Source organism: Dendrobium catenatum, unplaced genomic scaffold (assembly GCF_001605985.2).
Source record: "Dendrobium catenatum unplaced genomic scaffold, ASM160598v2 fragScaff_scaffold_718, whole genome shotgun sequence".
In the NCBI taxonomy this organism is placed as follows: Eukaryota; Viridiplantae; Streptophyta; class Magnoliopsida; order Asparagales; family Orchidaceae; genus Dendrobium; species Dendrobium catenatum.
This window is the reverse complement of record NW_021319180.1, coordinates 537,832-609,920: the sequence shown is the minus strand read 5'-3', so window position 1 is coordinate 609,920 and position 72,089 is coordinate 537,832. Positions and strand designations below refer to the sequence as shown.

General features: G+C 34.9%; 1 protein-coding gene across 6 annotated transcripts; it reads left to right on the top strand.

Moving 5' to 3' along the window:
* The first annotated feature begins 31,410 nt into the window (after positions 1 to 31,410).
* Positions 31,411 to 68,517, top strand: LOC110107362 (proactivator polypeptide-like 1). 6 transcript variants are annotated; one of them, XR_003701263.1, is made up of 7 exons: positions 31,411 to 31,563; positions 38,253 to 38,351; positions 50,721 to 50,884; positions 50,981 to 51,181; positions 54,066 to 54,276; positions 67,593 to 67,652; positions 68,084 to 68,160. XR_003701263.1 is itself a non-coding variant. In XM_028696228.1 (6 exons), the coding sequence occupies exons 2-6, from the start codon at positions 38,258 to 38,260 to the stop codon at positions 68,231 to 68,233; spliced, it is 669 nt and encodes a 222-aa protein (XP_028552061.1). In that variant the 5' UTR covers positions 31,412 to 31,563; positions 38,253 to 38,257; the 3' UTR covers positions 68,234 to 68,517. The 6 variants fall into 6 exon arrangements, 5 of the variants coding, with proteins under 5 accessions (XP_028552061.1, XP_028552064.1, XP_028552063.1 ...); XM_028696228.1 differs by lacking the exon at positions 54,066 to 54,276 and having other exon boundaries at positions 31,412 to 31,563; positions 68,084 to 68,517; XM_028696231.1 differs by lacking the exon at positions 54,066 to 54,276 and having other exon boundaries at positions 31,413 to 31,563; positions 50,739 to 50,884; positions 68,084 to 68,517.
* Positions 68,518 to 72,089: the final 3,572 nt, after the last annotated feature.

Below are 72,089 nucleotides of genomic sequence, written 5' to 3'. Positions count from 1 at the left end.
TTTTTTTTTGGAAAGGCTCTAATAATAACACTAAAATTGCTTGGGCTTCCTGGGATAAGTGTTATGGGGTTTTAAAGGAGGGCGGCCTGGGATGTAAAAGCATGGTTGATTTGGCCCATGCTTTTTCCTTCAAATTATGGTTTACTTTTCATGCTAAGTTATCTTTATGGGCTAAATTTATGTTTTCCAAATACTGTGTGGGGAAACACCCTACTACTTATTCTTTTAATATTGGTGATTCTAAAGTTTGGCAGAGGCTGTGCAAGGTTAAGTGGGATGTAAAGCCTCATCTCTGTTGGGGTCTTGGGGGTGGTAGCATCTTTTTCTGGCAGGATCAATGGTTAGGTAATCAATCTATTGATTCTCTTATTAATTCCATGTCTATTATTATGAGTAAGGTAAATTATTTTGTTAATGATAATTTTTGGGATTACGATAAGCTTACTAATGTGATTCCTGACTTATTACTCAAAAAATTCTCAATCTCCCTTTGAACTTGGAGTCGAAGGATGTTTTATTATGTAAGTTGGCTAAAGATGGGGTTTTTAGATTAAAAGATGCTTGGCATGTATTTAGACCTAAAAATGCTATTACTATCATTTTTTTTTTTGATAATTTGGCATAGAAGTATCCCTTCTACTGTTGCCACTTTTATTTGGAGAATTTTACATATATTCATTCCTATGGATGATAATTTGATCAAAAGAGGTTTTGTTCTTTCGTCTAAGTGTCAAAGTTGTTATCATGTTGAGAGTATGCATCATGTTTTTATTTCACGTCCTTTAGGTATTAAAATTTGGTGTCATTTTGATGATATCTTCAAATTAAACTACTTTAATATGAATTTGTCTATTCATGCTCTACTTAATGCTTGGTTTGTTAATTCTAAAGGCCATTTTAGAAATATTATCCCTTCTCTGATTTTGCGGTTTCTTTGGATGGAGAGGAATAATTCTCTTTTTACTTGCATTAGAATGGACTCTCGGAGGGTTATTAAGAATGTGAAAGATAAATTGTTGAGTTTGTTTTCTGTTAACTTGCTTTCTATCCAAAGTTTCAACAATTATTATGATGTTGCTCCTTATTTAAGTATCAGGTTGGAGTCCCCTTTGCTTCCTTCTCAGCCTCATTTTGTTACATGGGTGAAACCCTCTTTGGGTTGTTTCAAGCTGAATGTTGGTAATGATAATGAGATTAATAGCATGGGGTGTGGTGGCATCATTAGAGATTGCCATGGTAATGTTATTCTTGCATTTGTGGGCCCTTTTCTTAATGGTAATTGTCATATGGCTTTTCTTACTGCGATTCTTTATGGGTTCAGAATTTGCGTGTCTCTTAATATTGCTAATATTATTATTGAGGCTAAGTCTACTCATAATATTCAGTGCATTTTTGAAAATGTGGACTCGATTTGTAATTCTGAGGTGTTTTATACTGTCAGATATATTAAACAATTGATGATTTTATCACTATTTATTTTTCTTAAGTGCTTATAAAAGGTAATGCTTGTGCTAATTGGTTAGCTCATTTTGGATCAGGGATTGAATGCTTCATTGATTTCTTGGAAGCCAATGTTCCTACTCCTTTAAAAGGCCTTTTAAGATCGAACAAAATTTATTTACCATATGTTAAGATTTAATTTGGTTCCCTCTTATTTATCTTATTCGTGTATGATGCCTTATCTTGCTAGTATTTTTTGTCTTGCGGGGTCTTATCCCAGCGTTGAGATTGCTCTTATGATTATTCTTGATGGGTGCCTTATTTTTTATTATACTATTACATAGTTTTTTATTTAGTTTTATCGTGGGTTCATGGGGCTGAGAGGTGATTGCAATGGCTTTTACTTGACGGGTATCCCATTTGTTGCTCTCCTTCCTCAGGCTTTAGCTTTTCCTTATCCTTCTGGTTGCGGAATTGTTGGGTTTATGGGTATCTGGATGTGGTGTTCTTTCTGGGCTCCTAGGTGGTGGTTAACTAGCCCGTTGGGTTGTTCTATTTTGCCGAGGCTACTGGGCTTTATTTATTGGGTGGCTGCTGATTTTCTGGTGGCTGGCAGGGTCTTCTTTGGTTGGTTATTTCTATTATGTGGTGGTTTTTTGGTGATATGTGGGTTTTGGTTTGGGCACCTGGGTGTGTTTTGGTGGGTTGTCCTATTTTTCCATGGTTGTTGGGTTCTTTCTGTTGGCCCGATGTTATTTTTCTTGAGCCTGGAGCTTATTTTTGGTTCTTCCTGGAGTTTATTTCTAGGGGGTGGTGGTGATGGATGAGGCCTTTTGGTTGGATGGAGTGGCATTGGGATTCTCCTTGTGATGTTTGTGAGATCCAATCTATCCTGAGCTCTTTTTGCCCGAACCCCTCAAGCCTTGACTATGGTATTTTTGGTTTGGTTGGTGTTTTTTTGGATCCATGCCTTTCAATTTTTCTGTGAGCCATGTAATATGTCTAGCTATTATTCTTTGCTGTTGTTTTTGTACTATTCCTATCTGTGGCATGCTATTCGGGTTTGGTTTGTTTATTTGAATTTGGGGTGTTATAGCTGGATTTATGTTCATATGTTAGGCTATTAGGGTTACCTTAAAGATCATTCCAGCTATTTTTGTGGCTTTGTTTTGCTTCTCCATTGGGTGTATGATGGTTGCTCGGATGCCTATATTATTCTTGGTTGGACTCTGGTTTTCTATCTTTGCTGGGCTATGACTAATTATTATATAATTCACTGGTGGTATTTTCAACCCCTTCATATTTATATTATTTTGTGCTTCCTTTTTGTTCATTATACTCTTTTTTGGAGGATCTCTTTTGTGCAAGTCATTGTGCAGCTGGTTTTTTGGACAGGAAGCTCGCTTTGAATGCTGATGGTTGCTACCTTCCTTCTTTTTGGGTGCTTCTGCTTATGCACCATAGATTATACCTAGGTGTTATTGTGTTTTTCTTTAGGAGGGATCTTGAGCTCATAAGTTTTTTTAGTTTTGATCTTGTAGCTCTTTTAAGCATTAGAGAGCTCAAGGCCACTTTAAGTACATTGTACTTTTTTCTTTAGTTAATGCGTAGGCCCCTCCATTGGCTTTTCCTAAAAAAAGGTTAATTGATTTCAGGTCAAGGCAAGGGAGCAGTAGTATAAGGGTGGTCAAAATTCTTCAGGATTTATTTCTTTTTTATTTTAGTTATTTTTTTACTCGAGATAGAGTAGTTATGTGATGATTATATAAATCCTGAGTATTATATATAATTTTTTAGAATGAATACATATTTTTACATTGATGTTTTGAATTATAAATTATAGTTTTACTATTTATTCTTGATAGATAATATTAAATAGCTCTAGTTATTATTTATTAAAAGATTAAATGAATAATTCTTCTAATTTAGATTCGCGGGGGGGTGGAGAAGGGGGAATTTAACCTAAGAGCTCATATTAATTTCCAAACCTTATCTTAGTAGCCTCAACTATATAGAACTCTTCCTCTATCTCCTCAAGCATCTTCTCTACCTCCTCCAAGCATTTCCCCACCAAATTCCAGCCTCCAAAAATCGTTTTGGTAAAGAGATAGGGAGTTAGAGAGAGAGAAAGTGGTATTTTGAACACAACTTTCAATCCATCCACAACCAGATTCTAGATTCTTCTATAAAGTTGGAGAGGAAATCACCATGAGCTCAAGATCATCAAAATTCATCCATTAGTTAGTGAGAAAACTTGAATTTTATTTATAATTTTAATTTGAAACCACTCAAAATCTAAAATGAATGGAGCCTCCAAACTCCAAGCATTGGAAGATTAAGCTGTCATGAGTCTGTGTTTCAAATTTCATAGAATTTCATTGATTATTTTTGGACATTTGAATTTCTAGTTCATTTTGAGCTAATATGGAATCCGAGCCATCGCACGATCGATGGCCTAGAAGCAACCTCCTCGACCACTTTAAAATGGCTCGCCATTCATAGGTTTCAAACTATGCCCATTTGGAATCGCACATGATGATGTGGCACATTTAGAGCCGTCCATTCAACACATCATATATCCAATGACTCAACACATTTCTAACTCAGTTATGTGATACATGATCGCGTGCCACACATCCATTCAGATGATTGATATGTGTCCCTGCCACGGCGTAGTGCCACTGTTGGGCCAATCATTGCCAAATATTGGTAATAATAGGGGCGACTATTAATTTAATTAAAAATATGATTTATTTGCCCAAAATTTTAAAAATTTACAACAACTTTAATTTTTTTCACTAAATTTAATAATTTTGGTGTCATTGGAAAGGTCTTGAATTCTAGTTTATTTTAAAAACAATTTTGTCAAGTTTTGATAAGTGAATTATGAGAATTTTTTGTTTGTTTTAAATTATTTTTTAACAAATTTCTAGTGATCTAGTGGTTAAATTGGACCCAATTTTTGGTGAAAAGTTTTTAGCATCATAGCATCCCGTACATTTTTTATAAGTCTATATGCTCTTAAGATTGTTGTGTGAATTTCCAAACTTATGGGTTTATTTTGAACCCAAAACTTTAAAAATTCATAACTCAAATTTATATGAACTACAATTCGGACCCATTAGAACATTAGTGACATCTAAGAAGTATAATTAAGGATAATGTATAGAAAACTTAAAAAAAAAATTCTACGAAATTACACACCATATAGAGATGAAACTCCTAGACATTGAACTTAGTGACATTATAAATCTTAGATTTTAATTTTATTGAATTTGAGATCATTAGATTAGAAAATTAATAAAAAAAAAGCAGCCCTTTAAGGGGCCTGAAACTTTCAAAAAGTGTAATAAATCTAAATTAAATAAAAAAGTTATAAATAATATCTCAAATTGTTCATAATTCAATCTTATACCCAAGAAAATTAAAAGCCCTCTTCAGTGGACTTCAAATTGATCTCAATTGAAAAATTAAGGAAATTTAGTAATTAATTAAAATAAATAATTAAAAATGGAAAATAAATTCCAAACTCTTGAAAACACTCCTACAGGTCACCCCTAGTGTTTGAGAGTGATTTCAAAGTCTAGAGTGAGTTTGGTGCAAAAATATTATTACCTTCTTAATTAAAAAATTAAATAATTCAATTAAACACACCTCAACTTTTAAAAAAAATCCATAACTAGTTCAAAAAAATCTAAATTCAACTAACTTAGTGTCATTTTTCTCAACTCAGAGTCTAGTATTTATTAAAAATATCAAAATTTTATAACTTAATCAAAATAAAAAAGTAAAAAATTTGAGCTTTTGGGTCGGGTTGTGACAACATTAACCTAAATACATCAGCATCTAGAAGTTCCTTATTAGGCATATTTGGCCTCATAATAGAACCAAAAATATGAGGGGCATTATATAGATAATAAATCTAGAAAAGGTATAGGTAGAGTATAATAGAGACCTAAGTGTAACAAATTCACCCAAAAATGATGTTAACACTAGCATTTAAAGTCAAAGCACAAGGAATTAAGAATAGACATAAAAACCATGATGGTAGAGACTCATTAAAGTTGGTAAAGAGTAGTATACATTTAAGCAAATTGTTGAAGTTGGAAACATAATTCATTGACTCAAAACAAGGAAATGTTTGACCATATTCAATTTTTCTTGTTAAGAATTAAAATGAGGTATTTTAAACTAAAAAGGCCAATAATACTACTTATTATGATATATGTCATCAATAACTAGAGTGGAGGAAATAATTTTGAGTCTAGTTTGGTGATGGACGATCAAAGAGTTAATATATACAAGATCTTAAGGAGACATAACATAAGGGGTAGCTGGTGAAAATTAGTCAATGATCCCCATGATCATCCTCTTTATGTAGCTTTATGTCATTGAATTTTAAAGAAGTTCCATAATATTATTACTCTGCTTGTGATGATCTCCCTCTTTAGTTGAGGTGTTCGTACTTTAACTTCTTATCCTTGGCATAATTTATGTTCATCCTATCTTTTATGATGTTGGATCTAAATTTGCTTGTGGGAAACACTAGAATTTTACTAATATGCACAATTCATGTGATTCCCCATGATCTAATTTGGAAGAATTATTATTTTAATATTTTAATAAGCAACAACCAGATCTATCTAATGTCATCTATCAGTAATAAATAGTACAACATATTCTATAATTTAAAGCATCAATGTACACAACTATTTTCAATCTCAAAAAATATATTACACAGGATCTACAAAATCAAACAATAACTACTCTGTCCTAAGTATAAAAATAGCCAACATAAAAAAAAAAAAACCTGAATCTCAAGATTCCTGACCAGTCTCACACTCCTACTCCCCTTCCATGACCTAAAATCAATTAACCACATATAATGAGTTTAAAAATCCTAGTAGGACACTAAAACCTATCCTTGGAATCAAAACACAACCAAAGATCAATATGCATGTCAACAGTCACATCATAACAGTTACATTCATATGATCATTGAATCAGTGTAGAAAATGTAAAACTCACATGTAGTAGAAGTAAAATTTGTAAATAGTAAAATACTATGATACAGAAACAAGTAAAGTGGTAAACCAGTACATGAGTCAAATCTATAAAGAAATCATTATATTCGTACAAAAATCTGATAAAGCATCAAATCCAAATATTAATAAAGACTGTCAAAATTATGTCAATGTAGTAAAATCATATAAGAGTACACACAAACTATCCATATATTCTATATCACATGCTCAAAATTAGTAAAGTGAATTAATAATATCAATATTTATATATGTAATAGTAACAATCAAGTAGAAGGACCAGTAAAATAATACAGTAACAGTAAATCTGTGCATCAACATAAATTCATATAATAGTAAGAATAATGCCTCAAGAACATGCACTTTAGCAGTCATACTAAACAAATAAGAAGTGATGGCTATCACGGTGTTTTCAGTATAGTATCAGTATCAATAAATTGTTGGCTCGGTAAACAAAGTCATCACTCATTGCCTGTCGGCACAGTAATCATTTATTTATAACTCCCAATCAATATCACATGAATCAGTATAGGATAATACCAAGTCACAATATATAAAGGAAAGCCTGTCGGCCCACCATCCTGTACAGAATCAATCTCCAACCAATGGGTTAATCAGTCTTTACTTATCTTTTACACACATAGTAGTATCAAAGTAATATAACAGTAATTTCAATCACATATTCATATTCATTTATGATATATTGCAGAAAATAATATAAAATTGAGCTTAATTAAGAATATGCCAAAATGTCATAACGGTAGACAACAAAAATCTTATCGGGTAAAAATTCTTATTTTCAAAAAATTATCAAATTAATATAGATTGTGTAAAATGATGTTTTAAGACTTTTATTGTACTAAACTACTATTTTTAAATGACAAAAATTGCTGTATTTTCAAATCACCTAGTAAAAAATCTCAAATAAATACTCAAAATGCTCATAATAATGATCTATATAACATACAAAAGTTACGCGGAGAAAGTTTTGCCAATAAAAAATTATTCATATTTTTCGAGAACAAAAATAGAAATTTTATCAGAAAAATATCAGAAACACAAAAATCTTTGAAATCAAAAAAAGGGTATGGATTCCTTACATCGAGATGAGCAATTATCTCAACTAGTCCGACAGACGAAAATCGCACTTCAGTCTCTAAAACTAAGTTTCTTTTTTCTCTCTCCTAACTTATTCTCTAAATTTTCTCTAAAGGCTTTCTGTTATCCGAACTATTAAGGAAAAAGATATTTTAAAACTTCTTTATGATGATTTGAGATATTTTAATAAATAATATTATAATATTAATATAATATTTAATTTAATTAATTTTTTATTATGCAATTCAAATAAATAATTTTTTATCTTAAAAAATTATAGAAAAATATTCATAAAATAAAGCATTTTATTTAGAAAATATAAGTGAAATCAGTTTGCAAATTGGACACCTGACGATCCCGAAATCCTCACTTGTACCTACATGTACAAATTCCTTAAGGATTTTCGCTGGTGCCCAAAAGTTATGAAAAAATTCATGTAAGTAAAATACTACAAGTAAAATATGTTGTAACCCATGACCCCGAGTTTGAGATTTTGATGATGATAAATAATGTCGCCTAAACTACTATTCATTGAATATTATTTATTGTTTGCTATTGTCTGTGAGTACTAACATTTCAGGAAGATCATAAGCTACTCAAGACAACATGAAGACTCAAGACTGGTTAGATTAGGAGTATGAGTCCCATAATGTAATTTGTTATTTATTTTATCTTGAGTATGGCCACAAACTGTATGTAAGTCTGAGCAACCATGTATACACACAGGGGGAGATGGTTTTAAAAGTAAAAATTGTAGATTTTCTTTCTCTGGTGATCGTACTGTACGACTTTATTTTGTACTGTACAATCTTAGCTTGTAAAATGATTTTTGTGAATAGATCGTACCGTACGAATAATATTGTACTGTACGATGCGTTCCAAATCAAAAACCCTAGCCGTCAACTTAACTTAAGTAATTTTTTCTCAGCTGTTCGTACTGTACGAAGGACTTCGTACTGTATGATTTATTTTAAATACTTACTTAAATTACCCCATGATTAGTGGAATAAATCAAGGCTTAATTACTAATTAAAAATTGTACTGTACGAATACATTCGTATCATACGAAGAACAGAGACGAATTCTGATCGTCCCGGATATCATCCTGGATAATCCCTCATTTTTTGTTGCATTGTACTGTACGATGTATATCGTACCATACAATGAACAGAGATGACATTTGATCATCCCGGCTATCGTCCTGTACAAGCAGTAGTGTTGAGGATCGTATCGTATGATTAGATTTTGAACAGTTCATACAACTTTGTACCAGGACAAAGCCTATTTATACATATTGTACTGTACGATGTGAAATCATACTATACGATTGCAATGGCTACCTTGAAAATTTCAAGAATTTTGGAGCCCATTTTATGTATCAAAATTAGTAATCTTTTTAGAAAGAGAGACAGAAAGAGGGGAACGTAATTAAAGAGAAAATCCTTGGGAGAGAGCTCTTGAGAAGTTTTTTGGGTTTGAGAGAGGAAGGAGAAGGTGAGCTTGGTGAGGAAGAAGACATGTGAGGGAGATCACACGGTTGCTCCGTTCTTGCTGCATCTTGCTCCTCTTGTGGCCCGGGAAGAACTTGTGGGAGGCTCTCTGAGGAGGAGACTCTTCTACATCCGTGACCTCGAAGGTACTCTGCCTTCTCCAGGAGGGAGAAAAATGAGAAGGTACTTTGCCGTCGACAGGAGGGTGAAAACAGTGCTTGGCACTCCACCATGTCGGGTTGGTGAAATGGAGTATTGTAAGGGCTTCTCCGCCTTGCCGAGGGGGGCAAAAGGTGAGCTATAGTTTGTAGTGAAATTCCCATAGCGGAGGACTCTGGGGAGTGGATGTAGGTCATGGTTTGACCGAACCACTATAAAATTTTGGTGTGCTTTTTCCTTATCGCATTTTTTTTTTTGCACTTTATTTTCATAATATTTGCGTAGTGAAAATTGTGAAAAGAAAAAAAAAGGATTTTATCATTGCATGTTGAGTTCAAGTATTTACCTTCGTAGTAGTTAAATTTTCTTGTTAAAATTTAAAAACACCAAAATATTAGAACTCTTGCTTAGGTCTTTTATTATTGCTATAAAGTTTTCACAATTCACCCCCCCCCCCCCCTTGTCATTTAGTAATTTCCCCCCCCCCCCCTCTTGTCAATCTAATTATTTCAAAATACTATGACAAAGACGGTTTGCAATTTGGAGTTATAATGTCTCCAGAAAAAATTGACAAAATTAAAATACGGGTTATTACAATTCAAGCCTTGAAGTGAAAGATTAATATAAGGAGAGAAGCTATGGAATCTTCTTCTATTTTAGAACTATAAATGTACAAAATTGATGTGATATGATGGCATGTTGAGCTCATCTCCTAACTCCCTATTTATATATTCAAGTCAATATTTATTGCATCATGAATGACTATAATTAAGAAATATAAGAAAGTTTAAATGAAAAAAGCTTAATAAAGTAGGTCGTGAACTTGAGGAGTCTCCCGGGTGAGATTCTATTGTACAAGTTCCTTGAGTTCTTTGGAATGTTCCTTGAGTGAGTTTTAGTGAGAATTCTTGATTGGTAGGCTAGTTCTCTAGTAAGAATAGCCAAGATCTTCAATAGAGCAAGTTAAGTGAGTTGGCTACCTCATAAATTGAACTATATAAAATGAGTAGAATCTTACATAGATTATTTGATGAGATATGAGTTTATGTGATTAGAATTGAATTACTACAAACTTAGGACTATATAGTTGGTCTAAGACTAAATTGCATAATCACCATTATAACGTCTCTTTTGCTCTAGCTCCTGAGGCAATTCTAGGGCTTCTCTGCGTGCGATCGTTTGGTGGCTTCCTCGTTAGCTTCTCTAAGGTTTTTTGCTCAGGTTTTTTGTGTTGTTCCTCTCTGTAGTTTGGGCTTTGTATTTTGTTCCTTAGGCTCCCCGTATGGTTTTTTCTAGGGTGCCTTCTTGCTAGGTATGTGGCTTCTTCTCTTGGTTTTGTTCCCTTCCTGTGGTGGTTGGTTTTATCGTGTTGCTTTTGAGCTCTCATTTTATTTCATCCATAATTTTTGTGGTTTTTGGGGGATAACGACCCCATCGTCATCTTACCCTCCATTGGCTTCTGCTCTGAATGGCATCTCTCGATCTTTTAAGGATGCGATTTCTGGTCCTTCTTCTTCTCCTCCTCCCTTCCAATTTACTCACTCATCGTTTAAGGGATGTCCTACCTTAATGTTTGATGATTCCAGTTAATCACCCCTTTCGCTCTTACTCTTGTTGGTAAATTTGTTTTGAGACGTCCTAATCTTGACATTATCCGTAAGTTTTTTGTGAATTTGAAGCTCTCTGGTTCCTTCCACATTGGATTTCTTGACCCACATGATGTTGCGATTCAATTGAGTAACAACTTGGACTATAGCTGAATTTTTTTGAGGAGATCTTATTACATTCAGGCATGCTAAATTAGGCACCTTAAATGGACTTCCAACTTTGATGTCCTTGAGGAATCTCCTAATGCTCCTGTTTGGGTTTCTTTTCCTAATAGGAGGCTTCATTTTTTCAATTCTCATGTGCTTTTTGGTATTGCCACTATCCTTGGTAGGCCTCTACAAAAGGATCAGGCCACAGCTTTGGTTTCGAGGCCATTTATAGCTCGTGTGTTGGTTGAGCTCCACATTTCCAAAAAATATCCTTCGAAGATATGGTTAGGTTCTGAATTGAATGGTTATTTCCAGAATGTTGAATTTGAAAATTATTCAAATTTTTTTCTCACTGTAAGATGCACGGGCATGGTTTAAGTGAATGTTTTAAATTACATCCACACCTACAGAAGGAAAAATAATTGGTCAGGTCTTCTAAAGTGCAAAAAGGAAATTTAAATGGTCATGTATTGCTTCTTTGAATCATATTGTGGTGGAAGGTAATGTGGAGGTAATACCCATGATAATGTTGATGGTAATTCTCAATCTGATCTTATTCAGGTTGTTTCCCCCTCCTCTTATGGAGGCAAACTTCTTACTACTCAAATTGTGGATCCATTAATGGCTAATATACCTATTTTGTCTGAGGGAAAGGAACAAACATTACCTATTAACCCTAAGATTATACCTGACCCATCTTTATCATCTTCTCCTTGTGATACTCAACAAATTTTGCCACATATAGTTGCTTCTGATATTATTACTGATTGTTCTAATCCTATTCAAACTATATCGGTTAATGAGCAGGTTAATGATCATATCAATGAAAGAACTGACCCTCTTGTGCCAGAGGAAGTTTTGTCACTTCAAGTGCATCCCCCTAATGCCCAAACCGAGAATGCTAATGAATTTGGTGGTGGTGTTGAGAAGAATATTTCTTCTTTGGAAGATGGTGTTTTTTATATAGGTGAGATGTCTTCATCTAAGGGGTCCTCATGTAACTTAAATGACAGTAAGTTTCTCTTAACTGATCAATATCATTGTGATGCTTTTACTGATATGAAAGAGGATATTTCGGCTAAATGTTATGCTAGAGAAGATCATGATTTGAGCTCTAAGGGTCGTGGTAAGAGAGGTAGACAACCCAAAAATATTTTCTTATAGTCTCCTAGAAATACTCGTTCGCATACTTCACATTAATTTGGTTTTTATGTTTAACGCCTTCATTTGGAATGTCCGGGGTATTGGTTGCCCTTCCTCTAAGTTTAGAGTTAAAACTTTATGTCATATTCATAATGTGTCTATTCTTGTTTTTCTTTAACCTCTTATTTCTGTTGATAAATTGCTTAGTACTGCTAAATACTTGTGCTTCAAACATGCTAAGTCAAATATTGCCAATAAATTTTGGATTTTTTGGAAAGATTTTGTTAGAATTGATATCATTGAGGACTTTACGCAAGTTTTGCATTGTAGTATTGAAAGTGCTAATTTCCAATGTTGTGCGTCTTTTGTTTATGTTGTTTCCTCTCGGTATACTAGAAAGATTTTATGGGATTAAATTATTCAATTTCATAGTATTTGCAACCTTCCTTTACTTGTTGGTGGAGATTTTAACACTATTTCCAACCCATTTGAGCGTATAGGGGGTTCTCTTTATATATATCCGTCGATGGAGGATTTTAATAACATGATTATGAAATGTAATCTCATTGATATTGGTTTTTTTGGCAATAATTTTACTTGGCATCATGGGCATTTGTGGCAAAGACTGGATAGAGTCCTTTTCAATAATGCTTGGCTTAGTTTGTTTTATTTGATTAAGTTTGACCACCTTAGCCGCCCATATATGATCATTCTCCTCTTCTTATCAAAATTAAGAATAGTGCCAAGGGTTCTCCTTCTCAATTTAGATTTCAAAACATGTGGTTACATCGTGAGTCTTTTCTTGAGGCTGTACAGAATACTTGGCAAGCTCCTCTTTTTCCTAATGATTCTATTTCTGGCATGAATAGATTGTGGCTAAAACTAAAAAGGCTTAAGCAAGTTTGAACTAGTGGAATCATAATATTTTCAAAGATCTTTTTACTAAAATTTTACTTAAAGAATATAGGGTTAATTCTATTGAGGATCTTTGTCATTTGGACCCCTCTATGTCCAAACATTATCTTTTGAATGAAGCTAAAGTTGAGCTTTGTAAGCTTCAGGTTCAGGAATAATTTTTTTTGAAAATAGAAAGTGGCTATCAAGCATTTGGCTGAAGGTGATAACAATACTAAATATTTTCATACTTTGGTTAATAAGAAATGTGCTATTAACTGCATTCATAAAATTTCCCGTGATGATGACTTTATTACTGAGGATAATGATGAGATTGCTAATTTGGTTGTTAATTTTTTTTAAAACCATCTTAATAAATCTTTTAACCCTGCTATGTTTGCTAACCCATTCATTATTCTTTATAGTGTTTCTCACGACGAAAATTGTGGTTTATCTAACTCTCCTACCATTGATGAGATTAAAGATGCTTTATTTGGTATGAATATAGATTCTGTAGCTGGCCCGGATGGCTTTACTACTAAGTTCTTTCAAAAAACATGGCCTATTAATTTCAACGATATTTTCCTTGTTGTTATTGATTTCTTTAATGGCATTCCTATTTCGAAGTTTTTTTCTTCTATTTATATTATGATTATTCCCAAGAATAATGCTGTGAATTCTTGGAATGACTTTAGACCTATTAGTTTGTGTACTATTTTTTATAAATTTCTTTATAAAATCTTGATGAACCCGTTAACTATTTTATTGCCCAAGCTTATATCTCCCTTTCAAATGGGTTTTATTAAAGGTCATGTCATTGCTGATAATATCCTTTTGGCTCAGGAATTTTGTCAAGATTTGGATGTCAAGGTTAGAGGTGGTAACATGATTATGAAACTGGATATTGCTAATACTTATGATAATATTAACTAGAATTTTATTTATAATATCTTGAGTTTATTTGATTTTGATTATAACTTCATTAATCTCATCAAGTCTTGTATTGAAAGTCCCTTTTTTCTCCATTATTATTAATGGTAAGAGCCATGGTTTCTTTAGGGCTTCTCATGGCCTTAGGCAAGGGGATCCTATTTCCCCTTCTCTCTTTATTATTGCTACAAATTATCTTTCTAGAGGCCTTGCTGATCTTTTTAATAAATGTCCTAGTCTCTTTTTCAGAACTTTAGGTGGTATTAAAATTTCTCACTTATGCTTTGCTGATGATTTCATTATGTTTTCGAATGCTTCATTGAATAGGATTGATAAAATTTTGAGCTTTTTTTATCAGTTTGAATTGGTTAGTGGTCTGGCCTTTAATAAACCTAAGTGTTCTTTTTATTGTTTCTAAAAATATTTCTTCTGATCATGTCATGGATATTAAGAATCTTACTGATTTTACTCAAGGTATTTTGCCTTTAAAATATCCAGGTATTCCTCTCTATTAAGGCAGAAATAAGTCTTTTTTTTATGATTTAATTTATGTGGTTCAGAATAAATTGTCTTCATGTGATTCTAACTTCTTAAGCTTTGGTTGCCGTCTCATTCTTATTAAAAGTGTTCTTTGCTTTATTCTGGTTTATACTTTTGAAACCCTTTTTCCTACTAAGAATGTGTGCCAGAGAATTGATAGAATTTTTAATAATTTTTTTGGAAAGGTACTGGGAATAATTCTAAGATTCATTGGTCTTCGTGGAGTAAATATTGTGGGACTTTTCAAGAAGGAGCTTTAGGTTATAAAACTATGTTTGATTTGGCTTAAACTTTTTCTTGCAAACTTTGGTATAATATTCATTCCAATGATAGTCTTTGGGCTTATTTTATGCTTGCTAAGTATTGTGGGGGGAGACATCCTTCCATGTGTAGCTTTTCTAAAGGCCGCTCTAAAGCATGGCAGTGGCTCTGCTCGGTAAAATGGTTGGTGGAGCCGTCTTTAGTGTGGGGTCTTGGTATTGGCAATATTTTATTTTGGCAGGATCGATGGTTGAATGGCCAATCGATTGATTCTTTATTAAATTCTTTTTTCCATTGCTAAGGTGAAGGCTAACTATTTCTTTTCTAATTATGGCTGGGATTTGGAGAAGCTTTCTACTGTTTTCCCTAACTTCATTATTCAGCTTATTCTTAAGATTCCTCTTAACATTACCTCTAATGATGTGTTACTCTGTACTTTTACTAAAGATGGGTCCTTTAAAATTAAGGATGCTTGGCACTCCTTTAGATCTAAAAATGAGTCCTCCAAGCTTTTTAAAATTATTTGGCATAAAAGTTTCCCCTCTACTGTTTCTATCTTTATTTGGAGAATTCTTCACCGACTTATTCCTACGTATGAGAATTTGAGGAAAAGATGTTTCATTTTTCCTTCTAAATGCCAATGTTGTTACCATGTTGATAATATGCAGCATGTTTTCATTTCTGATCCTATTGTTGTCAAGGTTTGGTCTTATTTTGAGGGTCTTTTTCATCTTAATTTTTTTTTTAATTCGAGGAGCTCCATTTACTATCTTGATTGCTGTTTTGTCAAGTCTAAAGGTCATGTCAGAAATATTATTCCTTCTCTTATCCTTTGGTTCCTTTGGCTTGGAGAAATGATTCTCATTTTAATGGGGTTAGTATAAATCACCGAAGAATTATCCTTAAAGTTAAGGATAAAGTGGCTGCCCTTTACTCTGCTAATATTCTCTCGTTTAAGAAATTCAAGAACTTTTTATTTACTAGCCCTACCTTTGGTATTAACTTGGAGGTGAACAAGTTGCATAAAGTGATCAGATGCATTAGTTGGAGTAAGTCTCCCCCTAACTTTGTTAAGTTAAATGTGGCTTGTGCTAAATTGGGTGATACTATTGGTTGTAGTGGCCCGATTAGAGATCATAATGACACTTTCATTTAGGCTTTGTTGGGCTTGTAACTAATGGTGATATCAATTTGGCCTTTTTACTTTGCCGTGCTTCATGGTTTAAGCCTCCATGCTAACCTTTCTCATATTAATACTGTTCTAGAGATTGGGACGCACTTTGATTTAATTTTAATTAATGTTGGTATTCTTTTGGTTTGGTTCTCTCCTTCTGGGTCTTCTGCTTCATGCTATTATATTTCCAGTTGGTTTGGTTAGGTATTTTTTTTATTGCTGCAGGGTCTTTTTGTGCCTCTACTTATTTTGGGGTGCAGATTGTGGTGGTTTTTGTTGGTTGACTTTATGGTTTGTTTGGGTTTTCTTGAGTTGTTGCCTGATTCTTATGTGTCTTTGCATGGGCATTTCTGTGGTGCAGGTTGGGGCAGTTATCGGTCTGTTGTTGTCTGTTTTCTTTTTGGGCTGACTTTATCTTATTGTTACTGTTTGCCTTGTATGGCCTTTGTGGTGGGAGTATTGGTGACTTCTTTTGGTTATATCCTTTTTGGGTGGAGTTGGACTTTGGTAGTTGGTTCCTCAAGAATTTTGTTAGTTTAGCATAATTCTGTTATTGCTTTGCTGCTTACTTTCTCTATTCCACTACTTTGGTGGAGCCTAATCAGGAGGTTTTTTTTTGCTTTCTCTGTTCCTTTTGATTTTTATAATTTTATTTTGGGCTTCCCCTATTTATTGTTTAGGCCATATTACTACTATATCCTCCTTGCCTATCAGTCGTTTTTGCAGGTTATTGTTTGGATGGTTGATTGCAAAGTTGCCGTAAGTTTTGGTTGCTGAGAGCATTTTCGCTATTACTTTTTGTTAGCTCCCCTTTTTTGGGTGCTTTTTTTTAAGCACTATAGCTTGTTCTTAGGTTTTCTTGTACTACATTTTAGTGGGGAACTCGAGCTGCTAGAGTTTTCTTTTGTTTATTTTTTTTAACTCTTTAAGCAGTAGCGAGATTGAGGTCCCCTTAAGGACTGTGTACAATTTTTCCTTAATTAATGCGAGTGCCCATCTCTTTGTGAGCAAAAGTAGATATTAATTTTGTCCACCTCGGCAAACTGTTGCGGAGGGTGGATGAATTTTTCTTTGAGTGGTTGATGGATTTATTTCAAATTTAAATTTTTGGGATTTTGGGATTGACTTTGGAAATTTTGGATTATTTGGGTGGCATTTGAAAAATATTTGTGAACCGTTGAGATCTACATTCAACACGGCCATCATCGGGGTGTTTGGGGTCATTTCCCTTTCGTAGATTGAACCTTGTCGACCCTATCAATTTTAACGATAGGGGATCGGGTTTCTCGTAGGCTTTATGCATTTGTTAATGAATTTTCTTGATTGTAGGCCTTGAAGGCCGAATATGAATGCATTAAAATAAACATTCCGATCACATTCGTGACCGTATATTTATCTCAGAATTTGAACCCTGTCTACTCCTATTCACCTGCTTAGGAGGATTTGGTTTTGTAGGCTTTGTGCCTTTGTTTAGTGAATTCTTTTGATTGTAGACCTTGAAGGGCTAATATGAATGTATTGAAACAAATACATCGATCCCCACAGCCATGTATTTGTTTGAAGGTTCGAACCCTGTCGACTCCTATTAATACGCATAGAAGGATCGGGTTCGAACAAGAATTCACTTATCGACCCACGCAGCATCCCTAGGCATCACGTGTGTACCAATAACACGCTTGCCGGGGCCCATGCGGGTTGAGATTGTATTTATCCCCTTTTTGGTGAATCTATGTGTATATAATTTTTGGTGACGTGTAGGGATATTTTGAAAGTCTTTATAGACGCCTTCTGTCCGCTTTCATAGAAGTTGCGGATCCAGTGGCGTGCGTCTTGATGTTGACTCCCCCCTTTCTCATTCACCGGGGATGACCCACGCAGCATCCCTAGGCATCACGTGTGTACCAATAACACGCTTGCCGGGGCCCATGCGGGTTGAGATTGTATTTATCCCCTTTTTGGTGAACCTATGTGTATACAATTTATGGTGCACGTGTAGCGATATTTTGAAAGTCTTTATAGGCGCCTTCTGTCCGCTTGTATAGAAGTTGCGGATCCGGTGGCGTGCGTCTTGATGTTGACTCCCCCCTTTCTCATTCACCAGGGATGAATTCTTCTGGACTTTGGAGTTAATAACCGCTGATCTGGAAATAACTCCTTTTTAGGCTTTTTGGCATAATGGACATGTTATTTTTGATGTTTGTGGGCATCTGGAATGCTTTACTTCTAATGTGTAGAACCAAGAAGAAACTTTGGAACACCAGGAAGTTTGATTCTAATTTGTTCAAACTTCCTTTTTAATTCTGCAGGGGAGTGTACTTTTCGTACATCGGGCTGCCTTTGTACCCGGTGTACTTATAGATTTTGATCACCGCTGTTGTAGGTGATATCTGTATTGTGTCCACAGTGATTCGTTATATAATGCACTGTTGTTATCCACAAGTATTCATTTGCATTTGTAAGGAATCCGTACTTGTGTCCACAGTGATTCATTGTATTTGAAACACACTGTTGTTATCCACAAGTATTCATATGCATTTATAGGAGACCTCTATATCCACTACGAGCTCCTAGGAGTATTCGTAGGGGAGCCATCGTCAACTTTGCCATTTCCACCTTTCACCAATCTCAGGTGGGTGATGGTTGAATTTGTTTGTAGAAGATGGATCCTTAATTGCTGGTCTCTAGTATTGCCCTCTCGATCAACAGACGTTTGTAGAAATTGTCGTAGGAGATTCATGCATCGAGGTCTTGTAATTTGAATTTCCTCATGCGTGATTCAAACTTTGTTTTTACATGTGTTTGGATCCGAATTTAGTTTCATTCATACTTGAGTTCATCAACTTTGCAGGTCTCCACTTGATGTCGTATAGTCCGAGTTCAAACATTAGCTCGAAGTGCATGTTCCGAAGTGCATGTTCAAATTGATTGTCTAGGGTCTTCTGAAGTTCTTGCAAGTTCATTTTTGTGTTCAGAATGACCTTAATTTGAGTTCAATTTTGATTTTATTTCATTTGGCCTTTAGGAGTCATTTGAGTTTTGTTCATATTTGGGTCCACAAGTCCTAAGTTCACTGTTCAAAAGTTCACTGCTCTTTCTTATTTGGTCCAAACATTTTGTTCTTTTGAGTTCAAAATAGGTCCGAGTGTACTAATATTTCACCCGAAATTTCGGCAGCCTCGCGGTGTCTCCCCCGTTTAGGGGAAAACAACGAGAAAACTGGGCCTTCCCACCACGCGCAATGGTTATACCTTCGGGGCCGGTGGACCGGCGGTCGTCGATGAAGGCTCGGGGACCGAGGCGGGAGAAGGCACGAGCATTATTTGTTATTAATCTTAACTAATTATAATTAATAATAATTAAATTTAATTAATTATAACTAATTATAATTAAAAATAATTAAAAATAACATAATTAATTATGATTATGTTTAATTAATCATAATTAATTAAAAGTAATTGATTATAATTAAAAATAATTAAACTATAATTAATATAATTAATTAAGATTAATTACAATTAATTAAAGTTAATATAAACATTTTTTTTTCTGTTTGACGGATTAATGGGATTTGGCCGTGGAAGCACGCTTGAGGGAGAAAGTTACCTACACAACCAGCGAGCTCCTGTTCTTGTGTCCGATCAAAATGTCGCAACTTCCGATCCGGCGGCAGGGAAAGAGCGAGAGAGGGATCGGGAGAGGAGATCGGGAGGAGAATGAATCGGGAGAAGAGGCCGAAGGCCTCTTTTTCGTTGTCTTTTAACGACGCGAGCTCGTCATGCCAAGTCGTGGGGAGATCGTGGGATGGCAGCCACAACGTGCGTGCGACGTGGGGAGCGACGTGCTTTGGCAGAGAGGTAAGGGATTTTGATTTTCTTTTTCTCTTTTTTTTTATTTTGCTGTGCTGGCTTACGGGAAAAGGGTCAACAAATGCCCCCCAACAAATGTGGTAGGTGTCTGGAGCGGGCCATGTTTGTTGTATGTTGATTGACCCTGTGGATCTCTAGATATTTGTTCCAAATGTCACACTAGGGTTTTTATTTAGTGGATCTCCAAGATTTATTTGGATGTCACACTGGAATTTTCTTTTAGTGGATCTCCAAAAATTTGTTTGGATGTCACACTGGAATTTTCTTTTAGTGGATGTCCAAAAATTTGTTTGGATGTCACCCCACCCTCCCTTTTTTTTTTACTGCGCCTCTAGATGTATCCACATATGGTTGATATTCTGTCTTTATGGATTGATGCTAGTGGATAGCATATCTTCAAGACTACTCAATCATCTGGCTGTATTTTGATAGAATTTTAAATATTTATTTGGGGATTTCGGCATACAGTGCAATGTTGACCCAAATAAATATTTAAAATGTCCCCAGTCTTTAGGGACATTTGCAGATATTATCAAGACGCTCAATCTGCAACTTTTGCTTGAGTCCTGAGATTTTGATCCTTCTGTCTTGTGCTCTATGCTGCGGACTTGGTGAAGGGTTGTCAGATTTGTCTCTGCTGACTTGTCAGAAAATTTATTTTCCTTCTGCCCTTTGCTTCAGCTTTGACGGGCTTGATGAAGGAGTAGATGCCGGTGACCTAAACCCTTAGGTTTATATTAGATCGGTGGCAAGAAGTCATCGGTCCAGAGCTTTGTGCGTAGCGGACTTGTTGATGACGAATCCACTTAGTTCGGCCATAAGCTTTTCATGAACTTTGGGATGGTTTTCTTCGGTCCTGTGCTTTGTGCTTTGGCGGACTTGTTGAAGGATTTGCAGGTTTTGGATTTGATTGATAGTACCGAATGTAGGTAGTATCTAGATCCTAAACCACTTGAGAAGACTTTAATCTGAATCACTTGAGTTCATCAGATAGGGAGAGCTGGGATTTGATAGCTCTTCGTCCTCTGGTTGCTGAGATGGGGGTTCCTCTACTGCGGCCTTTCTTATGGGTTGTTGAGTAGACGGAGTTTCCAGCGATCCGGCCATATTTGGGCTTGTCTGATCCGACCTTTTACACCCATTCAGGCTTCAGACTTGAGCTATGGGAATTGTGCTCCCTAATGCTAATTTTGCTGAAGTTGATAGATTTGGAGTCATCCTTCGTGGTTGTAGATTTTGGAGCCTACGAACATTCAGTAATTGCTCGACTCATCTTCCCTTAGAACTTTGATTCTCCAGTCATTTTGGAGAACTTTGTAGACTATGATCACTTGAACTGGTCGAGTCAAATTAGCCTTCATACATTCTTCAGTCCCTACTAACGGGTTGACGAAGTGGGGGTTCCCCAACTACTGCCTTTCTTATGGCTTGTTGAGTAGACGGAGCTGCCAGCGATCCGGCCATATTTGGACGTGTTGGAACCGACCTCTTACACCCATTCGAATCTTAAGCTTTAGGCTGTCTAAAGACTTCAAGCTTTTTCGGCTCAATTTTGTATGAGTGTGTAGTTTCAAAAGTCTATCTCTTGACTTTTAAACCTTGGTTTGTTGGAGAAGGTGTCTCGATCTTTTGAGAGGTCACCTACATAGGCTTTGAAAAAGAAACATCCATGTTCTTTAGCACAAAGTAACATGAATTGATAATTTTAAATATTTATTCGGGGATCTCGGCATGTAGCACGATGTCGACCCGAATAAATATTTAAAATGCCCCTGTCTCACAGGGACATTTTAGGGCAGGATAGAATTGGAATTTTGAGATTTTAAATATTTGTTTGGGGATCTCGGCACGCAGTGCGATGTCGACCCGAACAAATTTTTAAAATGCCCCCAGTGTGATGTGGAATTTTGAGATGTATTCTCATAACACAAGATAATTTCAAAAATATAGAATATATAAGCTAATAAATATATATGAAAACATAACGTATTAAACATGACATCTGCTTGAGCAATTCATGCGTAGTATTTCTTCAGGTATCGACCGTTGATCGGCGGCATGGGCCTTTGACCATTCAGATCGATGAGTTGATAAGCTCTACCCTGATACACCTTTTCGATGACGAAAGGTCCTTCCCAGTTGGAAACGAATTTGCCACCAATTTTTCTATACGGGATGATTGGCCTTCTCTGCACCAGTACTAATTCCCCTTCTTGAACTGATCGAGGACGCACCTTTCGATCAAAAGATTTTGTCATTCTTGCTCGGTAGATCTCTAAGTTCTGCTGAGCTTGTAACCTGATTTCATCGAGTGCATCGAGCTCCTCCATTCTTAGACGAGTATTTTTTTCTTGAGTCATCTCATTCTGGACAGCAACTCGAAGAGATGGAAGTTCAACTTCTAGTGGCAGTACGGCCTCAACTCCAAATACTAGAGAGTAAGGAGTGGCTTTGGTCGGTATTTTGTAAGTTATACGATACGCCCATAGCGCTTCTGCGATCTTCGTATGTCACTCTCTTTTGTTCTTAGAGAGAATCTTCTTTAGCAATTTCACCAGTGTTTTGTTGAAAGCATCAGCCAAGCCATTTAATCTTGGATAGTAAATAGAAGAGTACCGCCAATCAATTTTGTGCCGATCAACGAACTTATAGTTTTTGTACTCTTGAAAGCAGTTCCGTTGTCTGAGATTATGCGGCGTGGCACACCGAATCTGTAAACAACATTGTGGGTGAAGAAGTTGATCACGTGCTCAGACGTAACTTCTTCGAATGGAGCCGCTTCTGCCCACTTTGAAAAATAGTCTGTCGCTGCTAAGATAAAGCGGTGTCCTGCTGATGACGGTGGATCTATCGGCCCGATAACATCAGTACCCCAGCATTCGAATGGCCAGGATGCTATTGTATGGTGCAGCGGATTTGGCGGTTGATGTATAATATCACCGTGGATCTGGCACTCATGGCACCTTTTAGCGTGATTGATACAATCTCTGACCATGGTTGGCCAATAGTAGCCCATTTTTTTAATTTTGATTGCCATTTTGGGGCCTGATTGGTGCGCTCCACAGAGTCCTTCGTGAACTTCTGCCACCACTTTATCAACTTCTCGAGTCCCTAGGCATCTTAACCACATTTGATCGAAAGCACGTCGATACAATGTATTGTTGACAAAAGCATATCGTAGTGCTCTCTTTCTAATTTGAGTAGCTAATGATTTGTCTGTTGGTAGTCTTCCTTCTTTGAAGTAATCAATGAAAGGTTGCCTCCAATCATCTTCTTCTTCGACATCTAGGCAATGCCACCATGATTCTGAAGCTTGACTGGCCTTGCGTCTTTTCTTAGGAACTTCAGGATCAACTGATTGGGGAGATTGAGGATCAACCGGAGTTGCATCCTGCTGGTTTGAATTTGGTATTCCCTCTGCTTGCGGGAATTGTAATAATGCTGGCTCTAGGATCCGACGACTATGCACCATAATCATTAGAGGCCATTCGTCATCCATATTCGCCATTTCTTTAGCCAATTTCGCCAGAGAATCAGCTTTGCCATTTTGACCTCGGGGAACTTGAGTTAACTTGACAATTGAAATTTGTTTCATAAGCTCAAGAACTCGCCGATGATAACAAGCCAACTCAAACTTGGTGATTTTGTAAACTCCCAACACTTGATTTACAACAAGTTGAAAATCACCAAAGATTTGGAGATTTTGAATTCGAACATCGATTGCAATCTCCAATCCTGCTATTAAAGCTTCATATTCCGCTTCATTGTTTGTCCGAGGTTCAGTTAAACTGAATGAGAATCTCATTATGCCTCCCTCGGGTGCTACGAAAATGATTCCAACTCCGACTTGAGCTTTTTCGAGATTTGGAGGTCGAGCACGCTTGATTAACGATGATCCATCAAAGTATATTTCCCATACTCGTAGCATCTCCTCTTCTTCAATATTCATGATCTACTCGTCAGGTAAATCGTCGTTGAGCGAAGAATCTACAGGGATAGGATGTGCAGCGAGAAAGTCTGCCAACACTTGCCCTTTCACTTCCCTTTGCGGAACATATGTGATATCAAACTGTAACAGTATCACCGCCCACCTTGCCAAACGACCTGTCAACGCAGGTCTTGTCATCAAGAACTTCAGCGGGTCGATCTTTGATATCAAGGTGATTTTGTGAGATAGCATATAATGACAGAGTTTCTGAACTACGAAAATCAGAGCCAAGCAATGCTTCTCGATTGGAGAGTAGCGGATTTCTACTCCTATCAACCTCCGACTAATGTAGTAGAGTGCATTCTCCTTGCCTTCTTCATTATATTGGGCCAATAGTGCTTCGAGGGACTCTTCTAGTGCTACTGTGTACAGTATAAGAGGCTTCCAGGGGATTGGCGCCGCAAGAATGGGCGGATTCAACAGATATCTCTTGATGCTATCAAATGCCTCCTGACATTCTGCATCCCATTTGAAACAGATATCTTTCTTCATTAATTTTGAAAACGGCTGGCACCTACCTGACAGATTCGATATAAATTGCCGAATGAAAGCCAACTTCACTTGTAAAGAGCGGAGTTGCCGAAGGTTCTTTGGAGGTGGCATATCCATGATTGCTTTGATCTTGTTGGGGTCGACTTCGATGCCTCGATGTCGAACAACGTATCCCAAGAATTTTCCTGAGGATACCCCAAACGCACACTTAAGAGGGTTCATCTTTAGATCATATTTTCCGATCCTCTTGAACACCATCCTCAATTCATCTAGATGGTCATTTCGGTCCATGCTCTTAATGACCAAGTCATCTACATAGCATTCGACATTTCGATGGATCAAATCATCAAATATACAAGTCATCGCCCGTTGATAAGTGGCACCAACATTCTTCAGGCCAAATGGCATAACTATGTAGCAGAATATGCCTATAAGCATTCTGAATGATGGATGTCTTTCATCTTCAGGAGCCATCTTAATTTGATTGTATCCCGACGATCCATCCATGAAGGAGAACATGTCGTAGTTGGATGTATTGTCAACTAGGAGCTCTGATACTGGGAGTGGAAAATCATCTTTTGGGCACGCCTTGTTGAGGTTCTTGAAGTCAATGCAGATACGAATATGCCCGTTCTTCTTCTTAACTGGGACAATATTGGCAATCCAATCGGGATATTTTTCTTCTCGGATGAAGCCTGCTTCTATGAGCTTCTTTATTTCTGCAATCACCTGTTCTTCAATCTCTAATCTCATTCTCCTTGGAGCTTGCTTGACGGGTGCTACATCTGGTCTGATTGCTAATCTGTGAACTGCTACATCAGATAATAAGCCAGGCATCTCAGCATATGTCCAGGCAAAGCAATCCCTGAATTCACATAGGAGTTCTTTTATTTCTTCTACTTGATCTTCTGGTAGAAGAGAGCTAATGAAGGTTGGGCAATGGTCCTCCTCAGTTCCCAAGTTGACTTCTTTTAGCTCGTCTATCGTAGCAGCCTATCCACCGTCTTCCAGTTTTTCTGGTGCAGGCTCAGCTTCTACGGGCTGCTCATCATAATCATCAGCCTCGTATGTTTCTTCAGCAACATCATCCTCGGATTCAATTTCCATGCATGTGATTGCCTGACAAGTCTCTTTTCAGAGAAATTTTCGTTTGATGAACCCGATGCCTTTATATGTATCTGTATCTTTCCATCTCAATGGACGTGGATTCCTTCCATACCAGAGGCCCAAGCTTGTACGCAGTTGTCGTTTGGTAGTAGGAATATTGATTTGTTTTCGTAACATTCTTTGAATATTTTTGGTATTGAATTTGGGTAGCCTCGTAGGAAATAATTCCTCGGAGTAAACTATATTTAATATAATTAATTAAGATTAATTACAATTAATTAAAGTTAATATAAACATTTTTTTTGTTTATGTTTGACGGATTAATGGGATTTGGCCGTGGAAGCACGCTTGAGGGAGAAAGTTACCTACACAACCAGCGAGCTCCTGTTCTTGTGTCCGATCAAAATGTCGCAACATCCGATCCGGCGGCAGGGAAAGAGCGAGAGAGGGATCGGGAGAGGAGATCGGGAGGAGAATGAATCGGGAGAAGAGGCCGAAGGCCTCTTTTTCGTTGGCTTTTAATGACGCGAGCTCGTCATGCCAAGTCGTGGGGAGATCGTGGGATGGCAGCTACGACGTGCGTGCGATGTGGGGAGCGACGTGCTTCGGCAGAGAGGTAAGGGATTTTGATTTTTTTTTTCTCTTTTTTTTGTTTTGCTGTGCTGGCTTACGGGAAAAGGGTCAACAACTTGGCATCATGGGCATTTGTGGCAAAGACTGGATAGAGTCCTTTTTAGTAATGCTTGGCTTAGTTTGTTTGATTTGATTAAGTTTGACCACCTTAGACGCACCATATCTGATCATTCTCCTCTTCTTATCAAAATTATGAATAGTGTCAAGGGTTCTCCTTCTCAATTTAGATTTCAAAATATGTGGTTACATCGTGAGTCTTTTCTTGAGGTTGTACATAATAATTGACAAGCTCCTCTTTTTCCTAATTATTCTATTTCTGACATGAATAGATTGTGGCTAAAACTAAAAATGCTTAAGCAAGTTTTGAACTAGTGGAATCATAATATTTTCAAAGATCTTTTTACTAATATTTTACTTAAAGAAGATAGGGTTAATTCTATTGAGGATCTTTGTCAATTGGACCCCTCTATGTCCAACCATTGTCTTTTGAATGAAGCTAAAGTGGAGCTTTGTAAGCTTCAGGTTCAGGAATAATTTTTTTTGGAAATAGAAAGTGGCTATCAAGCATTTGGCGGAAGGTGATATAATTACTAAATATTTTCATACTTTGGTTAATAAGAAACGTGCTATTAACTGCATTCATAAAATTTCTCGTGATGATGACTTTATTACTGAGGATAGTGATGAGATTGCTAATCTGGTTGTTAATTTTTTTTTAAAACCATCTTAATAAATCTTTTAACCCTGCTATGTTTGCTAACCCATCCATTAGTCTTAATAGTGTTTCTCACGAGGAAAATTGTGGTTTATCTAACTCTCCTACCATTGATGAGATTAAAGATACTTTATTTGGTATGAATGTAGATTCTGTAGCTAGCCAGAATGGCTTTACTACTAAGTTCTTTCAAAAAACATGGTATATTATTTTCAACGATATTTTCCTTGTTGTTACTGATTTATTTAATGGTATTCCTATTTTGAAGTTTTTTTCTTCTATTTCTATTGTGCTTATTCCCAAGAATAATGCTGTGAATTTTTGGAATGACTTTAGACCTATTAGTTTGTGTACTATTTTTTATAAATTTCTTTCTAAAATCTTGATGAACCGATAAACTATTTTATTTCCCAAGCTTATATCTCCCTTTTAAATGGGTTTTATTAAAGGTCATGTCATTGCTGATAATATCCTTTTGGCTTAGGAATTTTGTCAAGATTTGGATGTCAAGGTTAGAGGTAACATGATTATGAAACTGGATATTGCTAATGCTTATGATAATATTAACTGTAATTTTATTTATAATATCTTGAGTTTATTAGATTTTGATTATAACATCATTAATCTCATCAAGTCCTGTATTGAAAGTCCCTTTTTTCTCCATTATTATTAATGGTAAGAGCCATGGTTTCTTTAGGGATTCTAATGGCCTTAGGCAAGGGGATCCTATTTCCCCTTCTCTCTTTATTATTGCTGCAAATTATCTTTCTAGGGGCCTTGCTGATCTTTTTAATAAATGTCTTAGTCTCTTTTTCAGAACTTTAGGAGGTATTAAAATTTCTCACTTATGCTTTGCTGATGATTTCATTGTGTTTTCGAATGCTTCATTGAATAGGATTGATAAAATTTTGAGCTTTTTTTATCAGTTTGAATTGGTTAGTGGTCTAACCTTTAATAAACATAAGTGTTCTTTTATTGTTGCTAAAAATATTTCTTCTGATCATGTCATGGATATTAAGAATCTTACTGATTTTACTCAAGGCATTTTTCCTTTAAAATATCTAGGTATTCCTCTCTATAAAGGCAGAAATAAGTCTTTCTTTTTTGATGATTTAATTTTTGTGGTTCAGAATAAATTATCTTCCTGTGATTCTAACTTCTTAAAGCTTTGGTGGCCGTCTCATTCTTATTAAAAGTGTTCTTTGATCTATTCTTGTTTATACTTTTCAAACCCTTTTTCCTACTAAGAATGGGTGCCAGAGAATTGATAGAATTTTTAATAATTTTTTTGGAAAGGTACTGGGAATAATTCTAAGATTCATTGGTCTTTGTGGAGTAAATGTTGTGGGACTTTTCAAGAAGGAGCTTTAGGTTATAAAACTATGTTTGATTTGGCTTATACTTTTTCCTGCAAACTTTGGTATAATCTTCATTCCAATGATAGTCTTTGGGCTTATTTTATGCTGGCTAAGCATTGTGGGGGGAGACATCTTTCCATGTGTATCTTTCTAAAGGCTACTCTAAAGCATGGCAGTGGTCTGTTCAGTAAAATGGTTGGTGGAGCCGTCTTTAGTGTAGGGTCTTGGTATTGACAATATTTTATTTTGGCAGGATTGGTGGTTGAATGGCCAATTGATTGATTCTTTATTAAATTCTTTTTTCTATTGCTAAGGTGAAGGTTAACTATTTCTTTTCTAATTATGGCTGGGATTTGGAGAAGCTTTCTGTTGTTCTCCCTAACTTCATTATTCAGCTTATTCTTAAGATTACTTTGGTATAATCTTCATGTTTAGCAGTATTGTTACTGTTACTATACGAATTTACTGATACTGACGCATTTACTAATACTGAACTGTTCATGTTACTGGATTGTTACTGATACTGATACAGGCACTGCTACTACTGATTCACTGTACTGACATAACTGAATTGCAAGTGTATATCTTGATATGATTCTACGGTATTGATTTGATTTCAACAGTCATGAACGATAGTATTGATTTGACATTTTATACTGACTGATATTATTGAACCAATGAATTCGTTTTATACGATTGATGTTATTGACTGATTTGATTGATATTATCAATATGAAGATTTCTATAACAATTTAACTGAAATTTTAGACATGAAGATTTGTCTACTATACTGAATTGATTGGCGTTATTGATACGACTACTACTGTAGAGATTTGACGCACGTATTGATTCATTAGGCTTTACAAACTTTTATACCGTTCATTGATTCTTCCACTGATAGTGATAGCTTCACACGTTCCTGTATTGATTTCTGTTATTGTACTGATTATTGCTTACATATTGATTTCTGATTCTACATTGATTTCAAATAATCATGTGTACGTGACTGTTATGATATGTCTGATTGACATGCATATTGCTTCCGTACCGTGCTTTGATTTCAGTTATAGGTATTTGGTGACCTGCTGGGCTTTTCATTATATGTGGTTAATATTTTCAGGTCAGGGCAAGGGAGCAGGAGATTGAGGTTTATTAGGAATCTTCAGGTTTATATCCTTTTGTTATAGTGATTCTTTTTGTACTCAGGACAGGATGGATTATATGTGATTAATGTGTGGATCCTGAGTATTGTAAATGAACTTTTGGGAATGAATAGAAATATGTACATGATGTTTTAAATTATAGATTTTGTTAGACTGTTTACTACTTATTGATGACTATAGTTAGCTCTGGTAGAAGATTGACTTAAAGGTTTGACTGGATAATTCTTCCAAGTTAGATCTTGGGGTTTCACACTCCCCCTAACTTTGTTAAGTTAAATGTGGCTTATGCTAAATTGGGTGATACTATTGGTTGTAGTGGCCCGATTAGAGATCATAATGACACTTTCATTTAGGCTTTGTTAGGCCTGTAACTAATGGTGATATCAATTTTGCTTTTTTACTTTGCTATGCTTCATGGTCTAAGTCTCTATGCTAACCTTTCTCATATTAATACTGTTCTAGAGATTGGGATGCGCTTTGATTTCAATTTAATTCATGTTAATGATGAGAGCATTTTCTCTTCTGGACTGTTTTACATTCGGAGGGACATAAGGGAGATCTTGACCTCTCTTAACTGCACCTTTTCTACCATTTTGGCTGAGGGGAATGCATGTGTGCAAGCCATGGAAAATTTGGGTTGTAATTTCAATGTTTTGACTGAATTTTCCTTAGCTTAATTGCCTTTTTGGTTAAAGGTCTCTTTAGGTTGGATCAAATTGCTTTACCCTATATTAAGCTTTAATTTTGTTGGTTCTTTTATTTTTTGGTGGCCTTGGGGTTCCCATCTTTCACTGATGTGGGTTGGTGGTTTTTCGTGGGGGCCTCTTGTATCGGTTGGTTTGAGTCTTAGTTTTGTTATTTTTCTTGCATTGTTGGTTCCAGCCCTCTTTGGGTCAGTTCTGGTGGTGTTCTTCTGGTTCGGTTTTCTACTGCTGGGTCTTCTGTTTCCTACTATTGTATTTCCAGTTGGTTTGGTTAGATGTTTTTCAGCCATTGTAGGGTCATTTTATGCCTCTGCTTCTTGTGGGGTGTAGGTTGTGGTGGTTTCTGTTGGTTGACAATGTGGTTTGGTTGGGTTTTCTTAAGCTCTTGCCAGGTTTTTATGTGCCTCTGCTTGGGCTTTTTTCTAGGGTGCAGGTTGGGGCTGTTATCGGTCTGTTGTTGCCTACTGTCCCAGGTTTCTTCTTGGGCTAACTTTATCTTATTGTTATTGTTTGCCTTGTATGGCCTTTTTGTGGGAGTATTGGTGACTTCTTTTGGCTGTATCCTTTTTGGGTGGAGTTGGACTTTGGTAGTTGGTTCTTCCAGTATTTTGTTAGTTTAGCATTGTTTTGTTATTGTTTTGCTGCTTACTTTCTCTATTCTGCTACTTTGTTGGAGCCTAATAAGGAGGTTATTTTGGCTTTCTCTATTCCTTTGATATTTATACTATTATTCTTGCTATTTTTCTTTTGGGCCGCCCCTATTTATTGTTTAGGCCATATTACTGCTATATCCTTCTTGCCTATCAGTCTTTTTTGCAGGTTATTTTTTGGATGATTGATTGCAAGGTTGCCATGAGGTTTGGTTATTGGGAGCATTTTGGCTATTATTTTTTGTTAGCTCCTCTTTTTTAGGTGCTTTCTCTTAAGTTCCATAGCATGTTCTAAGGTTTTCTTGTACTACTTTTTAGTGGGGAACTCGAGCTCCTAGGGTTTTCTTTTGTTTATTTTTGTAGCTCTTTGAGCAGTAGCGAGCTTGAGGTCCCCTTAAGGACTGTGTACAATTTTGCCTTAATTAATGTGTAGGCCCCTTAGTTGATTTCCCCTAAAAAATGACTAAATTGCATAATTCAATTCATTTTAATATGACAACTTAATCAACCTGAACCAAATGCATTAAATGTACAATTGAAATAATACTTTTTTAATTAATTAAATAATTTATTTTTAATTCATTATAAATATAAATAATTTATCATCTTATCATAATAACTAATTTATAAATCTTATCATAATAACCCATATAATGAATTTGAATTTATAATAATTATAATATTTATTTATTTTTCCTACCATGCAGAATACATGAGGTTAGTTAGAGGTTAGCTAGTCGTGCCGGTTTAGTACGCAACTCCATAGGGAACACCCATTTCTGATAAGATTTATAATTAATATTTAAAGATTTATTGGAAAATATCGTGATAGCTAACTTATGAGAAGAAAAAATTATCGCTAATCTAAAAAATGAATTTGACGCACATATTTAACGAGGGATCCGTGGTCTCAGGCGTCCAGGGGACGGAGCCCAGGCCAGAGCTGTGAGCAAAATCAGGTTTGTTTCTTGGCTCTTCTGTGGTCCTTCTCTCCTCCTTGACCTAAAACAATAACTGGGTAATTGCTGCAACTTTCTTTTTCGATTTTATCTTCTTCTAATGCTCTCTTCTCTTTCGCTAGTTCTTTTATGAACCGTGGATTTCGATTAATTGCTTCGCGGTTTGGACTTTGGGGATTTTCTGTCAATTTATGGCGTTTTGGTTGTGGTGTATTATATTTTCTATATAGTTTAGATTTCACCTGCTGAATGCTCTGCTGTTTGTACTTTTCTGCGTGGAATTAGTATGAGCTGTTGCAAGCAAAACTGTTCTAAATTACAGGAATTGTTGGAAATGTAAATTCAGTAGCTGCAAATACGCAAGCCTAACGATTGGACAGCAGAATTTTATTAGTTTTCATTTAAATTTCTGTAGTCTGATTTGGGGCGGAACTAGCCTTAGTTCTTATAGAGGGTCAAACTTATAAAAAAATAAAAAAATTTATAAGACAAAATTCAAATTTGTGGTTGAAGGGGTCCTTTCAATAGATACGCTCTTTGAATTTTATCTATAGCATTTGCATCATAATTCTAAATTGTAGGTGATCAACTGGGAGATTATTAATATCAATCTCCGCACGTTCTTTCCTCTTTAAATAACGTTCCATTTATTATATCTTAGAAAGAAATTTAAAACCAAGGAATATAACCCGTTAATAAAAAAAATCACATCAAAATCATTTCATTATTATATTTACAAATGTATGTTATGTGCCTCTATGAATATTGATTTGTATATACATGTATTTGGAGGGAGTTGGATTCTTCGAGGCATGATTAACGAGTAAAAAAATGAAAAATAACTGAATGCTCGAGTTTGCTTTGACTCGATCTCGAATCAAAATATATATATTTTTTGATCAAATTAAAGATATTGAATGTAGCTATTTCAAATTTTCTATTGATCATTTATTTTATTGTGAGATATAAGTGAAAGTGAGCATTGATGATGAATCAAGACAATTAAAACAACACAAATGTTAAACTATTGACTATTATAGTGAATGGAATCATGTATTTAAAAAAAAATGAACTCATGCCCCCCGTCTCAAATGTAGAATAGGCTAATTCCATAACTTAGCTTACCTCCTTTTAACATTAAAATAATGAAGTGCAATTGTGACTTACTACTTAAAAACTTAACCTATGTGTTTGGAAGCAAACAAAAATACACTTTACCTGTACAAAGTGGAGAGAATGGAGTTGAAAATAAAAAGTGTTAGCAACTTTTCATCTACAGTCATCCGAATTCTATCAAATTTGTTTTTCTTTCTAGACTATCAAATATACAAGAAAAACAGATTCATTTGAACCAAAAAGAGCTGAGCCGGAGCAGGCATACTTGAGCTAAGCAGGCATACCAAAGCGGAGTTATTGGAGTGGTCGAGCGGCGCTAGCTCTGACGGTCGAGCTTCATCCTCATAGTAGAATTCAAGCACTGGAGACTAGAGTGGACGAGTCGAGCATTGTAGGCGGAATGGACAAGGGAGAGAAAAAGAAATTAGGGCTTGTGAAGTTGTGATTCATTATAATAGTGTGAGGCCAAACGAGCTTTTCGATTTTCGAAGGGGAAAATAGAGTGAAAAAAGATTGGATGGGGGCAAAGTTAAGATATAGGATGGGAAAATTACCAATTAACCCTTATTATAACGATAGTTCTAATTTTGTTTTGGGTTGGGGGGGGGGGGGGGGGGGGGGGCTATTTGGGGGGGGGGGTGTGGGGGGCGGCTATTGGCCCACGATAGCAGTACAGGAGTTCCGCCCTTGGTCAGTTCGCATGCTCCGTTTATTATTAAACTTATGCCTTGTTTATAAAGCAACTGCTACAGAAGGGCTTAGTCCAAGTGGTATGCTCACTGATTTCATGGTAGAAGTCACAGTTTATAGTCCATTTTCAACCCTATTTAGTTTAACTAGCTTAAGCTGGTCTTAGTTAACTGCATTTATTATCAATAAAATATTTGAGATATTATTTTGTTGTCTGAAAAAAAAGAACTTGAGTCAAAGTGCTGAATTGTGTCATTATCCGGGACTGCCGGTGGTTGCAAGAATTTTATTCAATTTCATTCACTTTGATTTGATCACATGCGCTGTTTATTGAACTTCATGCTTCATACTTAAGGTAAGTGCACAAAAAACACAAAAAGAACCCTGAAGTTTTTGTCATGATTGCTGACTGAAGGCATAAAACTGTACTTTAAATTACCGTGGGGAATTTATGAAAAATTTTATATTAACGATGATTCTAGTTGCTGTGCTTGTATATTTTGATAAAAAATTAGAAGAGTGATTTTTTGTGTTGTTAATTGTATAATTGTAATTATGGAATTTTGATCAAGTAATTGTACAGGAACCTAAGTGATATAGCTATCATAAAGGACTATATATTCTTATGACTAGGCATCATGATAGACATGAGTAGTCACTTGCAATCAAATTTAGCATAACAAATGAGATTGAAAGGATAGATTTGAGTTGTAAATTTGGCCCATTTTTCAAGGCGCATTGACGCCATCTTGGTTTACCCACATGTCAATCTTGGGATCACATTCATTAGATGAGTTGCAGCTAGTTTTGGTCCTACAAAACTTGTCCGAGGAGGTTGGATATTGATGCATCCTGACATTGAAGTCTTAAAGAGCACAAAAAATAGTAGCCAAGGATTTTGTGGTTAGAACCTAGGAAGATGAAGAGATGATATCAAGGGGACTGATGGACTATCCAATGCTGAGCAACATAGCTTAGGTTACTTTTGGCAGACTGTCTATTTATCTTTTAGCCACTTCTTACTATGCAGCAATTGTCTTGCTTGTAACCTATTGACTATTCCGACAGACCATTTTACCTGGGCAATATCGATAAGTCAACTAGTAGTTGACATATGTCATGTCTAAGGATGCATCTTTAGAGAACAACTGTAACAATCAGTCCTTCCTAACAACTATAGTTGTCAACAACCAATTCTTCGTCCTAGTGATTCAGTTTGTGCCACATGACTACCTCTTCTTGGCACGTCTATAATGGGCAACGAACAAGTTTGCCTCCTACTTTTTTTTTCATTTTTTAACCAGCAAAGAGGTGTAGCACTGAAAGAGGCTATGGGGAGAAGCATCCAAAGCCCTTGTGAGCGAAAGGCATTTTCTTATTGTGAAACTCAAAAACCTACACAAATGCCTCTTATAATATTTTAGAGAGGGCTTTTTATTGTCATTTATCTTGTTTTGTAGCCATAAAGAGATCTATGAGTAGCAACAAAACACCTATAGGCAAGTGCTATGAATATAACCATTCAACTAATTAAAATACTAGTATAAGATTTCTCCATTAAGTGTGTTGCTCTTATTCACTGTCATACTCTCTCACACTTTCTCGTGTTATCTCTCTCAATCTCTTCTTGTTGGCCTTGACCCTTCGAATTATCTTAAAGTTAATTTTGACAAAACTTTCTAGGTTGTCCAAGTTTAACATCATTATTTGGTGCCTCCTTAAGATGCCCATTAGAAAAAAAAAAGATCAATTCTTGAACAAAAAAGAATTTGATGATAACTCGTCATCTAGAAATTTTGGGGATGTCAGAGGGAGAGGAGGCATATATAAATCAGTAGAAAAACAACAATAAAACAGCTGTTTACAGCAGGAAAACAACCACCAACAGTGGAAAAACAGAGAAAACAGAGAAAACAGAGAGAAACGAGGGAGAAATCACACCCTAATAGTTGATTTTAATGATAGATGCAAGAAAAACAGCGAAGATACAATAGATCCTCTATTCGAGAGGAGGATCTCACTCTCCCAATCTCTAGAAAACAATCTAGAGCCCTAGCCACAAAAGAAAACCCAAGAGAAGTTTCAGAAAATTTCACATAACTCTAACCCTAGCTTTTCCCCCTTAATGCATGAAATTCAAAATTAATACAAAAGGACCTAATTGCCAAAATTGAATTTGAATATCAAGTGGACCCCACCCCTTCTTCTCTCCTAGATGCCGCTGGCCCCCTCCTGCTGTAAACGAATTGAACCGGCCCAAGGGGCTGGGCCAGTTGGACCGGTCTAACACTTGGCTTAGTGTGTGCCTATATAGTCATACTTTAACAACTGGTCTCAACTCTTTCTGACTTAGGTTCTATAGATTCATTTCACCTCTTAGGCAGAAAGATTGAAGAAAACTCCTCCCATGGAACAAACAATGCATGTGTGAGAAAATAGGGAGGAAATTCCCCAATATTTTGAGGGTAACATTAGATTTAGAGGAGTTTATTTTTGACACCTTTAGAGGAGAATTGATGTGGGTAGATTTGACGAGAGTTGCAATGCACACATTTACCTTCATGTTAGATGACACCTTAGAGGAGAATATTTCTATAGTCGAGGCATATCTAACATTGGATAAGATTATTACTCCATTAAAAAAGTTATCATAAAGTTATAAGAGAGTCTAGAAATAAATGGTGTATTGGTAATGAGATTTATTTGTGGAGTGAGGAGATACCAAAATTTATCAAGGAACATAAATGTTCTTTTAAAGAATGACAACTATTGCTGCATATACTGACTATAAAATGCTAGAAGTTTTTTAAAGATGAGAATAAGTAAAGAAAAAAAAACTACACTTAATGATTTATACAGTAAGATTGGCACTATGAAGGAGAAAAGGATATAAATAAATAGTTGAGGCAAGAGATAAGAGCTCTAGAGACTTTGAGTTTATACATATATTAAGCTAAATATTAAAAGCTTAATTATATAAAAACATCAAGGAAAGATTAAAATACTTTGGAAAATGATTAATAGGAGTTTTAAGGTAGAAAACACTTTAGATTAGTGTAATAAACAAAATGATGATGTGTATTATATATTGGTAAGTGGAGTTGGCTCTAAGGAATATGCATGATGGTAAAACTTCTGTTCAAATAACATATTTATTGAGATTTGAAGATTTATGTTGGTTATTGCAGTAACTTGTTTAAAAATTCTTTTTTATGAAAAATTGAAGATCATGAGTTTACCAAATGATTGAGAAAAAGTATTTTGACACCAATGTTTAAGAGAAAAGAAGATGTTCAAGATTATGGTAATTATAAGTGAACCAAACTTATGAGTTGTACAATGAAGTTAGAAGAAAGTTAATAAATGGAAGAGAAATGATTTTTTTGTTTTTTTTTTATTAGTTTTATTAATTTTTAAAATACATATACTTGAGTATCACAAAAATTCATTTATAATACATTAAGGAAGAAAGGCATGTCAATGGTACGTTAAAATTATTAAAGATATTTATTCATATTTATGATAGAATACTGACTAGTAGTCAGCCTAAAAAGTAGTTGTTGAGTTATCTATAAGAGTTTTCTTTATGGTAATATTACATTAAGGATAATTTTTAAGTCCATATTTATGTATTGGTTATGGAGATGTTTATAAAGGATAATCAAATTGAGGTTTTATAAAGGATATTCAAATTGAGGTATTTTGGTGTATCCTTATTATAGATGGCATACTTTTTGAGACATCTGTTAAAATAAGTAAAAAAATTCTTAGGATGGGAAGATGTTTAGAAGGCAAAGGGATTATAATTTACCATCCATTGGGTGGCCCGGTTCATTGCCTTGTACCTTTAGAAGGGGAGGTATGATTTTATCTCGAGGACTAGGACTAGTATATTAAAGGTTTAGTATATGATATGCTATTTTAATTAGCACGATATTCTTAACTATTAGCCAATGTTATTAGGTGATAAAGTAATATCTCGGTATGATGGATTTAAGTATTTTGAATTTATCATATAGAAAAATGTGGATGTGGATGATGATAAAGTATCTTAAGTAGAGGCTTGATGGTTAAATGGAGAAGCATCTCTTGAGTACTCTGTGATATGATGATAGAATGAAGACTTTAAAATGAAATTTTATAGAACTAAAATAAAATCAGTTATAAAACTAAAATTAAATGAATTATGTTGTATGGATCCAAGTGTTGGATAGTTAAAAAGTTGAGCATAATGGAAGCTAAAATGGTAAGAAAGATGTTTTGCAAAAGCAAGAAAGAATGAATTAAGTATTGATTATATTAGAGAAACATCATCTATTGAAGATAAGGTAGGTGAAAATAGGCTTAATTTAGATGTTCATAACGAAAGGTTGAAAGTGCACTAATTAGACTGGTAGATAAACTTATTGTAAAGAATTATGAAGGAAAATGTATAGACCTAACACAACATAGTTAGAAGTTCAAATTGTCTTGCAAAAAATAGGTTTACCGTACTAATTTTCAATAGGAATGATTGAAAAATGATAATTCATTAAATTGATCCCAAATAGTTGGAATAAAGCTGCTGATGATGATTATTTTTATTTTGGAAGAATTTCTTCCCTTAAAGATGTGTAAGAAAGGGTGCATGTGATGTCAAGAACAAAAGAGACCTTTATCTTAACGTACTTTACACCTTTTTTTTACTGGTTTATTTATATGAATTATTAATGATCAGAAACTTTGTAATACTCAAATAGGATTTATGACCTTTTTAGCATGCCTTCTTTAGGGAAACACGTTGACTCATTCTTTTCTCAAATTTTCTCATTGCAATAACGGTGAAATGTACTATGGTAGCTTAACCAAAATGACAAGCTAGTTAATTGTTGGTTTTATGGCAGAGATTATGGGTTCCAAAGCTGCCCTTATTTTTCTTGGAATCATGATCATTGGTTGCAACCACGTTGAATCCAAGAATTTTGAATTTATGGATCCGAAAGGTAAGTTGTAATAATGTTAGATTTTGTCTTTTAATGTCATTTTTCCTTTACTTCATTGTTCAAGAGAATTATATTCGATCAATGGAGATTGCCTTATGTTTGAAAGTAACTTTCATGTTTATATTACTCATTCGTCATTGAAATTGCCAGTGAAAATTGTAAATTTTATTTGGTGCATTGGAGGGTGGTTTCAAAGTTAAATTGCACATTAAGGTGCTATGTCCTGGTGCAATTTTAATAGAATTTTCAGAACATTAATTGTTATGGAATTAGGTTTTGATGTTAGACATTCGATTACAAGATTAATGCCTTTTGTTTTTCTCTAGTAGGTACGGTTAACTTGGAATTTAGTTTGATCATCTTTTGAAAAATCAGAGCATGGAAGTGATAAAAGAATATCAAATAGAAAGATCATAAATAATAGAGCTTGCAAGGGTCCAGGATCTATTCTAATTAAAGGCTCAATTTGATCGATCACTGTTATCTTCTTGATCATGTATGTCAATATAATCTAACCAGGAAAAGTTTTCAGAGCTATTATTATTTGGGTCCTATGCTTTTATTGTATTTAAAAGGTCACAATAGGTACAAGAAGGATAATGCCATAATGGGTTTAGGATGCTTGACCTGACGGTTCTACTTTCATGCTTTTGCTTGCTTTCACCAAACAAATTCTGACTAAAACTAAAATTGTCGAGCAAATTGGTAGCAAATAAAATGAGAACCATTTTTAATTTATTTTTTGAAAGTTTCAAGTTGCATTAGATAAAGAAACTAATTACAAGCAATAAAAGGATCACATTCCTTCTTTAACAAACCAAGCAAAGAAAGAATGCTGAAAAAAAAAAAAAAAAACTATCAAACAAAAAACTATTTTCTAAAGCCAAAGTAGCACATAAATCCGCTACTTTGTTACAATCTCTATTAAAATGATGAAAAATGTCCTTATTGAAATCATTTAGAAAAAATTGGTCCTTTGCCACCAAAATTTTCCAGCTGCCATTTTGACTTATTCATTGAATCTTGTATGAAATTGTTAATGTTGAGGTTATCACCTTAAATAATCACACCTTTGCTATCCATCATCCAACTTTGAATAAACTCCCTTATTGCTAACACCGCCTCCACCTCGAGTTGTGCCACATCACAATGAATTTTTTTCTTCCCAAATGCAAGAAGAAGTCTTTCTTTATGGTCTCTAAAAACTCCTCCAATTCCAGCTAGATTAGAACTCAAAACCGAAGCATCCACATTAATTTTAATCCAATCTAGCGGTGGAGGGTGCCAAGCATTGTGGAACTCCCTAAGGAGATTAACACCCCAGTTATCTTGCGTTGGATTTGATTGTATCATAGCTATAAACAGGACATTGGCTGCAACCACCGAACTTGAAAGAGCAGGCTTACCATGCTTCACTTCATTATGATTTTTCCAGGATAAGAAAACCGTTGCACAATACATCTTTACTATGTTAGAATACCGAGATGAGAGCCTTCTAAGTTCTTCCAAATAGCTTTCCAAAGACTGAAAAATTGGAATACTAAAGCCCCAATCTCTAAGATTTAGAATAGTATCAGTGATATATCTACAGTGAACCACAGTGTGAGCATAACTTTCTACTTCTTTGCACCCTCTAGCACATGAGTCAGCATAACAGAGTCTTCTATATTTAAGGAATTGATTTATTGGAATAGCTTGCTTACTTAACCTCCACCAAACAATTCCACTCTTGGATTGAGTTTCAAATTTATTAGCCATTATAATATCCACAATCGTCCTCTTTGACTCTACCATTCATCACTTCTTCATACGCCATAGTAGAGATGGATCTACCCGAATGCTGGAACATAGGTTCAACTTGATCATCATCCATGGTTGAAATAACAGGGATCTGCAAAATCAACTTAATGAGTTCAATATGGAAATATCTTTGAAGCTCTAGCACATTACATCTACCATCACTGGATATGAATTAGTGAAGCATCACCCCCTCCAGTCCCCCAAAGTTAGCAAAGGTTGGCCACATATTAAAGCATTTATTAAGAAGCCAAATGTTATTCACAATACTGATTCTATTACCATTCCCCACTTTCCATTTAACAATGGGTTTAAGATGTTTACCATCATCTACTATAATTTGCCATGCACTTGAAGCACCTTTCTTGCATTCTCCCTTCAAAATGTTATCACCATACTTTGCTATCATATTCCTATGAAGTAAGGAATTTGGATTTTGGATGAAATTCCACGCCAACCTTCCTCTTAGTGGGCCAACTCTAAGACCAGCCGAATGTACTCCCAATCCTCCAACACTTCTCGGTTTACATATATCCTCCCAAGCTACATAATGCATTCCTTTTTTCTCATTTGGTTTGTGCCAAATGAAATCCCTACAAACTTTATCCAACTCATGCAATAGTCTCTTGGGCACCAAAGAGTGTGTTATCAAAAAATTTGGTAATGATAACAAAGAAGATTTAGCAAGAGTAATTCTCCCTGCCATAGACAAAAGCTTATTCCCCCAAGCATTAAGCCTTCCAATACATGATTTAACATCTCTTGGAAATCTACCATCCCCAATCTCTTCAAACTGATTTTAATTCCAAAATATTGCATTTCCTTTACAACTTTAAAGCCCAATCTTCTAGCAACTTTATTTTTAATGGATCGTTTCACAGCTTTACCAAATATGATTTGAGATTTGTTGATATTTGCCCTTGTCCCGTCCATCCACAAAAGTTCACAACAATTGCCTTCAATAATCTTGCTAAATTTATTGTTGCTTGAGCAAATATAAGCACATCATCAACATAGAGGAGATGTGCTGAGGACATCAGATTTCGACACGGAGTCGGAGATTGACGGCTACAATCCAGAGTCTTCACTTTTGATATATCTTGTATTTTATTTGTTCTTGCATTTTCTATTTTTCCTAGTTTACCCTTGTGGGTATTGAGTTGCTATTGTAGCCTCGAGGGCATTTGTGTCTTTCTGGTTTTCTTCCATTTTGGCCTATTTATGGGAGGCCTCTTGCATTGTAATAGAGGATGAATTATGAAATGAAATTTTAGTTTTCTTTGATTGATCTTTTAGTGATTTCTTGAGAGGAGAGACCCAAGGAGGGTGAAATCAATACCCGTCAACCTTTGGTGGATTGCAAGGTTCGCGGTCCTTCAATCTCTTTTTCTTCCCTTGCATCTAATTCCCTCTCCTAAACCTCCCACCCGCCGGCCTCACCACCCTCAAACCTTTTTTTTTTCCCTAAATCGAGCCCCTCCCCTTGCCGCCGGCCTCCTTGGGCCGCCCAAGCCGCCTGCCACCACCCACCCAACCGCCGGCCTCCCTCCCCCATCCTCCCCTCTCCACACGCCTAGCCGCCGACCCCTCCCTTGGATTCATAAATTTGAAATTCAAATTTCAAAACCCATTACTTACTTTCCAAAATAAGAATTTGGTAATTAGGAAATCATCTTAATGAGAATTCAATCAATTGATTGGATTTTCAAATACTTTCCTATTGCTTAAATCTAAGAAAGGAAACCCCCAATTTAATTAAATCTGAGATTAAATTCAGATTTGATTAAATCCATATTAAATCCTTTGGGGCTCACATACTTAACTTAAAGCTCCCTCTCTCCCTTTTCTACATGGCCGACCCCCTTCCCCATGCTTTTCTCTCTCCAATTTTCATTAATTGGTCTCAGTTAAGACTCCCTAATTATCTCCCACAATTCCTCTCTTCCACTTTATTTCTTTCAATTTGAATTTGAATCCAAAGTCAATGTCTTCCCTCCAATTTCACTTAATCTGAAAATTAATTTCAGATTTCTATTGATCCTCCTAATCCAACATAAACCTAGCCGCCCCTCCCCTCTCCACCTCCTATCCGAGAATCCCCATCTTCCCCTCCTCTCCTCTTGGCCGCCTCTCCTAGGCGACGGCTCCTCCACCATAACACCACCACTACGCCACGATCCTTCCATGATCATGTATGGCCGATCCTGAGATCGACCACGGCTTTGCTTACAACGCACAAGGCGAGATCGACATCCTACTCTCTCCATTCTATCAGCCGGATTGGGAGTACGACGGCATGGTAGAAAGCTACATCAACCATATCATTCACTGCCTCTCCAAGACTATCGAACTTCAACGACCAAGTACATCGTGGTTCCTCGTCGGACGATCCTTGCCTCCTCCACCGCTGGCTCCTTCCTCGACGACTAGCCCCCTTGGCATCACGTGTCTACTAGTGGCATCCCTAAGCTTGTTTGCAATCTTCCCCCGCTAAGCCGAGCGATATCAAGAGTGTAAGTGAGGGATCCCGAGGTGAATGATCTAGATCTTAAACTGTGAATTTTGTTAACGCGCCATTTGCTCTACTTATTTATTTGTTGATGTAATTTTGCAAGTCTCCTATTGCTAATTTTCTAAAGATCTATCTTGACAATGCATTTGTTTATGTTTAACTACGCCAAGTTCACAATTTATTAATTTTGTACAAGCAATTCTTGTTTCATCTTCATTGTATCACTTCAAGATGCGTGACCTTCTGACTTCTCGGTGACAATTGAACAATTTTTAATTGAAAAACTATACCATTTCTTTCTTTGCAGATGTTTCCCAGAACGGAACAAGTTATTCATCTCAGCGTGCCAGTCATCATAATCAAATTTGGAATAAATAATTTTTATTGTTTAAGAAAAAGCTCAAACTTTATTGGCAGAAAAGCAAAAAAAAAAAAAAAAAATCCAAACAAATAGATGTACAACAGATTTTTCGTTATCATTGCAAACAAAACAATTAATATCGTGAGACCAATTTGAATTAGTAAAATTATACTTAGTGAACAATTTATTATGCATAATCAATCATATGATTTTTGTAAGACTTTCAAAATACCAATAATAGAGAAATTTTTTGACGGAAGCCCACTATTATAATTAAGAAAGTTATATTAGGACTTAGTTGTAAAAGGTATTATTTAGTTAAATCTATATTACAAGAATATTTTGAAACAAAGGAGTGTCACCGTCCAACTACTCAAATCAAAGGTCAATAAACTTATCATCAGCTAAGTAGGTAATAATCCTGAACATAAAGAGCATCTAATCTTAAGATTATTGTTCCAGCAACCAATATGGATTTCAGAGTTTAAAAAATTTCTAATCAGGAAGTATCATTCAAAATTTAATAAAAACCCACCATAATTTAATTTGGAATGCCGTCAAAGGATGCTGCAGCACAAGAAACTAGATTTTCTTATTTTATTAGGATGAATCATCCTTTTGGATAATGCAGGTTTTGATTTTGAATGATTTAGGATTAGATTTGATTTCAAAATGCATGATCTTATCTTTTTAAAACATCCTTTAAATAAGGCATTTTTGTTTGCATTTGGATCATTGTTGAATAGATTGAAGTCAATGGCATCACCTTTCCACTCTCTATATATTATTGGATTTTGCATTTGGAACATTGTTGAATAGATTGAAGTCAAAGGCATCACCTATCCTCTCTCTATATATTATTGGATTTTGGATTACTCTTCATAACGTAGGCCGATTTAGAATTTAAGCTTTTTAATGCAAGTATAGGATGATGTAATTTCGGTAGATCACACAAAAAATTTATGATTCCTCTTATAAAATGGAATTACTTTATTTAGGTGCAAATTAAGAAATATGAGAATTAGAACTAAAATGATAATGCAATGATTGATTAAACTTGAATAAACCATCGAGAAATTTGAATCATGAAAAATTAGCGATCAATTGACTTTTAATAGGACACAATGGAGTAAAAGGATTTATGTAGCTGACCCCACATAGTGGGGCAAAGGCTTGATATTGTTGACTATTAAAATATCAATTGAATCAATTTTAACCAAACTCTAGAACTCTAACAAAACTATTAAAGAAATATTTAGAGGAAAAAGATAAAGGAAAGAATCCACATGTTTGAAAAAAAATCAAACCTCATGTTAATTGGAGAGAACTTCCCGGGAGTTTGGAAGTCGCACTTGTACCACATTTAAAGGGTCACACATACAATTGGTAAAGATTGAAAATTGAAAATTGAAAATTAAAATTTTATTGAACCAAAAGCTCTCCCTTTACATTCCTCATGGTAATTTATTCATAGTTTTCTCCATCCTAAATCAATAGACAAGATTGGCATAAAATTAGAACTTGTTCAATTAATAACTCATTTGATTCTGAGTTAAAAAACAAAAAACGATTGAGTTGTTCATATAGATGCTACACTAATCAGAACCTCCAAATTGAAACTGCGTGGAAGCTCAGGAAAAGTTAGAAGAATTAGTTGGAATATTTAGATTATCAGAAATTTCATTCATGCCCAAGTCATGTGTAAAGGACATTAAAAAAAAAAAAAGTCGTGAACCACAGGGAACCGGCTGTATTTATAATTCAAACTACTGAAATGCCATATTTATACTTGATGGATTTATAACACTTGAAAAACTCTAAAAACACATCTTAAGAGCCCAAACAACCAAACAATCTGTATACAAGAATTCCCAAGAACTAATACCAAAAACACGAGATGTTCATATCAGAAGCCCATCTTAAGAAGCCAAAAAATAAAACAACACTTATTTGTCAATTTCTAGAGAACATAAATGCAACTCAATGATTGATTGACACGATGAACCAACACATGTAATGCTTGAACCATTTGCTAGCCAAACCACCCTGATGTTATGCCAAACCATAAAATTTGTTGGGAACCAAATTAATATATCACGAATTTCATTATCATAGGCATGTTCAAAATACTTATCATTTAAAATTTGAAATAAAATAAAACTCCTAGATATGATTATGCTTTTATAACTTTTTATCGACATTTCTGTTAGAGCATAAAAAATTATATTCTATCACATACCTTCTTCTCCTTGATACCCTAGTGCGTTATCATTTGGTAGCAAATCCGATTGAAACCATCTCATTCATGATATCACGCATCTATCTCATGTCCAATCACATGACATGTTGTCTTTTTCTTCTTAATTTCTTGTTCATTTGCGATCATTGCCATCCCATTCGCTTGTCACTTGCCTTCCCACTTCAGAGCATAAAAGATTATTGCATGATCCCACGCTACACTTTCTCATAGATGCCTCTCATTTGGCTGCCCCAATTCCTTTACTCAGCACAAATTGCCACTTCGTCATGTTGCATCACTGCTAGTTATCTCATTTACTTGTTTCGCTGTTCTTCTAATTGCATTCACTTTATGCCTCTTTTGCTCTCCCTCATGTGTAGCAGTCTAATGCATGCACTACCAAGCCCAACACCTTTTCGTGTCGTAGTCTCGCTCACATTACGCATATTTGTAACTTGATCTCAACAAAACTTTGCATGCACCATCTAGCCCACTCTTCACACGTGCTCAACTACACAACAAGCTTTATGTTTTCATTGCATTGGCTGCGTATGCATTCACATGCATATATATAGAAGGCATCTAAGTTTTCGCATCACTCTTATACTCTACTGCTCAGAGTTCTTGTTATTTGATGTTTCTAAAGGTGCCATGTGAATTTTTCACCACTTAAAAGGATATCATCACATGAATGCATGCCATGTGAAGATTTTCAATATTATGCTTGATAATTATATCGTGCATGTTTAAATTCACATGGGAAGTCTAAAAGTCAGACATCTTCAATATTATGTTTGATAGTGATGTTCTCTTATACTTTTTTGCTAGATTTTATTGGTGGCACTAGTAATTTCTTGCTCATAAGCTTCTATTGAGAATATTTTTTGATGTTGGCCAAAAATCCAGTACAACATGGCAGGAGTAAGCACATTGATGTTCGTTATCATTTTATCAGAGATGCAGTAAAGATGGGTCAGATTAGCATGGAGCACTGCAGTACAGAGGATCAGGTTGCTGATTTGTTCACTAAAGCTTTGCCGACACCGAGATTTGTGAAGCTATTGAAGATGCTCGGGATGAAAAAAGTCTTGGTTTGAGGGGGAGATTGTTGGATATCATCAAACCAAACGATGCGATGCTTGCCTTAGTTTTATTTTGGTTTTATTTTATTTGTTTTATTAGACGGTTTTAAAAACCGTTTTTTTTTTTGTTGCTTTTGTATAAGAATCCCGTGAAGAAAGAAAACAATGTGTGGCTGCTCTTTGCTTTTGATTATCCCGTGAAAGTGTGTGAGGGTTCTCTGTGTTTTTAGTTCTTTGGGACGTCAAGTTTATTGAGAACAGAATTTTAGTTGAGTTTTAATTTCTTCTTCCATTTCTCTGTTCTTGTTTATTGCTTCTACTGTTCTGTTTTGCTTCCATCAATTTACTTGTTTCGCTGTTCTTCTAATTGCATTCACTTTATGCCTCTTTTGCTCTCCCTCATGTGTAGCAGTCTAATGCATGCACTACCAAGCCCAACACCTTTTCGTGTCGTAGTCTCGCTCACATTACGCATATTTGTAACTTGATCTCAACAAAACTTTACATGCACCTTCTAGCCCACTCTTCACACGTGCTCAACTACACAACAAGCTTTATGTTTTCATTGCATTGGCTGCGTATGCATTCACATGCATATATATAGAAGGCATCTAAGTTTTCGCATCACTCTTATACTCTACTGCTCAGAGTTCTTGTTATTTGATGTTTCTAAAGGTGCCATGTGAATTTTTCACCACTTAAAAGGATATCATCACATGAATGCATGCCATGTGAAGATTTTCAATATTATGCTTGATAATTATATCGTGCATGTTTAAATTCACATGGGAAGTCTAAAAGTCAGACATCTTCAATATTATGTTTGATAGTGATGTTCTCTTATACTTTTTTGCTAGATTTTATTGGTGGCACTAGTAATTTCTTGCTCATAAGCTTCTATTGAGAATATTTTTTGATGTCTCATCTTTACACTCTATCTCATTTCATGTTGCATTGGCTTTTCGATCTCTAGCTAGTGACTCCGTTTCACGATTATATTCTTAATTTTTAAATATTATTATATCAGTTCATTATTAATATCATTTATATATCTAATTCTCCTTTTTTTTTCTTTTAAATGGATGAATGTTATTGTTATTGAGATTTTCATTAAATTTGTTGAAACGTTATTATATTATATGGTTTAAGTTTGGTTAATTAAATAACTATTATATGAACCTAATATATGTATAATATACAACTCACGAATGCTCTGGTTAGTAAAAGTATCGTTTTGCTTTGCAAATTAAAGAAAAAAGTATTACTTGCATATATATATAATTTAAAATAATTCAGTTCTTTCTTTTCTCATACATGATTTTTTTTAAAATTATTTAATGGAAATTTATTCATTTATGCTACACTTCCTAATGCGATTGATGCAATCCCTTTGTTCGGCAAAGGATAAATGATGATTCTAGTTCAACATTAACTCTATAAATTGGTGGGGGAGCAAAATAAATCAACTCATATTAGGGGAGACTCAACTCACTTTTTCATGTATGCCCTAGTGCTCTTAATAGAAAATTATTTCTAGTAATACAAAGACACCCTAGAATCATAAACAATCTATTAAAGTTTACTACTTATAAGCTCCTCGTGAGTTAAATACCTCACACACACTTATTAATTTGCCCATTATATTTATTAACCCATATAATATAATTATAAATTCCAAATATTATCCACTCCTTCACATTTACTATGCCCTTAAGTTCGAGCCAAGTGGAAAAGCAAAAAAACTGGAAAAAATGGTAAATGTGTCAGGTTGAATGTGGAGGTGATTCTTGGTCAACAACAGGCATGTGAGTTTCCAAGTCCTAATGGAGATGTTGTTCGTGTAAACATGTCTAGATGATATCTGAGTGGACGAGTTATGACATAGTCTGAGATGAGATCTTGTGGTAGGTTTTGGCGATTGTGAGATCTAGAGTTGGAGATGATAGGATTTATATGGAGGCAAGAGGATCTAGGATGAGGCTATATGTCAGATGTCATGAGCTATGAGGTTGGATCTGAGACTAGGGTGTGTGGTTGCACGTTCTTGTGATGGATAGAGGCGGCTAAAGCGGGCCTACAACTACATTTTGTTAGTTGGTGATACGACAGAGTTTCATCATTATTATTTTTTTTATTAAGGGCGCTAAGGTGGAGGGATAGAAATGAAGAAGAGGTGAAGAGTGGGATGGCAGGAAGTGTGGCTCTAGGTGCAATGCCAAAGGGGGGATGGTGACTGAGCACTTGATGGCGGCGAGGCTCAACAATAGCAGTATTGATGTGATCTTATTGCTAATCGTGGGATAAACAACAATATCAGTTTGCTGGATTACCTTCTTTCATTCACCCAATAAAGGATTATTTATAGGAATACAACGATACTATAGTCTTCCAAAAAATCTATTAAAATCTAATACTCAACTTATAAACAAAATGACGCAAAACAATGTATTAATCTATTCATTATATTTATTACCCCAAATAATTCATTACAAACCCCTAATAGTCATCACGTGCATGTTATTCTTGTTGTTGTGTTTTGGAATATTTGCGGCGGTAGATAAATATAAAATTTAATGTCTTAGCTTTGTACGAAGATCTAGCACACAAGCAGATAAACGAGATTGTGTAGTGTTCATAAGAGATCAGAATTTTTATGTGAAAACCCCTAAAAATGGGAAAATACCATGGGGCCTGACTAAATTAGAGTGAATCAACTATTATTTGCAGTTGATTACAAATGAGACCCTTCCTTGGGGAAGCCTTGGGTTGATGTGGATAATGTACATCATATTACATGGGGTGAATTGGAAGAATTAGTATTGAAATGTTTGTTTGGTCAGCGGGACCATAGTCGGTGGGCGACGAAGGTCAGAAAGACTGTAGTCTGGCGACGAAGGTTGGAAAGACCATTGTCTGGCAATGAAGGTCAGAAGGACTGTAGTCATTTAATGAGGTCAGAAGGGCTGTAGTCGGCGGGCGACGGAGGTTGGAAGGACTGTAGTTGGCAGATGACGGAGGTCGGAAAGACCGTAGTCTAGTGACGGTGGTCGGAAGGACCATAGTCGGCGGAGGAGGTCAAAAGGACCTTAGTCGGCGGGCTACGGAGGTTGGAAGGACCGTAGTCGGTGAGCAACGGAGGTTGGAAAGACCGTAGTCTGGTGACGATGGTCAGAGGTTCGACGTTCGATAAAAATCCAATGATAGGCAGAAGTTTAGCATCTAGTAGAAGTCTGACGAAAGTCCGACGACTGGTGGAAGTTCTGTGAGGGTAGAAATCCCGCATCGGGTTGAAATCCGGCGATGGTCGGCGGCTGGGTGGAAGTCCGACGGCGCTCGGCAATTGGGGAGTGGTTCGACGACGGTTGGGCTGAAGTCCGGAGGCAATTGGTGGCTGGGTGGAAGTTTGGCGGTGGTCGACATCTGTGTGGAAGTTCGGCAGCCGACTGCTGCCTGGTGGTGTTCGACGATGGTTGTTCTGCAGTTCGCCAGTGATTGGTGGCTGGGTGGAAGTGGCGGCCATCGGCGTTCTGGTGCACATTCGACGGCGGTCATCCGCCGGGTGGTGGTCCGACGATGGTCGGGCTGAAGTTCGGCGGCAGTCAGCCACCAGGTGGTTGTCCGACGAAGGTCGGGCTGATTTTGGCGGCGGTCGGGCGAAAGTTCGAGGATAATCGACGGCCGAGCGGTGGTCTGACGACAGTCGATGGCGGTTCTTTGGCGGTGGTGCTGGAGCTCTTGAAGCCTTAGAGCTCTCTCCAATCTCTAGCCCAGAGGTCCCCTTCATGTAGAGAGTGGGGGTCTATTTATAGATTTTTATGAGTGTCACATCCTGTAAATATAGAGAAGAGCCGATGTAGGTTCGGAGTGCTCCATCGGATGGCTCGTATTGTTTCCCCCGATCATAGAGAGTTTTTCAACTGTTTAAGTGCCTTAACGATGTTGAAATTGACTGATCTTGGGCTCATTGGATTTGTCTAGCCGAGCTGCTCGATTTGATTATAAGTATGCCATATTTGGATATCATTTTGTCACAAAATAATGCTTTGATCCTTCCAAATGTGGTTCGGGCCCCCGATTTGGACCCATTTGGGTTTGGGTTGGACATGTTTTGGTTTCATTGGTTTTGTATCTTTGAGACGTTCAGTTTGACAATAAATTTGCTGAAATTGGAATTCAAATGATCCCAAATTTGATTTTGAAACTTTCCAACTTGAATACGCCTCGAGATTCGTGCTCATATCACTTGTATTGATGATGTTCGCGTTGTCTGCCGGTAGAGCTCTTCACTACCATCTATCTTACTTTCTATGGAATTGTTTTTTTAACGTACTAGTAATGCTGATGCCGAATTTTTATTTTTTTGAAAATGTGTCAATAGTTTTATTTCCAAATGCAGTAACTGCAACAAATGGCCAGATTTGCCAAAACTGTCTGGAGTTCACCACAAAAGCTATATTATTTCTTGGCAAAAATGAGACGCAAACTGAGATAATCGGCAACCTTCATCAAGCATGTTCCCACCTGCTTTCTTTTGAACCACAGGTTATTTCCTGTTGTAGACGAGCATAATTTGTTTCATGCGTGAGTTTCCTATATGATACCTTATATTTTTATATCTTAAATTTTTTTATTTTTTGGCAGTGTAATTTGTTGATGGACTATTATGCACCTCTTTTCTTTGTGGAGATTGCCAAATGGCAGCCAAAACTCCTCTGTGAAAAGGTTAACTTGTGTAAGGAGATGTCAGTTATTCATCTAAGAAAGCCTGATGATCCCTGCACACTCTGCCATAATGCTATTAATGAAGTTCTTACTAAACTGGAAGATCCTGAAACGCAGGTAAAATACCATTTCTTTGCTGAAACTTTTAAATTTGTGGGAAGGTTTCGGTTACATCATGAAATGACTAGTTAGAGTATTCAATGGAATACTACTTGTGTTATATTCAAGTGAAATTGCAAAGTGTATAGAATTGCTAGTTTTGGGCTATTATATGGTCATATTGTTTTATGTGTGTTAAACACTAGTAGTAATCAACCTGAAATTCCTAGTCCATATTTTGTAGCTTCTGATGAGGCTAAATACCTATAATAAGGGTTGGGTGTGTGTAGTTCTTTTTCATTCCAAACTTATCACTGTTGGGAAATGTGGGCTCCAAAAATTCGTGCTGACCTATCTCTCTTTTCGGATCGTCGAGGAGAGTTTTAATGAGTAAGTTCAGAGACAAATTTTCAAAAGGCATATTGAGTTTTAGATAAGACATTATCCAAAGATTTCACCCTCATTTTATGAGAACTTTATGATCTAAGTTCAGGTTTCCTATAGGTGAAAACCTTTATAGCTAATTATTCCTTCCGATAACGAGAACTTTTTATTAAGGCTAGTCATCAAACAAATACATAGTATCAAGCATATAGTAGCAACATATTTTGATATTTAAAATTGAAATTTATATCACCGCGCACTTAAAGCGGATGGTGGGGGAAATGATGATAGACCCGATCAAGATCCCACGGTTCCGTCATTTCAGGTCATCATGGTCCCTAGTCTACTTAGTCAGAGGAGGTAGTCGACCCTACCTGATCGAAGGATCCTTATCGACAGCCATGGGTTGCTTCATCCAAGGGTACCTTGTAGACTTGGGGTGAATTTTTGCCTAAGGGAGACATATTTGAGCCCACTTTAGCTAACAAAGGGCTTTGTGCCCTATCAATTATATCCTATTGATTCATTACTAAAAAATTTAGAGTCGTTGGGGAACATATAGGCTCTGGCCATGTCCGTAATAGTAGTATTATTTGGCGGCAAAACCACCAGGTCAGATGGCATCGGTCATAACAGTTTACCTGTTGTGTCATTTGACAGCGAAACAACATGTTAGATGACACATGCCACATTCTTACTGGTATAAGATGGTTTGAGAATGAATCTTAGTGATATTATCGACTAGATATTTGCTCTTCATGAGCTGAAGTGATTTTTAAATTTGTCCACATCGACAAATTATTGCGGAGGATGGATGGATATTTTGCTTTAAACGTTTAAGTGATTTATTTCATCTTAAATATCTTATTTTTTGTGATTTTTTGAGTTTTGAACTTTCATTGAAATTGGAGCTCTTTAATGATTGATTTTAAGATTTGAGGGAATTTAAAAGTATGACCCCTCTGGTTGAGATTAGATTTTAATGCGGCCATCATTAGGGTGACTTTATTATCACTATAAACGTTTATATTTTATGAGTATGGGGGTATTTTAAAAGTTTGGGGCCCCCTCCTGTTGAGGTTTTCTTTCAACACGGCCATCATCGGGGTTATTATGGGTATTCTTGCTTTATTGGTTGGACCTTGTCTACTCTTTATACTACTTGCAGATAGAGTATCGGGTCTGTCGTCAGCTTCGTGCCTTTATTAATGAATCTTTATTGTAATAAACCTTGAAGATCTAATATGAACGTATAAAACAAATACGTTGGTCGACACTACGAACGTATATTCGTTCGACGATTCAAGCTATGTCAACTCTATCTATTTCTCAATAGAGGATCAGGTTTATCTTCGGCTTCATGCTTTTGTTAGTAAATATTTCTTGTAATAAACCTTGAAGGCCTAATATGATCGTATAGAAAAAAATACTTAAATCGGCACTATGACCGTGTATTTGTTCGACGATTCAAGCCTTGTCAACTCTGTGCCTAGAGAGGATCGGTCTTGAACTGAAGTTTATTTCTTTACCCACGCAGTATCCTTAGACGTCACGTCTGCACATACATCATGCTTGTTAGGCCATGTGGGTATTCACTTTTGCATGTATTTTATATTATGCACTTGTATGGTGCCTATTTGCATGCAACACAAGGGGTATATATGACATAAATGTGTTCACATATACGCTCATATATTCATCTGCATGCTGTCAAGCTCACTTATGTACTTGTATATATATATATATATATATATATATATATATATATATGTTGACATTTTGCATTTGCATAATGCTTAATTGTGCTTTCATGATATGTTGATATGCTGTGTAATAGCTTAATGCACGAATATAGTGTATGATGTATTTGCATCTTGCACGATATGCTGATATGTAGTATAGTGGCCTACTACATTAATATATTATATAGTGTATTTGTATGATATGTATGTATAAGGAATCAATACATTGCCTGTTTTCATGCATAATACATTTGCATGACGATTCGACACTTTCATGTAGTGCATGATGTATTTACAAGTCAGCATAGCACGCTGCCACTACATGGTGTCTTTTATATGTTGGATAATATACTTGCATGATGTGTTTTGTATTTTGCAACGTGTATAAGCATGATGTAAATGCATCAGTGCACATTTCAATGCATTAGATGTTTTTACAGTATTTGAATTTGCTTATTTATGCAAGTGATCATCATTTCGAAGATACACGAGTTTCCTTAAGGGGCTCGTGAATGCTTTCTGTCCTCTTGTATGAATGTCGTAGATCCGGTGACGTTGTTTAGCTCATTTCATCTTATACATATTATTTTCTCCGAATTTAGCTCATAGGAGTATCTCTATCTGCAAATGCACTATATGATGCATCAGGAGTCCTCCACCTTTTATTTATAAATGAGCTAATATATTCGGCACGTCGACCTGGCATTAGCAGTTTCCTGTTTCTGTCTATCAACAATCTGCAATCTTTACTACAAACTCTCTTCTTTTTCTTACAGGTGAGTCGTAGCGCTGCACTTTGGATTACTCGTTGCTTCTTACAGATGGGCTGTCGTGCCATGCAAGTTTTGTTGAATTGGTTTGTAGGTAGTGCGTCGTCAGCGGATATTCAAAAGTTGCTCGCTATTGCATGCATTCATCACTAATTTGTGGACAGTGTTACCTATGAGCAAGCTGCATTGAATGCAGATCTTCTAATGCTACCCATAGGTATTTGCATATACTACAATTTTTCTATATTTGTTTGTAGATGACGAGTCTTCTACAACGGCTAATAGGAGCTCATTTGTATTATAAGGCTTAAAGGTAGTGTGTCACATGCATTGCAGTTCTCTTAACTTATTTGCAGGGAAAGAGTTACATTCATAGTTTATCCATTGTCATTACTTGTAGACGAACTAGTGTATCTATTTGCAAGCCGACTAATGTTAAACAAGCTGGCTGATGTTAAACATAAGAATACTACTACATTCATAGCTCATTCATTGTCATCATTGCTTGAGAGTGTTTACATGCATTACAAGTTTGTTGTCTCTATTTGCAAAAAATGGGCTTTGCCCATTATAATTTCATTATTCATGTTTGCTAGGAATCCGTTAGGTTCATCGTATGTTGACCCTCATTATTTGATGTGTTTGCTTCCCAATTGACTTTGTAGAGGGTATTATTATTTGTAGGCGGATTTAGTGTGTTCACTTGCATGTCAATATTGACTATAATTGAATTGCATTCTCATCACTAATTTCTTCTTGCATGTTTGCTATCAAGTTGTTGCGTGCATCCGATGTTTTGTTCATGAACGTGCTATTGCATTCGTCGCTGTCTTCTTGAGTGTGTCGGTAAGGAGACTTCCAATGTTATTGTTTGCGAGCAAATGTGTATATTTACCTGCAAAACTAGTGCTGATTGCCGAGTGAGCTGCATTCACCACCAATTTCTCTATTCATGATGGTTGGTAAGTTGCTGCATTCTCTCTCATGTCTTTCCGTTTTAGTAGGGATTGTTGCATGTATCTGCAAGCTAGCTGACATCGGCCGTAGGAAGACTATTATATTCACAATTTATCCACTGTCGTCGCTCACAAGCGGACTTGTGCACTTGTCTGTTATCTAACTGCTCTTGATTGTGACAGGTTATTTCCATGATAACCTTTTCCTTTGCTCATGGATGTGTTGCATTCCTTATATATGATCATTGGTGAATTGTTATGTTCATCACAGGTCTATTACTTCCATTTATAAATGATTGTTGGTATTGCAAATTCTTTATTATCCTTGAAGGTGCTTTGTAGCATGCATAATGAACTTAGTAATGTTTCTTGTTGATATTTTCTTGCAAGGGATTACTATATTTGCTTTTATGGCTAATGTAAATATTACACTTCAACTGTTATCATTCGTAGGCGATTTATAGTATTGTTTAAGGACTTTGCATATCTGTTTGCAACCAAATTATACATTCCCTTCAATTTCATTGCTTGCGAGTGAGTCACGTTGAAAACCACATGTCCTTTGCTTGCTTATTCATGTTTGGTTTTCATGTTCTTTTGTAAATTACAATTTTATTTCAGGTTTTCATACAAGTCTAGTTCCCTATAGTCCTGTTGAAATCAACTCCCCTAATTGCTGGAAAGTTTGGTTCTTTGTTAGTTCATTCAAGTTTGGATTTCGTTGCATCATTTATTGTGCATATTAGTTTTTTTTAAATTTCTAAGTTCAATCATTATTCAGACTAAATTTCAGCAGTCTCCTGACATCTCCCTCCTTAAGTGAATTTTTGAGAGTCTTAGCAAAACTTCAACAAAGACGTGCATGGTCAGTGTCAGGCGACACCTCGACCGTGGTCTTCAATCCCACCAAGCCAAGAAAGACGTGCATGGATATTTAGGGGTACCTATGTGAAAATTTGCAATTTTTCCCTGCAGGCATAGAATCTCGTACGCGAGTATTTAGGTTTTACCTCGTCATTATAAGAAAAGTTTGCACAAGGCTCATCCTTCTTGCCACAAGCATCACATTGGGTTCCCTTCCACCATGCTAAGAAAATGTTGTATAGGTGGTCCCTTGGCGCGCTACAAGCGCCGAAAATAGGATTTGGAGAATTTTAAGTTTTAGCGACATTTATACATTAGTGAGAGTGAAGTAACGATGACAGAGACAATGTAGGATGCACGGAGGATCAAATCACACTCAAACTCTCAAGAGAGCAAACTCTCTGTTGGAGGGAAAAAAAGGAGAGATGGGTGGTTGTTGGAGTTGGATTTAAGTGCTGTTCATGTGTTAGAGGAGATGGAATCTTGCTTGGGTTGGATTTAGATATGAAGGTTGGCTGGTAGTGGACTGTTTGGGTTGGATTTATGGGTGTGAAAGCTGGTAGTGTGCTGTTTTGGGTTAGATTTGTGGGTTGAAAGTGTAGGTGCTTGAAGTCTTGCTAACAGCAAGTGGTTGTTTGGTGATGGGCTTTGAGGAAGTGGGCTGTTATAGTTCTGCTATAACTGGTTTTGGTTGAGTTGAGCGAGCAGGTCTGCTAGTTTAGGCAAGTGGATCTTAGGGAAATGTAAGGTGTTGTGAGGGAATTATAGGTGGGTTTTTTGGGTTGAAGAAGATGGGTTGATATTGATTTATGAAGTGGGGAGAACTTGGCTGGAGATGACTTTGTAGTGGGTTGTAGGTGGGTTGATTTTGGAGTGATTAGAAGAGGTGTTAGTAGGCTATTGGGTTTAGTTGGAGGTGCATGTTGGATGATTGAAGTTGTGGGCTGTTTGAGGGTTGTATGAGAGATGGCTGTTGTTGGTGGAGAAGGCAGCTGTTGGCTTGGGAGTTTAGGTAGTTGTTGGTGGTGTGGTAGGAAGAAGATTGGTGAGTTGAGAGAAGGTAGTAGAGTTTGTGGGATGTTTGGGCTGAACAGATGAGTTGGATGCTGATGGTTTTGATTACTACAAGTATGCTAAGCGGGACTAAAAGGTGGAGGAGGCAATGAAGTGTTCACGTGAATATAGGCAGGCTGTTGGAGAGCAGCTTGGAGTGTGCTGGAGTTGCTCGGAGTGAGATTTTTTGGCAGCAGGATAAGGAGACGGATAGCTATTGTTTTGAGGGATTAGGCAGGGATTTAGTTGACTAGTTGCGGCAAGGCAGAGAGATCAGTTAGGGAGTTCATATTACAGCCCTCTATATGATTTCAACGTTATGGACACAATGACAAAGTCCGCTTTGCTAATGGGCGGTGTTCTGGTAACGCTGCGCAATATTTTGTTTGTAGTCTATCGATGATGATCACCTTTGATGGCATGAGCAATATTATAGCCTTTTCTATATGATTTCGATGTTCTGGACATAATGATTGTCACGACCCTGCCTAGATACTCGATTTAACGAGGTGGGAACTGAAAGTCAAACGGTATTATAATTTCATCCCAATTTAAAAAAAAAAACATATTAACATGAACTTTTGAACAAATTGAAGAGCCACTAACAACAAAGAAAACTATAAATCAATCAATGTCAAAACTAATCATTTTACCTGTTGTCATTTGCACGTCGTCTTCTATAAATATATTCTTCCCTATCAGCCATTCCAAGAACTTCAAATTTTACCTAAAAATATTAGTTAATGGAATGAGTTTACGAAGTAAGCTCAGTGGGTAACTATTAGAATAATTGATATGAATATTCTTATTTACAATACTCTTATAATCTTTAATATGCATCAAATCATTTTTTAACTTTATTTCATTCATTTTAGTAATTTATACATATCCGATCATTTCAACGTATCTATTAGTCATTTTTCTTGGATACATTCAAATTATCGTGGAATGGATGTAGAGGTCAACAGGAAAGAACTGAACTTCACATAAATTGCAAATCACAACCGCACTGACATCAAAGTGAAATTGAACTAAACAGCAGCGTTTGGTTTAATTGGAGTTTTTTTTGTTTTACTTGTAAAACCTATCTAATTGGGGTTTGCTTTGTATGTCATCTATTTAATTTTGCTTAAACTAATTTTTTTTTTTCAATTTGGGTTTGGCTAACAATAACGTAATAAATCGAATAAGGTTTTTGATATGACTTTATGCTAAATCCTTGATTGTTTATCGGATGAACCAAACTGTATTATGTATATAGCATTGCTTGTTTCCGTTTGGTTTGACTAAGTTATCCAAATCTAGTTCAAAACCTAAACCAAAACATTTAAATTGATTTATTGTTTAGTTTGATTTGGTTTCTTGATATAAACAAATCTGGGACTGGGGTACCCGCCTAATGGCCACCGTATGTGTGAAATTTTATCAGGTCGTGAGCATAGGTGCAAGACAAAAATAACCCAAATTTTTGTAAGTTTATGGACTCTAATGGATAGAGAAGGATCACATTGAAGCTTATTTAATCCGTCGAAATAAAATACTTTAGATATGCAAATAAATTTTATAAGTGAGGCTCTCTTTTCTGATATGTCCACACATGTAAATTGGCAAGAGTATACTAAGAACACTAATGGTGTTGTTGGAGCAAACATGTGAAAATCCTGTTAAGTTGAAAAGTAAATGAAGAGCCACAATTTGTGTAGCAAGCATGTTTTATACCTGTCATACTCCGGCTATAAAACTACAATAGTTTCAAGGCTAACAAATTACAAGCTTAAGCCTATACATTGTGGCCCATTATCAATTTTTTATCCTGATTCCTCATTTTCATTCTTTGGTGATATAATAATAACTCTTTGGCATATTAGTGACTGTTATCTGTGCATATATTTAATAGAGGTAATCCTAGTTTTACAATTTCATCAAAGTCAATACCGTCCTAAGTTTCCTAATCCAGCATTGCCATCCTATTTTTTTCCTTCACGATAGAAAAGTTACTTCCTATAAGCAATATTTTGATAGCATAATTTTTTAGTGTTTTCTTGTCTTATATGTTAGATGCAGATTATATATACTCTTAACCATTTTAAGCTCTCAATAGTAGGGCTACAAACGAACCGAGCATTCTATGAGTTACTTGTGGCCTAGCTCAATTAAAACTCCTTCGTGATTGCTTAATTAAGCAATCAAACAAGCTTAAACATTTTTTTAATTCTCGATACATAAATAAACAAGCTTGAACAATAATATGTTCAGGGCAGAACCCCCTTAGGTTCAGCCCCCCCTAAAAAAAATAATTTTTTTTTATTGCATAGTTCTTTAGGTATTTTGTCTTTATTACAAGATTTTTTAGCCAATTTTCCCCCCTACAACTTTTAAAATACTATGATCTTTAGGCATTTGACCCAAACAAGCAGGTTGAACCCCGCCAAGGGGCGCTGCCCCCTTACACCCCCGACAGTTAATTATAAGTTTGCCCCCCCTGAAAATTAAGGTTGGTTCCGCCCTTGAATATGTTCGACATATTTATGTTTATGAACAATATCATCAAAAACTCGTGAACAAACTTGACATAAGGTTTGATAAGAAGCTCAATTTTTGTTCGATACAAAGCTTATTAATAACTTAATTAATGTTTGATTATAAAAATAATGAACATGTATGATACAATTAGAGATGAAAATAATTTTATTGTCCCCGAATTACAATTCAAATCACCGAGAACATTATTGGAAACGTACTTAAATCCATTGAAATATAGAATCGAGGTTTTTGATCTTCCACGTTTGAAGAAGCTTTCTCCATTTAGAGCAAAAGACCTATTCTTTTCACTTAAGATGGGAAATGGGGGAAATGAGACCTCAACTGTTTAAACTGAGGATCGCGACCCTATTTATACTTTAAGTTTATTTATTTTATTTCAGCACATCTTTAAAATAAAATAAAATAAAATGCTTGGTCTTTACACAATATTATATTTCATACAAATTTAAACGAGATGCCATATAAGCAAAATAATCATTTAATTCTTAAGTTGATCACGAATTTTATTGGCTTAATTTTTAGATAACTACTAATGTATAATACTATTTATATGTATAAATATGTAGGCCCACATATAGAAATTTTCAACAATTTCTCACTTGGGCCACATATATGTATATTTATAATTCTACAGTATTAAACAACCGTAAGAGCTCAATATTTACTATCTTTATAAAATAACATCTCTTGACAATCTGGTCCATCTATCATATCAATATATAATCAAAATGATATTTATTATAATTTTATGTAACAAAAATTAAAAATGGTCAGTATATTAATATAATTAATGACATATATCAAGTATAGATGTATAGTATGAAAATTTCATGTGATGTGATATCAAAGCATGACTTTTTTCAATTGATACAATATTATAACTCAAAAGAGTTATCAAAGATTCAGTACTTTATATTAAACTACAACTGAAAGTAACTTTATTTTAGAGTTTTCAATAACTAAAAAATAACACTATAGTCTGATCAATAAATAAGTTTATAATAATTGAACAATATAAATAAACTCCCATTATGAGCACATTATCAAAATAAATTACACCAATATGAGCCACATGCTTATGAAATAGTTTAGATGGTAATCTTTTTGTAATCATAAAGTTTATACTAATATATTCAATAGAAATTTAAGAACTCAGAACCGTTTCCTTCACAACAACAAACTTATTATCAATATGCTTTGATTTTGATTAGCTCCTGTTGTTCTAGGAATATGCTTTATTATCACAATTTGTTTTTAATGGTTTCTCAATGTCATCAATAATATGTAGCTTTATAATAAAATTTTATAATCATATTCATTGATTTGAAGCCTCATAACAAGCTATAAATTCTATTTCCATTATAGAAGAAGCTATAGGTGATTGCTTGACATTTTTTTCAAGATATAGCTCCTTTGACTAGCATGAAAATATAGCCTGAAGTGAATCTTCTACTATCGAGGCAACCAACAAAATCAGCATCAGAGTATCCGATGATCTCTTAGTAATCTGATTTCCGATATACGAACATGAAATTTCTTGTCCTTTTTAAATACCTCATAACCCTTTTTACTATTTTCCAATGATCAATTCCTACATTACATAAATATCTACAAAGCAGTCCAATAATATATGCAATATCCGGATGCATATAAACTTGAGCATACATATGACTCCCTATTGGTGATGCATAAGGGATTTTATCCATCTCTTGTTTTTCAACTTCATTTCTTAGCATTAAAGCATAATAAATTTATCTCCTTTTGCAATGGATGTATATCCTAGTGCACAATCTTTCATGCCAAATCTGTTAAGCATTTTATCGATATATGTTGTTTGTAATAAACCAAGTATACGATGGGAGCGATCCTGATGAATTTGTATGCCCAACACAAATAATTTATTTTCAAGATTTTTCATTTCAAATTTATTTGAAAGAAAACTCTTAAGCTCATGTAATAAGCATATATCATTTTTGCTAGCAGAATTTCATCGACATATAACAATAGAAGAATAAACTTACTCACATTGATCTTATGATAAATGCATTGATCAATAGTATTTTCTTTAAAATCAAATGAAGTAATCACTTGATTAAACTTTTTTATACCATTGATGAGATAGATGCTAGCTTGCTTGCTTTAAATCGTAGATGGATTTTTTAATTTGCACACCATATGATTTCAATCAGAAGATTGAAAATTTTCTGGTTGCATCATATATATACTTCAATATCACCATTAAAAAATATAGTTTTTACATCCATCTGGTGTAACTCTAAATAATAATGACCTACTAGTGTCATGATGATTCTAAAAGGATCTTTAGAAGAAATTGGAGAGAAAGTGTCTTTATAATCAATGCATTTTTTTAGTGAAATATTTAGTAACAAGACGTGCCTTATATATTTCAATTTTGCCTTTTAAATCTCGTTTGATTTTAAAAATGTATTAACAGTCGATCGACTTTACTCCTTTAGGAAATTAAAAAATTTTCAAATATCATCGTCTTCTATTAATTTTATCTCATCTTTCATTTCCCCGATCCACTTATGTTCTTTGAGATGCATGATATAATTATCTGAAGTCGCTATATTCCTTTCCCTCATGGACCATCTTAATGACACTTCAATTTGAGGTTGTTGTCATTCTTATGAATATGAGATAACTTAATAGTAATTTGATTATCTAGATTTACAATTTCAATAATATCAGTCATAACTACCTGATCATTTTTATTTGTAACAGTAAGAATAATAATATATTCCTTCTCAAAATCAAAATATTTAAGTTTATCACTTACACTATATTCAACATCTTCAATAAACTTAGCATTGCTCATCTAAAAAAAAATTATTCGAGGAATCATAAAATTGAAAACTTCTTGAATTTTCAGAGTATCCAACAAAATAGTAGTTAATAGTTCTTGAGTCAAGTTTTTTTTTTTTTCATTGGGCTTATATGGCCTAGCCTTAGTTGGACACCCCAGACTTGAAAATGCCTAATACTAGGCTTTGTTTTAGTCCACAATTCATATGGGATTTTAGCTATTGCTTTGTTTGGAACTCTATTAAGAATATAATCTGTAGTCTTTAAGGTTTCTCCCCAAAGTGATTCTAGTAAGTAAAATTGACTCATTATACTTATAATTATATCTTTTAAGTTTCTATTTTGTTTCTCAGCTATACCATTTTGACTTGGAGCTTCGGCATAGTGTATTAAAGAAACGATGCAACATTTTACTAAATATTTTGCAAAAGGGTCTGAACGTTGTTAACCTTATCCGTCATATCTACTATAGTATTCACTACTGCAGTCAGATTTCACAGTTTTAATGTTCTTACCAAGTAGATTTTTAACTTCAACTTTAAAGATCTTAAATACATCCAAGGATTCTGATTTTTCATGTATTAAGTATAGGTACTCATAACGAGAATAATCATCTATGAAAGTAATAAAATACTATCGACCATTCCATGAAGCTATAGGAAATGAACAATAAATATTAGTATGTATTAATTCTAAGATATTTAACTCTTTTTGACACCTATTTTTTTAGTATTTATTTGTTTTCATTAAATATATTCAATGAAAAATTTAAAATTAGTATAATCAAGGGAATTAAAAATTTCATTTGACATAAGTCTTTCAATTCTTTGTTTAGAAATATTTCCTAAACGACTGTGCTAGAACATAAAATATTTATCATCAATAAATTTTTTCTTTGTATCATAATTATTTATATGCAAAGTTGCATTTATCTGTTAGGCAGATATATATCAAATTTATATAAATTATCAATCAAGGAACCTGTATCAATAATTTTTGAATACTGAAAGAGACTAAAATTTTCATTTTCAAATGAATAAGAGTAATCAAATTTGTCCAAACAAGTAATAAAAATCAAATTCTATCTTAATGATTTTGGTGCTAAGGACAAATTAACTTTAGAACAAACAATATTAAGAAACCCTTTTTGATGAGCCAATTAGCTTATTTTATATATATATTTTTTCACTTAACCAAGCTTCTTGCAGAAGAAATAAGTAATAATCAGATATTCTTTCTGTTTAATTTTAGGCTACGAACTCCCTTTATCTGCAGTTCCTTTAGCTTTATAATTACTTTTCCTTTTGATGACAATGTCATTAAAAGAAGAAGGCAAGTGTGCATTTTCTATCTTTTTGTTTCAGTCTTTATTCTTATTGCACATACTGAGCAATGAGCTAGTTAAAAGACAATTTTTTATTTTTGAGTATTATAATTTATCTTAAAAAGACTGAATTGTACAGAAAGAAAGATTAAGACTAGATGGACAAGAATGTCATCAAATAATTCTAACTTTAATGCTCTCAATCTTGTAATAAGATTAGATATTTTCATAATGTACTCCTTATATTTGTTTTACCTTTATACCACAGTGAAATAAGTTTATTAAGAATAATACTAGTTTCGACTTTTTCTGAATCTACGAAACAGTCTGATATTTGACTTAATTTTTTTTTAGTATTTTCCTCATCAGGTATTGCACCCATGATGGTATCTGGAATAAATTGTTTCATGATCATAATTTATCTTAAAAAGACTGAATTTTACAGAAAGAAAGATTACATATTTTCATAATATACTCCTTATATTTGTTTTACCTTTATACCGCAGTGAAATAAGTTTATTAAGAATAATACTAGTTTCGACTTTTTCTGAATCTACGAAACAGTCTGATATTTGACTTAAATTTTTTTTTTAGTATTTTCCTCCTCAGATATTGCACCCAAGATGGTATCTGGAATAGAGTGCTTCATGATCATAAGACTCATCCGATTTAAACGCTCTTACTTTTCAAAATTTGCCCTTTGTTTGAAAGTATTTTCTGAAGTAAGGGTAAGAGGGCGTTCAATCCAAATTGCATAGCCTAAATCAATACACCTAAGAACAATAGTAATGTGTTGTTTCAATTTCTTAAAGTCATTTAGTATTGAAATGCTATTTAAATTGATATATTTTGGAGAAACATTGATTGAAACGAATAAAAATTAACTCACAATTAGTAACAGTGTAAGATGAGCTATGATGCACAAACGCAGACACAATAACACGGATACAATATGATACAGACACAGGACACGTTAATTATTAAAAATATAGGATACGAATACAGACACGGGTTGGACACGACATTATAATTTTTATTTTTAAAAAATATTATATGAAAATTGAATAAATATAATTTTAAAAATAATTTATAAATAATAAATCATTAATTAGAATTTGTGCTTAAAATTATTAATATTATGATGTTGAGACTCGGGTGTTGATGTCGTTTATCACTCATCGAGAGAGGATATGATAATGTTGTCGAGTGTCGGGCATTGATGTTATGTAATAAATATCGGGCATCAATGTTAAGAGGGTGTTTATCGTCAGTGTTAAGAAGGCGTTGGACAAAGATGAGATGTCAACTTGGTGTAGAAATTACTACATCAATGTAAAACGACGTCAGATTTTGATATGGAGATCGTTTTGAAATGTTGATGTTGTAAAGATTTTAGACGTCGATGTTAAGATGACATCAATCATTGTTGTAAAATCAAAGTTGTAACCCGCTAAAGAGAAATAAAAAAGAGAATATTCAATGAATGAGGTATTAAGTGTGGGCGATTGATTTGGTGTTGTGGATAGGAAATAAAAATTTAGTTTTTATATTTTAAATAAGTAAAAATTTTAAATATAAGAAATTATATTAAAAAAATTCATAAAATATTTAAGCTACACGTGTCGAACACGCGTGTCCAACTTGTATTTAATATTTTTTTTAATTGAACACGTTTTCGACGTGTCGGACACGTGTTGTGTCAGGTACTTGTCAGATACTGCACGCCTCTTTGAAGAGAAGTGTTGTGCATCATAGAAGATGAACCTTTTATAAGATACCTAACACAACATTGACATTTAGTCTTTAGACAAAATTATTATTTGTAAATGACACTTTTAAATTTGTAGTTAATAAATATTGATAATAAATTCTACCAACAATAAAACTTTCTTTGGTTTGTTTTATTGTATGCATGAATGATTCCAAAATTATCACATATTTATTACCATATTTCTATAGCCTAGATTTATACATATTTATTATTACATTTCTATAGCCTAGACAAAATTAATCTTCATTTGGGCCGATTATTTTTCTCATAGACTTTTAACAATTTTTAGCATTATTCAACTAATTTTAAAATTAAATAAATTTATCTAATAGAGATCACTTTGGTGACAAATTATTTCAAGTTAATCTAATTTTGAATTAATGACTAATTATTTGAAATGTGAAATATTTAATTGATAAATATATGTAATGAATAAATTAATTCATTTATTTGTCAATCTTTTTCTATTGTTTTACTTCATGAAAAATTGATACTTATCTACCAAAATAATCATAATCCTTATAAAATTATGATATGTTGGTATAAATTCAATGTAGCAAATTAGTTCATATAGAAACATAATTATGGGCTTAAATTATAAATAAATAAAAAAAACTTTAAAGGCCCATAATCACAACTTAAGCCAAACAAATTTAAAAGCCCATCAACAATTGCAGTAGTATGCAATTGAGCATTTAAATACATAAATTATAAAAAAAAAAAAATACACTCAAACACTGTTATCATAAATAAACTGTTTAAAAAAAAATGAAACGATGTACTTGTAAAACCGTTCACTACAATCGAAATTTTATCTACTATTGCGTCTTTTCATAAAATTGATGGAAATAACCAATTCAATCAACAATTGCAAACAAATTTCATGAACAAGGAAAACTTTACATGGAAGATGACGAAAGTAGTGAAGAATAAGAAAACGACTTAAATTCACATTAAAAGCTTTGAAATTCATAATTCTGAATTTCTCAAAAATGAATTAAAAACTTATACAAAGTTCATAACTTTGCTGGAAGGGTTTAAGCAAATTTATTTGGAAGATATGCATCAATTTATATATTTCAATGAAGATTTCATTTGACCTATAAACTCAATTAATTAATAATAAATTTAGATAAAATGATTTTCATTGATATTAATTAAATCGTTATAATGTATAATTCAATTAACGGGTTCATTTGTGATTGTAATTAAAATAAGTTATAAATATTAATTAAATCGATATAATGTATAATTTAATTACAATTTTTTTATTTTATATTATTATTTATTTATATTTTACTGGTTTGTTTGATAGCTCAAAAACACTCATTAGATATGTTCGTGAATAGACTTATTTGATAGTTCGATAACCTTTGCTAGATATGTTCACGAGGAGGCTTGTTTGGTAGCTTGAAAATGCTCGCTAGATGTGTTCATGAATGGGTTCATTTGATATTTAAAAAATGCTCGCTATATATGTTCGAGAACACCCTCGATGAAATTGCTTGTTATTATGCTCGTTAAGGTTTATTCATTATGCTAACAAACATCTTGAAGTAGAGCTCGTTTATAGTTCGATAAGGCTCATTTGTTCAAACTTCGATAAGCACAAAATGAATTGAATATGAACCAAACATGAACATCTATTGATTTAAATGAACCAAGCTTGAACATGAATATAAAAGCTCGAATTGAGCTCAAACCGAGGTTAAACAAATTGATAATAAACGAACTCAAAAATGAACAAACACTTGCTCGGCTCGGCTTGGCTTGGCTTGGTTCGTTTGTAGTCCTACTCAGTAGGAAACCTGAAGGGTCTGCCTATCTGGTTGGCAAGCCTTTGGCATTTGTATCTTCCCCCTAAATAGAATATGAACACTTTACATGATTTGAATTTTATCATTGTTCTGCTTTTGGTTTGGTCACATAAAACGGCGGCGTTGTGATGACCCGGTTAGGAGAGTAGAGGTATTAGATTTGACTTATGTTAAGAAAGGTAGGGGTAGAATGACCTTTCTTTATTAGATTTAAATGAGAATTTGACTTTTAATAGGACACAATGGAGAAAAAGGATTCATGTAGCCGACCCCACGTAGTGGGATAAAGGCTTGATGTTGTTGTTGTTGTTGTTGTTGTTATTGTCTGCTTTTGGAAAACAGTTGTTGATTTTTAAGTGCAATTTTGATTTTTGGCAGCTTGAGGTGATTCAGATTCTCATTAAAGCATGCAACAAGGCGGAGAATTTCGCTCATCAGGTCAGCTTTCTTAAACTAGCTTGTCAATTATGGTAAAGTGAAGAATTTTTTGATAAAATATAATATGTGCATTGATCAATAAAATGTTGCCAAAAAGCAGCCAAACAGAAAGGATCTTAGCAAATCTATAGCGGATGGTAGCATCATCTTCTAATGTAGAAATTCTTTTTACAACCACACACACAGTCAAAACATTTGCCAGCACTATTTCTTTATCGTATATCATGAATATGTAATGTTGCCTCGCAACCTCTTTGTATATCGAGTTCATCTTATTTGTAACATGTCACGTAATCATTTTTGTTGAAATTGTATGACTTAGAAACAATTAATGCTCTGAGCGCTTGTATTAGAGTATTATTTATCATGATATGCAGCTCTGATTTTGATTAAACAAAACCAATCTTCTCATTGTTTTTGTCTATATGCAGTGCAAGAAGCTGGTTCTTGAGTACGGCCCAATCATTATGGCCAATACACAGAAGTTTTTAGAGAAAACAGACATCTGCACAGCGATACATGTGTGTAAAGCACAAAAAGCAACTGAAGTAGAACAACAATTCCTGTCTGCTTCTGCCTGAACTGGTTCTGCATAGAACATCAATGGATGCCTAAATTTGTAGAAATCATGAAACAGGCTGCAGTGAAATTAGCATTTGCCTCTGTGAGTGACACACTTCTCACTGCTTTTACTCTATTTCTATGATTTGTAAAACAAGATTCTGTAATGGCTGAATACGGGATCTATGGCTCTACTTATTTGGTGTTGTTGCTGCTGTAATGTAAATTTTCATCTCAACTCTGTAAATAATAGTATTTACTATTGTATGATAAATGTTTTCCTATAGGATTCCACGTTTGATTAGTTGCTGGGAAGTTTTTTTTTTTTTTTAATTAAGTAGAGCAATTAAAGCACTGAATTCTACTTTGGAACTTATTTTTTTATTATGTTGACAACTTGCCCTGTATTTTTTTTTTAATGTGTGAAGTTTCCAGCTAAAACAAATTCATTATTATGGTGCCTATTAAAAGATTGATGCTTGCATGTAATGCTACATTTTTAAAGTTTTGACTACTTAGGTCTCATTTGAGCTCATTTGGTTGTTTGTTAATAAAAAGGCTCTTTTAAAAAAGATGATTTATGCTTTATTTAGGATGATTTTTTTTACTGTTTCTTAATATTGTTTATTCTTATAAAAATTAAAATTTGTATATTAAAAAATTATTTTAAGAAATAGTGAGAAAGTTGTATCACATAAGATCTTAGTTTTCACTCATTATATGTATATAACAAATAAAATTATTTAGTTTGAAAATGTTTAAAGATGTAAGTAGAGTTTGAAATTGTTGTGTATTGAAATGTCTATAATTATGGAGATAATTTGACATCTTAGGATTATATAATTTCTTTTTTTATTCCTTTCCAAATCTCAGTGATTGTAACTACAGAATTGGAGATCATTTTGAATTAAAGACCAATTCTACCCCTGCTAAATAAAAAGAGCTTCTCGTCCCCCTACCCTACACTTGACCTTTCCTTGCTCTGGCACTGATTGACCAGCTTAGCTTCATCGTCAACATTCTCGTTCAAGGATTGGCTGGAATCTAACTTCAAGAACGGCCTTTCCCGCCCGTAGCCTTCCGTTCTCTCTCCTTCTTTCTCTCCTGCCTGGTGGGGCCATTCCAAGAAGTCGACATTCTTTTCCATTCAATTTTTCCTCCAGCCCAGCTACACATTTACCTTCGATGAATCATTTCTTCGGACAGAAGAAGATTCTGTAAACATTGACTTGAAATCTCACTTATAGGAGTCCATTGTGGAAGAATCTTCTTAGGAATTAGGCTCAAACTCGTCCACATCTCCTGTCCGAACGAACATCTCCCGTCGCCGGTTCTAAAAGCACTTTAGATGGCTCAAACTAGAGATTTAGGGGCTCAGAGTGAAGAGCTGGTGCTTTACGCTTAGGCAAAGGGTTTTTACGTATGAAATTGGAGAAGGGGAAAAATCATGAGGTTTAGTCAAAGTAAAATAATTTCATTGGCATGACTTGAAGATTACAAAGGGCCCTAACAAATAACTAAATGTAATAGTATAACATATTACACATGAATTTTGAAAGACATCTTGCAGTGATAATAGTACTAAGGGGTTGTCATCAGGAAGTGGTGGGCGTTGCTTCGTCGATGATCAGGAGCTTAGTTAGATCGGTGTAAGAAGTCAATTGTTGATAGATGATGGATGTTAATTGTTGGTAGACATTAGATGATATTTGATAGTGAACATTAAAGGTCAAGCAATGGTGAGAGATTGACTCAATTACTTTCTTAATATGAGGAGAGAACGAGCAATTAATAAGTGTGTTCGAACTTGCGTTTTTTCAGAAGATAGGTTGGGTTTGTAGATAAGATATAATTCAGAGATTTTGCCCTCATTTTGTGAAGACTATGATATGAGTTTTGGTTTTCTATAGGCGCAAGCCCCTATAGTTAATTACACATCTCGATAACGAGAGAGAACATTCGATTAAAGCTATTCGTCAATCATATACCTAAAAATATGTGTTATCAAGCATATAGTAGTAGCATGGATTTAGGTATTTGAGAATTTGATATTTAAAATTATAAATTTGACAACCTTGCACTTCAAGCAGATGATGCAGGAATGGATGGACCCAAACAAGATCTCATGGTTCCGTTGTCTCGAGCCATCATGGTCCCTGGTGTACTTAGACAAAGTAGGTTGTCGACCCAACATGGCAAAAGGATCCTTGTCAGCAGCCATGGTTTTGAGTCATCCAAGGGTACATTATAGACTTGGGGTAGATGCTTGTCTAAGGAGACAAATCTAAACCCACCTTAGCTCACAGAGGGTTTTGTGCCCTATCGATTATATTTTATTAATTCATATCTCAAGGATTTGATGCCATTGGGGGCTTAAGGGCTTTGGCCATAACCATAATTTAGAGGTGACATTTGGCGGAGAATAAACCAATTTAGAGGGCCTCGATCATAAATGTTTACTTGCGGTGCCATTTGGTGGCAAAATCTCTTATTAGAGGACATGTGCCATGTTCTTACTGGCAAGAGATATTTTGAGAAGGAATCCTAGTAATATTCTCAACCAGACATTAGCTCTTTATGTGCTTAAGTTATTTTTAGATTTATCCACATCGATAAACTGTTGCTGAGGGTGGATTGTTTTGATTTAAGCATTTGATGATTGAATTTCAATTTTTATATATTTGGATCTTAGGTAATATTAAAGTTTTGGTTTTAGCTCTTTGGGAGTCTTTAACTCATTAAGTTATGAGGTAATTTTTCATAAGATAGGTTGGATTTGTAGATAAGACACTATTTAAAGATTTCACCCTCATTTTGTGAGGACTTTATGATATGAGTTTTGGTTTCCTATAGGCACAAGCCCTTATAGTTAATTACCCCTCTCGGTAATGAGAGAGAACTTTCAATTAAAGCTAGTCGTCAATCAGATACCTAAAGTTATGTGTTATCTAGTATATAGTAGTAGCATGAATTTAGGTATTTGAGAATTTGATATTTAAAATTATAAATTTGACATCCTTGCACTTGAAGCAGATGATGCAGGAATGGATGGACCCGATCAAGATATCATGGTTATGTTGTCTCGAGCCATCATGGTCCCTGGTTTACTTAGTCAAAGTAGGTTATCGACCCAACCTGGCAAAAGGATCCTTGTCAGCAGCCATGGTTTTGAGTCATCCAAGGGTACATTATAGACTTGGGGTGGATGCTTGTCTAAGGAGACAAATCTAAATCCACCTTAGATCACATAGGGCTTTATTCCCTATCGACTATATTTTATTAATTCATATCTCAAGGATTTAATACCATTGGGGGGCTTAAGAGCTTTGGCCATAAACTTAATTTAGTGGTGACATTTGGCAGCGAATCAACCAATTCAAAGGGCCTAGATCATAAATGTTTACTTGTGGTGAAATTTGGTGGAAAAATCGCTTGTTAGAGGACAAGATATTAATCGCTTGTTAGCCAAGCTCTTACTGGCAAGAGATGGTTTGAGAAGGAATCCTAGTAATATTCTAGACAAGATATTAGCTCTTTGTGAGCTTAAGTAATTTTCAAATTTATCCACCTTAATAAACTGTTGTTGAGGGTGGATTGTTTTGCTTTAAGCATTTGATGATTGAATTTCAATTTTTAAATATTTGGATCTTATTTAATATTAGAGTTATGGTTTTAGTTGACATTTGAAGTTGGCATTTTGAATATTTGAAATTAACCCTTCCATTTAAGATCTATGTTCAATACGGCCATCATCGAGGTACTTATGGGCAATATGCATTTTATTGACTGAACACTACTGACTATATTAGTTGCCAAAGGACTAGGTTTAAGTCTGTTGTATGATTTTATTAGCAAATTTTCCTTGTTATGGGCCTT

Coding starts and splice junctions, on each gene's coding strand:
- LOC110107362 (XM_028696228.1), top strand. CDS start 38,258: ATGGGTTCCAAAGCTGCCCTTATTTTTCTTGGAATCATGATCATTGGT. Junction 38,352..50,720: donor TGAATTTATGGATCCGAAAG/GTAAGTTGTAAT, acceptor ATGTGTCAATAG/TTTTATTTCCAAATGCAGTA. Junction 50,885..50,980: donor TGCTTTCTTTTGAACCACAG/GTTATTTCCTGT, acceptor TTTATTTTTTGG/CAGTGTAATTTGTTGATGGA.